This window comes from Scomber japonicus, chromosome 4 (assembly GCF_027409825.1).
Source record: "Scomber japonicus isolate fScoJap1 chromosome 4, fScoJap1.pri, whole genome shotgun sequence".
Lineage (NCBI taxonomy): Eukaryota > Metazoa > Chordata > Actinopteri > Scombriformes > Scombridae > Scomber > Scomber japonicus.
The window spans coordinates 30,874,672-30,946,760 of NC_070581.1; the positions used below are offsets into that span (position 1 = coordinate 30,874,672).

At 42.8% G+C, this 72,089-nt stretch overlaps 1 protein-coding gene and 1 long non-coding RNA gene across 2 annotated transcripts in view; both read right to left on the reverse strand.

Moving 5' to 3' along the window:
- The window catches only part of LOC128357476 (uncharacterized), a 9,090-nt gene extending 3,402 nt beyond the window's left edge, over positions 1 to 5,688 (reverse strand). Inside the window, exons 1-2 of the long non-coding RNA XR_008321221.1 lie at positions 5,518 to 5,688; positions 1,632 to 1,728 (exon numbers count right to left, since the gene is read on the reverse strand). This is a non-coding gene — a long non-coding RNA (uncharacterized LOC128357476). The remainder of the gene's footprint in view (positions 1 to 1,631; positions 1,729 to 5,517) is intronic.
- A 7,266-nt stretch (positions 5,689 to 12,954) lies between these two features.
- plxnb3 (plexin B3) lies at positions 12,955 to 39,105 on the reverse strand. Its single transcript, XM_053317821.1, is given in 40 exon segments — positions 12,955 to 13,866; positions 14,019 to 14,093; positions 14,199 to 14,274; positions 14,935 to 14,999; positions 15,118 to 15,265; positions 15,358 to 15,518; positions 15,660 to 15,826; positions 16,292 to 16,379; positions 16,484 to 16,587; positions 16,860 to 16,938; positions 17,040 to 17,120; positions 17,299 to 17,445; positions 17,545 to 17,611; positions 18,234 to 18,412; positions 18,521 to 18,738; positions 18,869 to 18,969; positions 19,260 to 19,411; positions 19,571 to 19,732; positions 19,901 to 20,005; positions 20,109 to 20,240; positions 20,378 to 20,543; positions 20,626 to 20,802; positions 20,999 to 21,135; positions 22,412 to 22,517; positions 22,627 to 22,751; positions 22,753 to 22,779; positions 22,870 to 23,039; positions 23,203 to 23,293; positions 23,884 to 23,928; positions 23,930 to 23,998; positions 25,208 to 25,324; positions 25,553 to 25,661; positions 25,753 to 25,861; positions 25,958 to 26,117; positions 27,610 to 27,742; positions 29,047 to 29,147; positions 29,264 to 29,392; positions 32,596 to 32,775; positions 37,736 to 38,489; positions 38,702 to 39,105. Coding segments are annotated over 40 exon segments (5,721 nt in total). The 3' UTR covers positions 12,955 to 13,761.
- Between the last annotated feature and the right edge of the window lie 32,984 nt (positions 39,106 to 72,089).

Below are 72,089 nucleotides of genomic sequence, written 5' to 3' on the forward strand. Positions count from 1 at the left end.
TCAAACTAAACCACGTGGACACAAAAAACATCATTGACCCAAATATCTATTTTTTTCACCTACTTGCTTGAACATTATAGTCATATGTTTATTTTTACACATCTGTTCAGCTTTGATGTCTCTGTATGTCTCTGTATGTGTCTGTATGTGTCTGTATGTGTCTCTCTATGTGTCTGTATGTGTCTCTGGTGTTAAATTCTTTGTCTAAATTAACATACGTGACCAATCGAGCTGATTCTGAGCTGAACCTCTGAATTTGATCCGGTCAAGGATGGAGACAAGGATGACTTTGTTACTTGATAATTAACACGATTGATGATTTTCATGCTATTTAGTCAATTCTAAGCTTTTGAACTGTTATAAAAACCCCCACTTCATCCATTCATCCATTCAGACTCTCATTAAAATCCCTTTTAATATGACAATCTTTTAATTAATCTGTAAACTATCCTCTCAAATCCCAGAGTCCTTCAGTGGATGGGTTAGGGTTAGTTAATGGACTGAGGTCGACCCCACTGTGAGATGATGTGTGTGTGTGTGTGTGTGTGACTCACTGCTGGTCAACAATCAGCTTAAAAATCAACTGCTGCTAAAAAAACAAAAATGTCTCCCTTCTACGTTTCTATTAAAAGCTCAGATTGATCTCAGGATGCAGGACACAAACCTACAACACAGATTACTTGTTAAATATTCACACTGATGAATTTGACTGCTCACATCTGACCCCCAATGAACTGTATTATAATGTGAATCTGTCATCTGTTCTGATCCTGATCCACTTAATAATGTCAGTATGAGTCCTAATATCAATTACATCATCGCATCAGCTCTATAAATAAATTAAGAACACAGTTTTTTAACCATCAAGCCAAGAAAAATCAAAAAAGTCGGATTGAAACTCATCCCACAAGCTCTCTCTGTCTCTCTGTCTCTCTCTCTCTCTCTCTGTCTCTCTACCTCTGTCTGTCTCTCTCTCTCTCTCTCTCTGTCTGTCTGTCTCTCTGTGTGTCTCTCTCTCTCTCTCTGTGTCTCTCTCTCTCTTTCTCCCTGTCTGTCTGTCTGTCTCTCTCTCTCTCTGTCTCTCCCTCTGTCTCCCTCTGTCTCTCTCCCTGTCTGTCTCTCTCTCTCTCTCTCTCTCTCTCCCCGTCTCTCTCTCTCTCCCTCTCTGTCTCTCTCTCTGTCTCTCTCTCTTTCTCCCTGTCTGTCTCTCTCTCTCTCTCTCTCTCTCTCTGTGTCTCTCTCTCTGTCTGTGTCTCTCTCTCTCCCTTTCTCCCTGTCTGTCTTTCTCTCTCTCTCTCTCTCTCTCTCTCTCTCTCTCTCTCTCTCTCTCTCTCTCTCTCTCTCTCTCTCTCTCTCTCTCTCTCTCTCTCTCTCTCTCTCTCTCTCTCTCTCTCTCTCTCTCTCTCTCTCTCTCTCTCTCTCTCTCTCTCTCTCTCTCTCTCTGTCTCTCTCTCTCTGTCTCTCTCTCTCTGTCTCTCCCTCCCTGTCTCTCCCTCCCTGTCTGTCTCTCTCTCTCTCTCTCACACACACACATACACAGAGCTAAACTTAGCCTCAGTGTGTGTCCATGTGTGTATGTATGGAGGTCATCGGTGTGGTCTGGTCTAACGGTCTCTGCCCCGGTTTCTTACCTTCCCTCCTCTTTTCGGACCCTCCGGTTCTTTTTGCCTCTCCGCCGGTTCTTCTTGCCGGTGGAGGCGGGGTTTCCAGTTCCAGCACCGACCGCTGCTGAGAGAAGACAAGAGATTCACATTCAGCGTACACACACACAGCTACACACAGCTAAACACAGCTACACACAGATACACACATTTACTGTAACCTGACACGCCTCCTGTTAGGCAACACAAGCTTTTTATTGGTTCAGGCCGAACCCCGGTTTAAAAATGTGGAAATTAAGAGATTTTTTTGAAATATATAGAAATAATTTTATTCATAGAGTTCATTATGAATCTTCTGCTTTATTCAATTAGGTAAAAACCAGAGTGAGATTAAAGTCTATTTTTCAAGTGTGATCTGTTCAGGAGAGCAACATAAACATTGTTATAAAAATAAATCAAACATAAACAGACGAATACGACTGTCACACACACGCACACACACACACACACACACACACACACACACACACACAGACACACACACACACAACTAACGAATGAACACAGTGTCCAGTTATGATGCATAAACAGGTACGATGTTATTTTATTTTCTCAATCCTTTCAAATTAACTTTAATTCTACAACATTAATTAATCAGCTGTGACAGTTTCAGGTGCTTCTGTACGTTGTTCCAGAAAGAAGAGGCAGCACATTTAAAAGTTAAAAAAAAAAAATCTCTTTAGTCTCTACTTACTTTAACATTCAAACCAAACAGCATTAAAAAAAGAAAGTCGAGAAATAGTAACTTTTTTTCTTCAAAATAAAAGCATGACTTGAGATCTTAACTAAAATATTCTTCTTTATGTTTTAAAACCAAACTTATTCCTCCCATTAATCCCATAATAATAAATAAGTACAAAAGCAATAATAAAAATAGAAGTAAAATATAGTAACATTAAATCTCTTTAGTCTCTTCTTACTCTAACATTCAAACCAAACAGCATTAAAAAAAATTGAGAAATGTAACTTTTTTTCTTCAAAATAAAAGCATGACTAAAATATTCTTCTTTGTGTTTTAACATCAAACTTAGTTTTAAGATAAAATAGAAGATATTCCTTTAATAATCCCACAATAGGGAAGTTATAACACCACAGCAGCATAGTGGGCAGTAAAAATAAGCTTCAATAAAAAGAATAAAGAACAATAAATAATAAATAAGTACAAAAGCAATAATAAAATAGTAGTAAAATATAGTAACATTATGCACAAAGGTAAATCAGTAATACATGCATTAATACTAGGGCTGGGTATTATTAACAACATTATGATACCAATCCAAGTACCTTTAATGTGATACTGATACCAACTGAGTACTTATTAACATTTAACATTAAATTAAACATTAAATCAAAGTACACTGTCAGCAGGTTCATACAAATATTCATATTTTCTAGCTCTGAGTGCAAAAAGGATCGATTGCTGCAGGAATCATTTGAGCGGAGAGGTTTCGATAAGACTTGATATTGATTTATTTTGATCAATACCTTAAAAAGTATCAAGTACCGATACCCAGCCCTAATAAACACTGACACAGGACTCAAGATCTAAACAAAAATCTCCTCCTTTGTGCTTTAATTTGGCAAAAAATGTTGTTTCATATCATCAACCCCCCTCTCTAAAGTCAGCCATCATTCACAGTGTGATGTAAATAACACAGATATACATTACACACATACACACACACACACACACACACATACACACATTCAAGCTCACGTGAAAACAAGCCCGTCAGCACACACAGATATAAATACACACATCCTGACCTGCATGCAGCAAACCAGCATGAACCAATTATGAAAGCTCAGATTTAAGGTGAGTCAGAGTCCAGAGCTGCCTGGAGGATCACACCTGGGCCGAACTCACCAGTAAACACAGGAAGTCACATGTTACTGAGTCATTTTCTGAATGGAGTCTGATAGAGAGAGTTACACTACACTCAATTAGAAGAGAAGAAGAAGAAGAAAAGTACTGCAATGCTATTTGACCCTAAACTAAGGCTGCTCAATTCATCCAAATTTGATCGTGATTATGATTTTGGGAACGATTTTTTGTCATTTTCCCGCAAAAAGCAAAATAAAAGGTTTCTCCTGTATTTTTAGACCCATCTCCCTCCACTCTCCCGTTTTGTCTTTTCTGATGGGAATCCCGTAATTTGACAAGCCCCAACTTTGTTTGTTAATAATAATAATAATAATATTAATGATGAGAAGTGCACAATAACACAGGTTTTATTTTGAAAAGCTTAGACAGGAAGCAGCACGTTTCTTAAGTCAATTTTGACCCAAATAATCGTGATTATGATTTTTTTACCCTAAACACAGAATACTCTAAAACTAAGGAAATCCTCGACTACGTACAGACTCAGGTCAGCTCCTCCTCGCCGTGGTAACCAGCCTCCCACCCAACGCAGCAGGAGGTGCAAACTGAGCTGCACTTTTTAAACCACCTGCCAAGCACCCGATGCATCAGACACATAATCTCCCAAAATAATAGCACACAAGAAAACAACAACCTTTCATATCTGCTGCAATGAAATAGATAATAAAGCATTGCAGTAAGATTTAGGACCAGAAAAGGACATTTAACAACCCAAAAGTCTCTGAATCACCTGCATCTTCCTGCACTGAGCTTATCTCTATGCACAGACTCACTTCCTGTACATACATGCAGAGCAGATACCTCTAAATATACAGTATGTCCTTACAAAATAAAACGTTGCAGTGTTTATACAGTCCTCACTTATCTAAACATTTACTTATCTGTATATTATTTTTTACAGCATTGAATTTTGAGGTTCATGTTTTCAGTGTTTTATACTGTCATTTATTATTTTCTGATATATTATATTATATTATATTATCTTCTTTTTTCTAATATTGTTTATTTTCTTCTGAGGTTTCAGAGAGGATCTGTGTTATGTAAGCATGTAACTTCTTGACCTCTCCTCTCCTGTTCCTGTCACATCTTTTATTTTTATTATCTGGGTTAAATCCAAAATACAATCCTCATATATGTGTGTGTGTGTGTGTGGGCTAATAAAATGAAATATAATAACATGATATTCATCTATTAATAATTACATGATGATGCACAATTATGTTATTCGGATTATTCTACTAGATATTAACTTTTTTAGTGTATTTTTTTTTTGTTTTATGCATGTATTTTTCCTAATAAAGTATCTTGGAATTTGTATCTGAGTGATAAGGAGAAGAAAAATGGATGACTGAAAGACTACAGTGCTTTTATTTTGTTATTATTAATTTTTCATTATTATTTCTTTATGGTTATGCGTGTTATGTTAGTACACATGTGTGTGTATAGCTATATGTCAGTAGCCTATATTTATATGCATGACTAGAAATACATATACTTAATTTTTGTATTTGTTTTTGTCTTTATTTTATTATATTGTGTTGTTATAATTTATATTTTTATGCATTATGGTCGGAGGTCGGACCCCATGAAAAACAGCTAATGTGGATCCTAAAAAAACTAAACACTGAGCTGAGAGGCAGCAGCAGCAGCAGCTATTCACATATTAATATTTATATGATGTTGCACAATTATGTTATTCTGTTTATTCTATTACATCTTAACTTATTTATTTAGTGTATATTTATTAGTTTCATGCATGCATTCTTCCTAATAAAGCCTCTTTGAAGTGAGCCGAGAGACAGCAGCAGTAGTCGCAGGCTGGTACCATTAGCCTACTTAGCTTAGCATGTTAGCCGCCGTGCCAACCGGGAGATCACCCGTGTTGATTTACCGGGCACCGACACCGACGTCAGCCTGCACAGACAGCACTGACAGCTGCACCGGGGCACAGATACGGTTGTTGGGATACGTTACCTATCAACATCCTGGCTCCCAGTGGCCGAACCGAACCGGGTCAGCGCGGTGCAGCGTGGTGTCCCGGTGGCCTGTCAGCTGGTCCCGTTATTAGCCCCGGTTTGGTAACAGCTGACGCTCCGCAGTCCCGGTTAGATAGCGTCCGTTAGCTCCGTTAGCTCTGTTATCTCCGTTATCTCCGTTACTTCCAGCAGCGGCTCCGACAGATCAGGTCCTCTCCCTGCAGCCCGGTCCGGTCACAGTACCGGGTCAGCGCTGGGTCTCGGGTTATTCTGGGTGTGATGAACGTGCTGTCTCGGTCCTACCGTTCATGGTCTCAACAGCTGCTGACAGGCTGACACCGGACACCGGGGCATGCGCATGCGCAGTGACTGGCCACGCCGGGACACGCTGTGCGCCTGCGCAGAGTCTGACCACGCTGGGACTGACTGGACCCAAACTGGGACCAGTGGAAGCCCTAAACCTTAGATCAGAATATTGGAAATATAATATTAACAAAAAATAAATAAATATCAAGATTAATTTAGATGTAAATACATTATAAATCCATTATAATTTTATTATCATGTTTTCTCTGATGTGTTCCTGTAATTTGTCTTTCTTGGTGTATTCTGTACACAATATCTGTTTCAGTGGTGTTTATTAAAATAAACATACCCTTCTTACACTCCTTAACCCTTACACACTGTTCATATTCTGACTCATAATTAGTCTCTACTTCATTTCACATTCATGAATTCATCATCAGTCATTAATAAATGGTTGATTAATCCTTATTGCAGCTCACTGAACAGTATCTAAGAGTTAAGTATTTTATAACCGCATTTTATGTCAGAGGGACACTGAAGACACTAATAATGGACAGATTTATATTCTTTATTTAAATCAGACTGGTAAAACTATATTGTAAGAAATACTCTATAACAGTGTTTTATTTTTATCATCAACAGAATCTGACCACAGAGTTTATGAGCTCCTACAGGACTATTGCGGTGTCCATTGAAGAGCCAACACAGTCTGATTATTGGAGGATTCTGATTGATTAGTAAAATGTAAGTAAATGGGCTGTTTATTGATACATACCTACATTACTGGACATATGACATACAGCATGGATGGCTCCCTAGAGACTCCAGAAAGATGATTTCTTTTAATCTTAAAACCAGAGTATATTATCAAGAGACAAGATATGGATCTGATACTATTATTATTATTCAATATTTTGATCTGATATTGGCAAGATATGGATATTTATATTATAATAATACAATATATGGATCTTAATATTATAATAATACAATATATGAATCTTTATAGTATAATAATACAATATATGGATCTTTATATTATAATAATACAATATATGAATCTTTATAGTATAATACAATATATGGATCTTTATATAATAATAATACAAGATATGAATTCTGACATTATCAGGATATGACTCTTTACATTATAAAATAAAATGTATGTATCCTGATATTATCAAGATACAGGATATTAATTGTAATACTATACGAGATATCGATATCATCACAATACAATATATTGATCCAAGACATGGATGCTGATATTATAACAATATAAGAAATAAATCTAACACACAAACATAATTATTATTTTCATAGCCAGGTATCAAACAAATATAATTTAGCTTTTATTACTTAATTATTATTACTTAATTACTTTTATTAAACTTGGTCATTGTATAATAACAGCACACTGCACAGACAGAGAAATGTTAAAATTATAACTTTATTTTTACATGATACAAATTATGTTTGGCCTCCTGCCTCTTCACAATAAAAACACATTTCCATGACACACTGACTTGTCTTCATCATCATCATCATCATCATCATCGTCGTCGTCATTCTTAGACAGGTATTTACAGGCACATTTACACATTGTTAGGAAACTGTACACAGTCAGTAGAAAAGCAGTCTGTGCTTCATTACACTGATCGGGGATTTATTTTATACAAACCCTTTAAAGTTTTTATTCCCTTGTAGAAAAACATTTCAGTAACAAACAGAGCTCGTCCAATCAGAGCTGAGAATCTGTTTCATCGTGTCCCAGAAGATTAGAAAACTATACAGAGATCAGGAGGGTCAAAGGTCAGCTTGACCTCGTTCCTCACTTTACATACATCATCAGTGACACGGCGGAGGTTAAGCCCCGTCTCTCGTCTTTATTACAAAAAATTTATCTTGAAGAGAAGCACCATAAATCTTCATCATCATCATCGTCATCATCACACGCATGCAGAAGTCTATTCTGAGCAGAGAAACTACAACTACGGGTCAAACACAGGCTCAAAAAACACGCAAGGCAAAAACACAGAGGAGAAACGTTCCGATTAAACAGAGATAATCATCAGAAATATCAGAAGAAGAAGAAGAAAGGTACAGAGGCTGCGTTCAGTCAGCAGGAAGCTCATTCAATAAAAGTCTCACTTTATTACAAAATCTACCAGTTTCCTGTTTCGGTTTCTACAGCAGAGACGACTGCTGGCAGTCAGAGTCTGTTATTGCCTGGTGGGTTCAGTCTCAGTCCATTTACACAGAAAAACATACAGCACAAGTCCAGGAAGTATCCTGTCAGGAGTCCCAGGTCAAGTTGAAACCATGAAGAAGAAGTAAAACTCTGACTCTGTCTTCACTTTGTGAAAACTCGACACAGAGAGAGCGGGAAGAGACACTAACAGCTTCAGCAATAGATTGTTTCCATGGAGACAAAGCTCATAATCTCCTGGTTTCTGTGTTTATAGGGCTGAATCCAAACCTTCGCTCTCTGGACTTACAGACTGACAATCATCACCACGTCTGTGAGGCCGTCTGAAGATGAAATACACTCAGAGACTTCAGACTGGATTGTTAGCCGGTTTCTTGACCCTCTAATGATCTCAGAGTTTATGTCTGAACAGTTTCTTTGTTTCTCTTAACACAGAAGGGTTGAATCGACTTGGTCACAGATGCTTGAAGATGTTCTGCCTCTCATGGGGCTTCTTCACTTCTAACTGAATGTGAATGGTTGTTAAATCTCCTGCTAAGGGAGATTTCCTTCCCAGCAGATTTAACAACCATTTGTGGTTCGAGACAACTCCAACTGTCATTTACACTCGGCCTCAGATGACTCCAATAACTCTAACAGCCAGGAGCACCAATGAACCAAGTGGTATCAATGACCGTGATAACGACCCCACAGAGGTTAAATATCTGGGACCCACTAGTCAGTTAGAGCTGAAAAACACCCTTAAATGAGAGGTGAGACGTCTTCAAATACTTACAACCAAGTCCAGTTGGCCTTAACTCAGGCCTCCTTGGATAAGTGTGACCTGAATGACATTAAACTCTCAGCTGAGGATCTTCACATCGTACATGAGCCCAATGTTTATCCCAGTTGGACTAAAACCGGTGAAGTCCTTTCTAATTATTATTATTATTATTGCTTTTGACGGCACATTCATATCGAGTGAAGTCTCCAAAGTCTGCAAATGCAGAGAGGTTGGACATTTGGATTCAGCCTATTGATACAGCTGATTGTGACAAATATAATATGAATCTATGCAAATGTTAAATGAACTAAGTAGCTAAACATAACTAGCATAACAATGGATATGGAAGCTGTAGCCATAGTTTTGTAGCTATCGTAGCGTCAGATTACGGAGCCCCAGAGCAGTCATAGCCACATTTTACTACACCAAAATGCAGATTATGTGATTACAACATACAGTTTATCCCCATACTGTATCAACAATTCACTATCATTGCAACTCAACTGATAAATACTGCTTAGTTTAGTAGATTAATCACCATTTGTTCGCTACAGTATAGAGCCTTATTAACAGCTAATTGGCTTGATGTGGTTGTGCATTCTTTAAAACCACAGGCCTAATTATGCAAGGCATGTTTTGCACACCCACAAGTGTACACTGATGATTAAAGGCTAAACTATAAGATCAACCTTAACTTAGCATCAATTTCTTCACTATAATGAAGCCGATGTTGAATGCAGAACAATTACAGTACAGCTAAATCAAAGTATATCCACCACACATCTGTTCTCACACTGTTCGCTATCTCCTAAATAAAAAAAGGATATATGCCAGTTGTATATTGGACCCATGAATTTATCAAAATGTGGGAATGAATTATGTCTTGTTCACACACAATAGCATTCGATATAGTAAAACGTGGCCTCAATATATATTTTCTTCTCTTTATAACTACTTTGGGGCTCCGTATTCAGCATCATTACGAAGGGGAACACACATCGCAAGCGTCTTGTCAAAATATCTGAACCTATAGTTTTTTAATCGGTGGATTAATACGCTATCTGCTTACAAACGGACTACACTCACACTTAGCTCAGCACTTACCATCACAGACAAAGCGCTTTTACAATTGTTGCTTCTCATTCACCCATTCACACAGACTCTCACACTGATGGCGGCAGAGCGGCCATGTAAAGCCGCTGGCCTGACCCATCTGGGGGCAACTCAGGGTTCAGTGTCTCGCTCAGTGACACTTTGACACATTGACAGGAAGAGCTGGGGATCAAACCGCCAACCCTGCGATTAGTGGGCGCCCCGCTCTAACCTCCTGAGCCACAGCCACTGCATGCAGCTGTGCATTTAGTAATATTATATATACTTTTAGCCACCTGACAACAACAATTGCAGCTGTTGTAGCTAGCATAATACTGTTTATGCTGTTTATACAAAGAGCTAGTTTTCTTGTAATTAGGGCTGTCAACGATTAATTTTTTTAATCACAAAATTTCCATAGTTAATCATAATTAATGGCGTTTTGAATTGCATGTTTAAAATCCTGTTATTTTACATTTCGAGGAAGTTTTAAGCCCATAATGTAAAGCATTTCTTACCAGAGTGTCTTAACTGGGAATCAATCACGGCTCTGCTGCGACTCCCACACTCCAAAATGGTCCTTTGGTGGAGCTGAGGCTGGCTTGGCTGCACCTGGGTGTTTAGCGTGGAGGTGCTAACTCAAACTGGACGCACTCCGTTTGACACAGGTTGCATTTTACTTTTGATTTGTCAACTGAACCGTCTTGAAGTTTTTTAAAGTTAAACAAGCTGTTCAAAAGTCCAGTAGCTCTCTTACTTTCCATCAGCGCGGTAGGTTTACTGCAGGAGGCCACTTCAAAGCATAGCGCTACAGCTAGAGGAGCCGTCTACGGGGGAGTAGAAGGGACAAAAAGGCTTGCAAAATTAAAATGCGATTAAAAAAATTAACGCGTTATGGATTGCATTAATCTAATCGCGTTAACGCTGACAGCCCTACTTGTAATACTAGCTGTTTGTACGTAGTTGCAGAAATATGTATTAAACGTGACATTATGCTGTTTTGTCAAATTTCAGACGTTGTTTGTTATATACCAGCTTCAAACACGAACACCTAGCATGATGTTATGCCAGTTATGCTAGCTGTTTAGCATGTCCAGTGTTCCTCGGACTGTTCGGGTGTGATGTTGGACTTGGACACGATAAGTTTGAATGAATTCATCTTCCCATGTTAAACTGGGAAACGTGATTAATAAAGCTGCTGTCAATCGATGACAGACAGCGCCACCTAGCTGCAAGAGTGAAGGCACAGCTGAGATAAATAGGTATAAATAGGACTTACAATATGTACACACAATAAGTTAGTGACTAACACACACACATACACACACACACACAAACACACACACACAGTTTAAACTCCTCCCCCCAGATTTTCGATTGTTTTTATCGTCTATCAGCTCTTTGTTCATTCAGCAGGTTGGACTTTAATTTTCAACTTTCAGTGTGATTCCAGTTCCTGTTTTTTTTTTTAGACCTTTGTCACAAAACCTGTCTAGTTCTGAGACATTATTGACATTATTGTAGAAGAGAAGAGTCCATAAAAATGTACCCAATTAGAAAAATCATCCTGTGTGAGATTAACTTGATCTGGGACTTGATCTACAACAGCCCTGTGCAAAATCCACCCAAACCCAAAGAGATGAATTTAATTTTCAAAGCTCATCTGATCTGAAAGTATTGGAACCGAGTTGATCTGTGAGCTCAGTACCTTTTTAAATTAAGTTTCAAAAACATTTTATCGTAATATCAGCGGACAAAATTAACCTCAGCAGCCTTTTCATCTACAGCAGCACTAGAAGGTTTATTAAGTGTTACTGGTTAATGTGTCGCCGTGCTTCAAGCCACTCATTTGTTGCACGCTGATAAAACAATTCAGCGCTGGTTATACAAACATGAGAACCCTGGGGAGTCAATATGGATCCGACTAGGAACTGAGAAAGACTAATATTTGGAACAAATGGAGGTCAAGAGGTTGGCCAAGGTTGAGATTACCTGAAAAGCTCCAGGTAAAAAAAAATTGGTTACAAGAGCTTCAGCTTCTTTTTTTTTAATAAGAAAAATGAACAGAAACTCAAATCACACTGAAAACATGATTTTAAAACCTTCCCTGATTTTTATTATTGCGTCTAGTACAACTCCCAAATCCCTAAATTCTGGGATCTTTTAAGTTACTGACGTGCGGAGACGTTGCTGGTTTCAGTTGTAAAAGGCAAAAAAATATTGTTAGCAATACTGTTGATAAAAAAACATCCAGCATGTCTCAGATCAGCAGATCAATCATCGATACACGTGATCAGTACAAACGATTAAAATTGTGCTTTCTGACTCTTCACACTGAGGACAGACAGCAGAACAGCAAGGAACTCTGGGAAATATAGTGCAAGGCAGCAGGTGACAGTGATTTCTCTCTCCCTGATCTGATTGGTTAGATTGTCGTTTTTTTTTCCACCACAGACTGCTGTCAGGTTGGTGTTAATTTGGTGTCGGTTGAGGTTTGGTTCACGTTGAGAGTTCAGGTTAGTTTTAGGCTGAGGTTTAATCTGTTACAAAGAAAACGTTATAATTCACTTTATCTTTAACTTCTGGTTCAAATTGTTGTTAAAAATCCCCTCCAGACATGTTTTAAGAATATTCATCTGTCTAGTGTGTTTTTTTTTCTCCCCACAAAAAAAGTTCACTTATTATTATTATAATTAAAATCCTTATAATAATAACATCACTCCTTCTTCCTCTTTCCTCAAATTCCAGAAAGGTCTCCTGATAACCCCCCCCCCCCCCCCTCCCCCGGCAGCAAACAGCTCTCTACTGTCAAACGCTGCATGTACATCACTCTGCACAGTGAAGCTCAAACATCCAGCAAAACATATTTTTGACCCGAGGTTTAGTAACAATAAACCGGAGGGGGACTTTGAAGATTTCGGCCAGAGATTCAGATGATCGGTAGACATTTAGTGGTCCTTAGACTCAGCTGATAAAAGAGTTGACCGATTAAAAAACCTCTTAAAGGTGCTTTCACACAGTGAGTGGCTGCTGCTGTTGCCTCCACTGTTTTTAATGTCAAACCTGATGCCAGCAGCAAGGAGGGGTTTATGATGGTTCATCTTTTTTAACTTTAGCTGCAGGAAATATATAAATAATACTGGTGCTGATTTTACTGTGTGAGAGTTTCCTGAATAATGAATTTTACACTATCAGAAAACTGACAGATCAATGAGGAGAAACGGTAAACTTGATCCAGTTCGGGACAATAAACAACATTTATGATAAGCAAGTTGTTATTAATCCTGTTATATTTGCTCAGTGTTCAAAGCTACAAGTCGCTCTATTAAAGTTCGCTGTCTGAAGGCACCTTTAGGAGTCGCTCTTGACTTCAAATGCTGACAATTAACTACAACATCCTTAGTTTGAATCCAGCCAGGGACTTCTGTTACATCTCTTGTTTCCTGTCATCTCTCTACTATCGCTGTCTGATTAAGACATTAAAAAAAAATCTTAAATAAAAATAAATGACTTTAAATAATTTAACTTATAAGCTGCTGAGAAGCAACATGAAGTAAACGTTCGACTGCTGCTGCTACAGTGTGAAGAATCTAAAAAAAACTGGGATCTCCTGAGTCTGACTATAAAAACCTCGTAACCCCAACACACACACACACACACACACACTCACACTCTCTCTCTCTCTCACACCCACATGAACACACACACACACACACACACAGCAGGAAGACACAGTGTTAACAGGAGTTCAATGATTTTCAGTGTTTCAGTGTCTCAGACCCATATTCATCCTCAGTGGGTGCTTGAGTTTCTTCAGGGTCACAGGGGTCAGGGGTCAGTGCTTCCTGGAGTTTGAATGGGTTTAGAGGTTATCAGAGGTCAGTGACCTTGTTCTCCACCAGGGCGGCGACCTGCTGCAGTCGGTACGCCAACTGCATCTTCTGACCTGAACTGTCCTCCTCCAGAGACATGATGATCTGAGAGACACACACAGTCAAGGGTAAACATATATTTTTTGTTTTTTCTTTAGTTTTCAGTAATCAGACTTTGACTTGTGTGTGTGTGTGTGTGTGTGTGTGCGTGTGTGTGTGTGTGTGTGTGTGTGTGTGTGTGTGTGTGTGTGTCTTACCTGGTCATAATATTTGTTGATGTACTTGTAGAGTTCATGCAGAGCAACAAGGCTGTTCATCTCGGAGGCAAAACTCTGCAGAGAGACACATACACGGTTAAATGACTGTTTTTTTTTGGGGGGGGGGGGGGGGGGGTTCTGCTCAGACATTAATCTGAAGTTTAGTTTCTGTTTACTGACCCCAGACAGTTCAGTCAGAGTGGAGTTCATCTCCTGGTAACAGCCTGACGCAGCGCTGTGGATGTCACTGTAATACCTGCACACACACACACACACACAAACACACAAAATGGTGTCACATTAGCACTCTAACGCTAACTCTGTAGGGCAGCGAGTCTGTGTTTCTATGGTGACTGTATGGCACTAAGCTAAGCATGTTGTTTCTATGGTTACTCTACGGTCATGAGTGTATGTTTCTATGGCAACTGTACAGCAGTGAGCATGCAGTTGTATGGTAACTGTAGGGCAGTGAGAGTCTGTTTCTATGGTAACTGTACAGCTGTGAACATGTGTTTCTATGGTAACTTTACAGCAGTGAACAGATGCACATGTTTTATGGTAAAACTACAGTAGTGAGTGTGTGTTTCTATGGCAACTGTACGGCAGCGAGAGTGTGCTTCTATGGTAACCGTACACCAGTGAACATCTGTTTCTATGGCAACTGTACGGCAGCGAGAGTGTGCTTCTATGGTAACTGTACAGCATTGAACATCTGTTTCTATGGTAACTATATGGCTGTGAGTGTGTTTTTATGGTAGCTATACGGTAGTAACCTTGTGTTTCTATGGTAACTATACAGGTGTGAATGTTTGTTTCTATGGTAACCGTACAGTTGTGAATGTGTGTTCCTATTGTAACTGTACAGCGGTGAGTGTGTGTTTAGCACGGTGATAACTCTGACAAGAAGCTGTCTCACCTCTCCACCAGCTGTTTGTATCGAGGGATCTCTCTGGCATACAACAGCTTGTTGACAGGAGAGTCCTGATTGGATAGAAAATCATCATGAGGTCACATGATTAAACACAGAATATAATTCACTAGTCATATGACGTATCTGTCTGAATATAAACAGACAGACAGAGAGACAGGCAGGCCATACCCGTCCCACTTTATGTTCGGAGGTGGTGCAGGAGTCGATGAAGGTCTGAGCGATGACAGACAGGACGGCGTCGATGCTGTCGGAGACCTGAACATCCAACACGAACTGAGGGTTCTTCAGGATGTTCACCCAGAACCTGAGAGGGAGACTGGTGACAGACAGACAGACAGGTTAGAGAAACAGACAGTGAGTGAGTGAGTCAGTGAGTCAGTCAGGTGGGATCAGCCAGGTGTGTCTCACCTGTTGGTCTTCCAGATGTGGACGGTCTCGGGGTCGTCGATGCCGTGCTTCTCGGCCATGTCATCCAGGAAGTCGAAGAAAAATCTGACGGCGATCGGAGGAGGACGCTTCGTGCTGAGTATTGCTACGAAGACATCGTCCACAAACTTCTGCAGTGTCCCCTACAGAGGGAGAAACAGGAAGACAGGTGAGAGGTGAGACAGGTAGAGAGAAAGCATGAGACAGGTAGAGATAGGTGAGACAGGTGAGAGGTGAGACAGGTACAGAGAAAGCATGAGACAGGTAGAGAGAGGGAGTGTTACCTTCATGGACAGCAGCCTGGTCAGGTAAATCTCAGGTATGGCCTTGGCTCTCTCTCTTTCCCTCATGCTGCTCTTTCTGTGTTTTGGGATTTCAGGATCTTCGCTGCTCTTCACCAGGTGCCAAAGACGCAGACCCTCCTCCTCCTCACCCTCCAGCATCGGCGTTTCTACGGTAACCACACAGAGAGGTCAGATTATTCTCTATATATCGGTTCTGGGTTCTAGATGTTATCGATGGCTCTGGATTTAAGATATTCAAAATGTTGCAGATCTCCAGGTTTCAGCTCTAGATGTTGAGTTTATTCTGCACGATGTTCTAGATGGTTCTCCATGTTTTGGTTCTGGGTTCTAGATTTTCTAAATGTTCTGGATGGTTCTCTATTAATTAAATCCGGGAGATATATTTGGTCTAGTTTGTTTTGGTTCAGATGTTCTGGGCTCTAGATATCCAAAATGTTCCTGTGGGTCAAGATGTTGTGTTCTTGGTGTTCTATGTGGTCTCCTTTGTGTTCATTTTGGGTTCTAGATGTTCTATTTGGGTCCTTGTGGTGTTTATTCTGGGCTCTAGATGTCAAACATGCCTCTGGGTTTAAATGTTCTTTCCGTTCTAGGTTGTTTAGATGTGTTCTTACTTTCACCGGTCTGGAAAACCTGGTTGATGCCAACTCCGCCAGAACCTTGAGAACGAGGAATCAGAGCGACCGTAGCTCCGTCTGGAACCTGAAGGACGAGAACAGGAAGAACAAGAACAGGACATGAAGAAGAGTACAGGTGTAGAAGAGCAGATGGAGTACTGTGATTGGTCTTTTTTTTTTATTTGGTACCTTGTAGTGCTGCAGCGTGTTGATTCGTTTCCAGCGACCGTGAACCACCGCTGTGACATCATCATCGGACAGGGTCAGGTGACCTGCCTGACCTGAGCGCCACTCTGTCAATCAAACACAGAGCTGTGGTCAGAATGAGCTGTCGACCAAAATCCTGAATGACAGTCTGACATGTATGACAGAGGTGTGATGGGTGTGACTGATCGTGGCTGAATGTTGGGTCTCAGTAAATTATGGTCTAGACCTGCTGCATGTGAAAAGTGCTGTGAGATCATTGCTGTTGGGATTTGGTGCTATATAAATAACATTAACTTGACTTGGCTGATGTGATAGAAGTGTGGCAGGTGTGACAGATGTGTGACAGATGTGAATGTACCCAGGTCCAAACTGTTGGCTGCTGGTCTCTGAGAGAACGGAGCTCCTCTGTAGACCTGATCCAGGATCTTATCCTTTACCTGCAGACAGACAAGACAGGTTAGGAATAGACAGACAGGCAGGTGAAGAGCAGGCAGACAGATAGACAGACAGGCAGACGGACAGAGAGACAGACAGGTACCTGTGTAATAGTGTCGGTGTCGAGCACTTTAACTGGACAAGGCTGAACCTCAACTCCATTTTTCACCAAGACTGTCAGAGTCTGTAAGAGAGAGAGACAGATATGGTTTAGCAATCAAAGAATGCACGTAAGCATGTTTTTGTTCATGCTAATAAAGCTACTTGAACTGAATTGAATTGAGAGAGAGAGAGAGAGAGAGAGAGAGAGAGAGAGAGAGAGAGAGAGAGAGAGAGAGAGAGAGAGAGAGAGAGATGGTTACCACAGCGCAGTAGTCGATGTCCTCTCGCAGCAGGTGGCTGTCGTTGAGCGTCCGTTTGGCTTTTCCCGTCACAGAGTCCACTGGACCTTTATCCACCTGATACTTTATGGCTCTGTAGAGCATGTAGAGAGGCTCGCCCGCCACCTCCTGACAGACAGACAGACAGACAGACAGGTGAGGGTGAGACAAGCAGCCAGGCAACGACATCCTATGACAGGTTACTGAGAGAGACAGACAGGCTCTTACCTTGAGGAAGGAGTAGAGGCAGATGGACATCCAGTTGGTCAACATCTTCTCAACAACTGTTTCTGTCCTGAAACACAGACAGCAGAGAGACAGACAGGTCAGATACTGTACATGCTTGAAGAGGTAAGGATGAACAAACAAACCTCAGGTCAGATTAAACACCCAGTCCAGTGTTTGGTGACAACATAAACCTAAAACTGGCCCGCCCCTAACTATCAGATCAGGAATTCAGGTACTCCAGGATGCAGATTACAGCACCTGAGTCCTGCAGTCAGGATTCAGGTGTCAAGGAGTTTGAGGAGATGATGGACAAGGACTGGTTGACATCAAAAATGATTCTGCAAACTGTCAGGTGACTCAGATGAGATGACTGGATATACAGAGTGGTGGTGGAAGAACTCCTGAACCAGGCCAACACACTAAGGTAGTTACAGAGAGGTGGATGAGATTCACTCTGAGAGGCTGGACAGTCTTGATCAATATTTTAATGGAGTCATTTTAAAGGATCTCCGGGGATACTCAGGATGCACTATGCAGTAATCTCAAGTCTCTTTAAACTGATTTTCTTAGTGAAGTAAAATGAACTAAGAACATTGGAATTTTGGAGGGAAGGAAATCTAAAAACTGATGATATTTGTTGGTTTAAAACTTGAAACACTCCCATGTGAAGGTGTGGTTATTTTACTTACCGGCGCAGCATGAGTTTGGGGTTCTTAGCGACGTACTGCTGGACCAGGTCCTGCAGCAGAGTCTTCATGACCTCGGTGAAGTACTCCAGTTTATCGTGCAGAGCCATGGTGAGCAGACTGGCGACGTAACCACGGTCTCGCTGAGAGAATCCCTGCTGGGCCTCCAGGGTGTGGATGAACTGAGAGACAGAATATTAACATTAACTGCATGTCGAGGTTAGCTGAGACTACATCTGCATCACATGATCCTCCTCCTGCCCCCCCCCCCCCTTCTGCCCCTCACTCACCCTGGTGAGGAAGAGTCTGTTGTTGAGCAGGTTGTTGAGCTGCTGAAGGCCCTGCTCCACAGTCTGCCTCCTGGACTCTGGCAGGTCCAGCTGGCGGCTCAACGGCGGCGTCTGCTGGCCGGGGAAGAAGACTCTCTCTGCATACGTCCTGTAGTCCAGCAGGGGGAGCCCCGGTCCTCCAACGTCACTGCTCAGGTCCATCATCTCTGTCATCAGGTCTGCACAGAAGAACATGAAATTATAGCTGCAAACATGCAAACATCCATGGCAGGTTTTTAATGAGACTTACTTCACTCTGCATCATTTTTGGACATTTTAGTGCACTTTAATCTGAGTGTGTTTGTGTACCCGTGAACTCTTTGCGACACTGGTCTCCCACATTGATCTCCAGAGTCTCCAACTGCAACAAAACCTTCTTGTAATCTCTGAGGGCTTGTTTACTCTTCCTCCTGCACACACACACACACACACACAAACACACACAAACACAAAACACAAGCAGATCAGAAAGTTGTGATGAATAATGAATTACTGAATATTAAAACATGATCCTCCTCTCAAATAATCTATTAAACCCAGAACAAGCAGCAGCTCATTTGATGCTGTATAGAAATAAAAGGGAGAAACTGAATTTTAAGGTGTTAAATTTGAAGAAGTTCAGGAAAAAAAGCAAGATAACGTTATGTATTGAGACTAAAACATAACAGACACACACAGTTACAGACAGACAGATGCATACCTGTACATCAGGATGACAACCAGCACTGACAGGATGATCAGAGCAGCTCCCGCCGCCAAACTGATCTGAGCAGCCAATGGGACGGGAGACAGCAGAGAGTCACTGTCATACTGAACCAGTCCCAGGTCCACCTGCAGGTTCCCCATCACCACCTGGGAAACAGACGGGCAGAACTTTTAGTTTAGTTTGTTTTTTTAATCTAAGAGTTAGTTTTTGGATATTCCTAATAAAGTACTTCTTGTGTGTATAAATAAATATAAATACGTGTGTGTGTGTGTGTGTGTGTGTGTGTGTGTGTGTGTGTGTCTCACCTTGAGGCTGGGCAGCTCGCTATTCTCGTCCACACTCTTTGGTTGGCTCTCTGGAGGTTCACAGTACAGGTGAGTGCTGTCCAGAGTTTTCACCTCACACTCCTGATCTCCGATCTGAGCCTTCACTTCCCGTCTGGACATTGCTCTGGTCAGGTCGTGACCCTGAGGGACGCCAAGCATCACCATGGCAACCGGGAGAGAGACATGTTCAAGCTCAAACACTGACAGAGCAGACTGAGGCTTCATTGAGGCAGTATGTTCACAAAGAGTTGGGAGGTTTACAAAAAGACATGAAACAGACGAGCTTCGGTGGATCTGTCAGTACTTTACCTCCACAACGATCACTCCTCCTGGTTTGAAGTGGTGCGGAGTGTCTGGAGCGTCTTGATTCAGAGGGAACAGCTGCGGGTTTGGGTAATAAGTGAAGCTTTTACCCTGAGAGACAGACAGGGAGAGACAGACACACAGACGGGTTACTCCATCAAACTCACAGTCAGATGTCCTCACGATATCATGTCTTTGAGAGACAGACAGGTACCTTGATGCTCTCGTAGTGGACTCTGACGTTGTCCAGCTGAAACCAGACGCCCTTCACTTTGACCTCTGGGGTCACTGGGGGGGTGGGACAGGTCATCTGAGAGGACGATAGGACAGAGCAGCGCTCCGACACCTGATGGACAGACAGACAGGTAAAGAGACAGATAGAAGGACAGGGGGAGAGTTAGACAGACAGGCAGACAGAGTGAGACAGGTTGCATAAAACTCTGTACTGCCCAGACTCTTCTGCGATTGGCCGGTTCGTCTCACCGTTGTCATGGTGCTGTTGAAGACCAGCTGCTGCTTGGCGGTGAGGAGAGCCAATCGTTTTCTTCGTTTTACCCTCTGGACCTCGACCGGCTCAACCCACACCGATATGATTGGCTGCTGCACCACGTCAAGGTTCCTGCCTGTCACCATGACGACACGCCCGCCTCTGAGGACAGGAATCACCATCAGGTCAGAGATTTGGGTCATGTGACGACTGATTATTGACTGATCAGGGATCAGGTTCTTACGCGTAAAAGCTCTCGGCAGGTGTGGCGTCAGTGATGACGGGGTCGTCAAGGTAACGGAAGGTAACGTTGGGAACGGACCGCTCGGCTTTACCGAATAAAACACGAACTGGAACTCCACCAGTCTGATTACTGGAACCAGTCTGACACACCAGCTGAGTGTCATTCACCTCCTCCACACTGAGGAGAGGAGGAGAGGAGGAGAGGAGACAAGGAGACAAGGAGACAAGGAGACAAGGAGACAAGGAGACAAGGAGAGGAGGATGTTAACATACCAGTCAGATTCTTTTTGTTCCCACCAGGTGGAGTCGGACATTCATAAAGAAAAGATCAAAGTTTGCTTGCCAGAAGGCTGCAGTAGTACTGTAACACTCACATGTAGCAGGGCTGCAGGCCCAGGTAGGCGTTCAGGTCAGATGTCTGTCCGGTCAGCAGCTGTCGTCCTCTGATGGTCAGTCTGGTTCCTCCAGAGACCGGACCTTTATTGGGAACCAGATCCAGGAGCTGGGGGTCCTGCACACAAGACAACACACACAGGTTAGATTTGAAAGCATTGCTGTGTTTGTCCTTCAGGTTTTGGATAGTCTCTAGTCCATCTGTGGGGTCGAGCTCAGTTGGAAGAAGCAACATGGAACCACCAGCATGTGGGCCCAGCTCCAACTGAGTGGCAGGCAAAGCTGTGAGTTAGGGAGGTGAAATGATACCAACTAGTCTCCCCAGTGCACAGAGGGGGCTTTCTTCTCTGTAGTTGCCCAGGTTTAGAGGTGTTTGTCTGGTATAGAGATACTAACAAGCTCACAGCTAGTTGTGATGAGAGCAAAGGGTCGCTTCAATGCAACCACAAGTCTCAGAGGAGAAGGGTGTGACTGTTGTCTGTTCTGTATACTGACTTCTGGGTGGGGTCCTGCAGGGGTCTCTCTCTACACAGTTCTGCTGGGTGATTTTAACAGGTGGGCAATATCCAAGAAACCTGGAGGAGGTGACAGGGATGAGCAGCCTTCCTCAGACAGAGTGGACCTGCACTGTGGAGGCGGCTGTTAGGAGATGTGATTAGAAGGTCTTTGGTGCCTGTGAGTGGTGGTCTCAAACTGAGTACTCTGATGGATGGTTGGCTCAGGGGAGCAGCAGACAGATATCAGGAGCTGCAGGGTGAGCTTAGAGCCATGGCTGTTTTTAGTACTGCAGACAGAGGTGGTGGTTCTGACTGGAGGGGTTGAGACAATTATCAGACTATCACACTGCTCAGCCTCTCTGGAAAAGCTTATACGTGATGCTGGAAAGGAGGATTCATGGGTGTTGAGAGAAGGTTTACAACAGTGTCTTCCAGGGACATTGCAGGAGTATGAGGTACACCAAGGCTTTTATTATGAACCATTTAGTCCTTGTATAACCAGAGTGAGTCAGTTTGTGCTTTTAATTCGGGTATAAGGGTCAGAAGCTCCAGGTCTGAGGTTGTGATACTATTACATCATTCAGGTGCAGGTGAGTCACTGCCCTACATGAAGGAGTTTAACACTCTCATGGTCTTAAGATGGATTGATATGATGAAGCATAAGATTTGGACTGTGGTGGTTCTGAGGAAACTTAGCCTGAAGATGAATCTCTCAGTTTTCCAACACATCTACGTTCTTCTAACCATCATCCAACACCATGAAAAGCTGTAAATAGTGTCTGACACAATAAAACAATGGAGCCACTGAGAGGTGCCAGGACTCTTTAGAAACAGTGTGTTCTGTGGGGATCGGACAGTCTGGACACTGAAACTCTACTGGACAGTCATCGCTCTCACCTGATAGGTGAAGGTCTGTGTTGACTCTCCAGGTGGGGTCGTTCCCACGGTGATGAGGACAGGCCCCACGGTCTGCTTCCCACTGGGCTGCAGCTCACAAACAACCCTACAAACACACACACACACACGCACACACAGACATGTACAGTCCATTTAATGATGGTTCTGCATAACTTAACACACTGTTGACCTGTATATCAGTGTGTATGTGTTACCTGGTGGAGATCTGGTATCCTTCAGCTTGGGGCGGACAATCAACACCTGCCACTGTGACTCCACCCTCCACATCCTGATACCTCATCCCCAGGTTTGTGCCTGTGATGGTCACCAAGATCCCCCCCCTCCAGAGGACCGGACACAGGTTGCACCTACAGACAGACAGATGGACAGTTTGAATGTTTCCACGACAACTGGAACGAGCCCTCTACAGACGGACAGATTCAGAGTGGCCAGTTCACCTGTGTGATTTGAGGAGGTGGGCAGGTGTCCGCAGGAATGCTGGAGCAGGATTGGTTGTAAACACAGCTAGGGGAGGGGCTTCCTGGACACCAGACACAGCCATACTCCTCAGGTACCGCTCTGCACTGTGAGCAATCTGATTGGCCGGCTGAGCAGTCATATAACTCGACTGGATAACAAAAGGAAACAGATACAAATATCAGCCAATTATATCACACACACACACACACACACACACACAACACACACACACACACACACACACACACACACACACACACACACACACACACACACACACACACACACACAAACAAAAGTGCGGTTCTTACGTCGGAGGCCTGGTGAGGCGTCGATGCGTCTCTGTCCTCTTCTCAGATAGACAGTCGCCAAATACTGAAGGTGACTGACCGCATACTGAAACTACACAGACACAGAGAGCATCATTAACATCAATCTTCATAAACAACCTTCAGTTACAGACTAACTAGGCTAAATCAAACTGTTGATGCATGTGATGACTAAATCTGCACAATAACACTTAGGATTAATAGGATTAGTAAATAAGCCTATTTAAATCAGCATAAATCAGCATCAGGAGGAGACTTTTCAATTTAACAGGGTATTGAGTAAGAGAACTACATTAAATTTGCATACAGTACGTGCAAAATTAGACTTCAAATAATTGCTTGAATGTGTCCTGCACTGATTTATTATTTACCCTCCTGCAAAAATCATCTGGACTCAAAAAAAAAGATTTAAAAATCGATGTAGCAGAACCATAGATATCGTCTTTTTTTATTCCACCACATTCTTCTTCCTTGTCAAAACCTGGCACGTACATTACCCACAACTGGATCATTGACAGCTTGGTGGGGAGATAGTGGTGTGTAATGCTAATAGTAGTAATGTAACACCCGGGGCTGCATGCAGAGATGAGGAACGTGCAGCAGAGGTCTGATAACCTCAACTTCTTTCAAACTCGTCTTTCTAACAAGTTGCGTGGGTGTTACCTGGTGAGGGCTGCAGGTGAAGGTGTGTGTGTCATCCTCTGTTTTCCTCTACAGTAGCTGTCAGGTTGAATTGAACTCCCTCAATTTCCACAACGCATACATACTGAGCCTCGTCCTGCAGGGAGAGAGAGAGAGAGAGAGAGAGAGAGAGAGAGAAGAGAGAGGAGAGAGAGAGAGAGAGAGAGAGAGAGAGAGAGAGAGAGAGAGAGGAGAGAGAGAGAGAGAGAGAGATTATAACATTTACATAAATCTGCATATGCATTGATGATCGTAATATCATGATATGGGACAAGTGTTGTCTTTTTCTGCTTTTAAAAGGCTTCATTACAGTAAAAATGTAACTGTATGAGCTTAACAGACTCTTGTATTATCTGCCATTATCCACTTTGTCATTACATCCACATTACTGATGATTATTTATCAAAAATCGTAAATATTTGTGAAAGCACCGATAGTCATCCCTAGAAATTAGATTCCAGCCCTACTGTCCAGTTTAAACAGCCCAGTACAACAGACTATAAGAACTGATTTCAGCTCAGTAGTTGCTGTGTGCTGCTGTCTGCTGGCACCGTCACTTGGAGAGTAATGGAAAACATGAGACGCTGTTATGTAATTAGGATAAAAAACGCCAGTATTCTCTTACAGTTACAGAAAAAGGTGTGATCAGATTACTGTAACATTAAGTATAAAACAGGATTATTAGCAGGATTACAATTTGCAGAAGAGCTGTTGTGCTTGCTTGCTTACAGCTGCAGCGTTTGATTAACACGCCCACTATACCTGCAGGGAGAGGAAGCCGAGCGCTGCACACAGTGCTGCACAGACGATAACTAGACTCTATAGTAACAGCCTGAGAAGACACACTCCATTGTAGTCAGCAGTCAGCTCAGTTTATCATTTGCAAAAGAATCGTTTAAAATAAATACATCTGTAAGTCTGTTTTCATCTGCTGGTTGAACACTGAAACACACACATACTCTGGACCTTTCTGTTGCTTCAGAATTAATTACGGATATTTCTCGCTTGTCTTTATTTGCATAGTTGGTTTTGAAGTAATCCAAAAATAATGAAACGTTAGTCAGGTTATGTTACTATAATACTGTAAAACATAAGTAAGTGAGTTGTGCTGTTTAATTGGATAATTACATTTTTATTATTTTTTTTTAATCTATTGTTCTTAGTTGTTTTAAGTCCTTTGGTCAACTGTGGTTGTTTTAAACGTGCTGTGTAAATAAATTTGACATTGTGTAATAATCTGTCCTTGATTCAGTCACACAGTGAGCAAACATTTAAGGAAGTGATAAAATAGAAAAGGTGTTCTCACCATGTAGATGTCCAGGTTTCGTCCCTTCAGCACCACAGTGGTGCTCAGGCCCATAGGCACTAAGGCAGAGCTCTGCAGGGCGTAGACCAGAGGACAGGAGGTCGGACCAGAAGACTCCTGTGGACAGGAGACAGTGTTAGAGACAGAGGGAGAGAGAGAGAGAGGAGAGAGAGAGAGAGAGAGAGAGAGAGAGAGGGAGAGAGAGACAGAGCGAGAGAGAGAGAGAGAGAGAGAGAGAGAGAGAGAGAGAGATAGAGAGAGAGAGAGAGAGAGAGAGAGAGAGAGAGAGAGAGAGAGAGAGAGAGAGAGAGAGAGAGAGAGAGAGAGAGAGACAGACAGACTCACTTTCTGGTTGAGGATGATGCGTTGGTTTGGACAGCTGGGGTTGTGAGTACAGAGCTGATCCAGAGGACACCAGTTACACATCCACACACTGCTGACACACGCCAGACACCTGAAACGCAGCATCATCATCATCATCATCATCATCATCATCATCATCATTACTCATAATTGTACTGTGTGTGTTAGTGTGTAAGTCTTACTGGGAGCTCTGGTTCAGTCGGCTGACAGCTCCACAGTCGTAGAAAGTCATGTCTCCTGTGGTGATGGTCACCTCACCAAACTTCAGTGACACAGGCATGATCATGTGATCTGGAAGCAGAGGAGTTCAGGCATAGGAAGTCAGAAACCCTCGACAGTAGATCTTGACACGGGTATGAATGTTAAACTTCCGCTGTTTGTACTCACCACTTCCTATCGGCATCAGTGGGAGGAGCTCCGGCGCAGGTGATTGACAAGTGATACTGGTTCCTGTGACGACGGCGGGCTGAGGTGGGAGGAGCCCAAAGACGCAGGACAGAGATTCTGCCTCTGTGAGAGCGGGAAGCTGGATGACTGACAGCGTAACCTTGGAGACGGACACATAAGGACAAAGAGGCTGCGGTCAGAAACTGGTCTGGACTATTTCCACTTATTCAAGAGATAAAAACTGGATGCTTCCGCTGTTTATTATTCTACAGTATCATACTTTTTTTTGACAAATAATTGATCAAACTCTAAAAGATGAAACAACTCTCTTCTGAATTCATTCATCAGATGATAATATAACTTCTTCCACCATCTCTTTCTGTCTGTCACTACCCAGAGTCCATGCGAGCTCCAATCACAACAGGAGATCATTTAACATTCAACTGACCTAAAGAAACACTAGACTTACGACACATGCATGAAAATATGACACGACTGCAGGACTTTAAGATTTATCGGTGACACATGTGAAACAGAGGACTGGCTCCATTTATAATGTCACATATCACTTTGTAAAAAGGTTCCAAGGACAAATAGCTGAGAGCTGAACAGAGATCGACTGGTGAAATCTGAGCTTCATCTTCAGACTCAGCTCCCTCTGAACTATAAGAGCTGGATGTAGCTCTCTATCTACAGCAGGGGTGTCAAACTCATTTTCATTCAATGGCCACATACAGCCCAATTTGATCTCATGTGGGCCGGATCATTAAAAAGATGGAAGGAAAGAAGGAAGGAAGGAAATAAGGAAATAAGAAGGGAAGGTAGGAAAGAGAGATAGTGAAGGACGGACAGACAGAAGGAAGGAAGGGAGAATGGAAGAAAGGAAGGAAGGGCAGATGGAAGGAAGGACAGAAGGAAGAAAGGAAGGAAGGATAGATGGAAGGAAGGACAGAAGGAAGAATGGAAGGAAGGACAGAAGGAAGAAAGGAAGGAAGGATAGATGAAAAGAAGGACAGAAGGAAGAAAGGAAAGAAGGATAGATGAAAAGAAGGACAGAAGGAAGAAAGGAAGGAAGGACAGATGGAAGGAAGGACAGAAGGAAGAAAGGAAGGAAGGACAAATGGAAGGAAGGACAGAAGGAAGAAAGGAACTAAGGAAGGAAAAGAGCACTCGATGGCAAGTGGGCCAGATCGCACCCCTCGGCGGGCCGTATCTGGCCCGTGGGCCGCATGTTTGACACCCCTGATCTACACAGAAGACATTCACATAGTTATTTCTTTATATACGTGCACAGATTTTGGTTTGAATGATTATGTGTTATGTGTTGATTATGAGGTGAGCATGATATGTAGTTGATATTTGGAGTATGTGCAAGTTGACTCCCTTCTGTGACTGCGAGCCTCGGCTACCTACAGTTACCCATAATATATTTATCTGCATGGGTCTACAGTAATGTTTCCATGTTGCCTGAAGAAGAATCACAAACATCTTTCTGCTGAGAGGCTTCAGATAAATGAAACCAGCAGCTGGTGGATGGATGATGTGGGAAATAATCAGGCTGATCAAAGTCAGTCAAAACATTTCATTAACCTGACACAGTCCTGTTGAATGTCTGTAACCAGTGATGTGATACTAAGCTCTGTACAGCCTACCTGTGTCTGCTCATCTTTGCTCTGGTTCGCCGGCTGCAGGCTCTCCACTGTCACGCACTGATTGACTGGTTCAAAGCTCCAGAGCCAGTGGTTGGGCTGATCGTGACGTTGACACTGATGTTTACGGGAACATCTGGATAAAAAAAGAGAGAGAATCAAACATCATCAATAAAGACAAAATAATCAGGAAAAAACACCAATGAAAGTAACATGTAAAGCTGCAGTTCCTCTGATGGCCACTAGATGCTGCTGTGACTTTACCAAAGTGAATTAGAAAGAACACAACTTCTCACTACAAGCACAAAGTCAGCACAAGTTCAACTCTCAGCAGGTTCACTGAGCTTCCTCTGCTGTCACTCTGAGGGAAGACTTTCATCATAAGTGTTAATTAAAGTTGAAGTGAAATGAAAAATGCTTCTTTAATACTTTTAGATCTCGTCATACTGTGTAAATATTGAACAGCTTATGCAAAAAAAAAGTAAAAATAAATCCATTTATTTGTATTCTTATATCAAAATCCAATCACATGATACATACACACTGTTCAAATTCCTCCCAGTGTCCTGTTTCACTCAGAAATACATCAGGATACGGAGGGTAGATACTTTAAAATGCTGTTTCATCTGGACTTTAATGATATATTCTTAAATAATAATTTCCCTGCTGGTCCAAGAAACCTGCATGAAAAGATGGAGCTAAAAGAATTTCCCTGTTGTGGGAAAAATAAAAGATGATCTTATCTTTAAAAAAAAAGTCAAACCCGTGGTGCAAAACTTTGGTGTATTTTTTGGCTGCCGACTCAGTTCCCATTTTTATCATCTAAGAACTATTGAAGAGATTAGATCAGTTTTGAGTTTTATCTGTGCAGAAGTTGACATACATGCTGTTGATATCTTGCAGCTGGATGACTGCAGAGGTCTTTCAATACCCAAAAAAGAGAAATTACTCAACATGATCCAACTAGTACAGAATGCAGCTGCTGGACTTTTAAAACCAGAACCAGGAAGAGAGATCATGTGATCATCACTGCTCTGGTGAACTGTTTGTTTTAGGATTATATTTAACTGTGATTACTTCTGAAGATCTTCATGGATCCAGATTAGATTCTCCTGCTGGCTTCTCCCAAAACTAAGATCTAAGACTCAACCAGGTTTCTGTGATCAGGACTCCTAGAATCTGGAGCCACCTAATGCCTGATTACCTCATTTTATACATTTTTAACCTCTGTTTGATCTCTTGGATTATTTCTGCATCTTTGTATTATAGTTTTGGTTTGTGTAAAACACCTGGTGTAAGCGCTGTAGACACAAACGTATTACTGTCATTAAAGGCTTTTCAGGGTTTGTTTGGCTTCACGGACAGGTGTCTCAGCCTGTGATTACAGAGTGACTTCATTGCAAATTACTGTTCATCACACAGAGAGACAAATAGACCTACTTTCCCTCCAGGACACACCAGCCACAGTACGGGTCTCTGACAGCGAGGCAGGACCGACAGTCTGTCTGCCTCTCACATGATGACACAGGAACCTTCGACAGCTGAGAGGCAAAAAGAAAAATGTATGTGATATAATAATGATGATCAGACAGCAGAAAACTGAAAGAACTGAAGATGGAAAGATAAAATAAAGATTAAAAACTGAATGATGTCTCACCCTGCTGCTGGTTAAAACAAAAACGTGCTGCTGGCTGTCTTCCAATAGGAGATCGGCGCTGATGGCACTGCCTTTGTCCACCAGTACGCTGCCGTACAGATCACCTGATCGATTAGCATGCACCAACACCTGCAACACACACACACACATCGAAAGTCAGTTATTGTGTTTGACCAGTAAGTGACCATCAGCCCTGCAAACCCCACCGCTAAAGTACTTGAAACTTTAGAAAAAAAATAAAAGCTCCCCGGGGGCAGAAACTTTTTCACCTTGTTTGTTTGTGAATATGTGGAGAAGTGCTTTATATGCAGGTTGTTTAATAAAAGACGAGAACGGATCAGCTGTGAATGAACAGCTGCTTTACTGCTGATAACATGTTGGTACACTTGGTAGTCTGTGTGTGTGTATTCGTGTGTGTGTGTGTGTGTGTGTGTGTGTGTGTGTGTGTGTGTGTGTGTGTGTGTGTGTGTGTGTGTGTGTGTGTGATTAAATATTAACAGGAAGAATCAAAGCTCGGCTGTTTGCCTCACTAAGGCTCTAAGGCAGGATTAGACCTCACTAGCACGTACACGCACACACACATGCAAGAACGCACACACCGTTAATGTTTCATACAAAAGGGCGTCCTGCTGGATCCTTACCCAGAGTGCACCTGGGGGACCAATAGCCAATCAACATCAAGAGTGTGAGCGCGCTCCCCTGTGACAACCAGCCCCCCAAGCTAAACGCCTGTTAGTCACCACACACTCAGTGTATCATTGCGTCTGTGTGTTGTTTTGTTGATAAAGAGCTGCGGGCTAAAAGCTGCTCTCTGTTCACTGTGTGTGTGTGTGTGTGTGTGTTTGTGTTTGTGTGTGTTTGTGTGTGTATGCATGTAAATGAGGTGTGCTGTGTGTGACTGTGTGTTGGGTTTCCCAGCGCTTTTCAGACTTTCCAGTTAAAAACACATAAACAGGAAACAGCTGATTCCTTCCTGCGGCTGATACCCCATCTGATACCATGGAAAGCAGACGATGAGGGTCATATGATGAATGGAGGCAGATTAATTTGTCATCAGCTTGTACAGTAAGATCTCAGTGGAGACGAGGACAACACGACTGGCACTAAAAATCAGAAATGTGTCAAACTGTCTGCAGCAGACGGAGACCCAGGCCCATTCTGGGTTGTTTGTAGCACATACAATTTTTGGTGCTTGTACTTTTCTTCAGTATTTCCATGTGATGCTACTGAAATATTGCACTTTTCTACTCCACTACATTTATTTGACAGCTTTAGTTACTTTTCAGATGAAGATTTAACACAATGGATAATATGACAAGCTTCAACACATTGTTAAAGATGAAACCAGTGGTTTACAACCTTGTTGTCTTTTGACGTCTTACAAAAAGCAGTGTGTAGTTGGCTCACATTTCAGATGTCTATGAGTTGTTAATAGTGAATAATGATTTTTCCCATTAAACTTCTCACATGGTTTCATTTCAATAAATGTTCAAATGATCCAATATTTCAGAATCCCAAAATAATCTGCTGACCCTTTGGAGGGGCCCCACCCCTACGTTGGGAACCACTGGTCTAAACTAGCTAACTGTATATAAAGTAGTATAAACTAGCTAACTGTATATAAAGTAGAGTAAACTAGCTAACTGTATATAAAGTAGTGTAAACTAGCTAACTGTATATAAAGTAGTGTAAACTAGCTAACTGTATATAAAGTAGTGTAAACTAGCTAACTGTATATAAAGTAGTGTAAACTAGCTAAGTGTATATAAAGTAGTATAAACTAGCTAACTGTATATAAAGTAGAGTAAACTAGCTAACTGTATATAAAGTAGTGTAAACTAGCTAACTGTATATAAAGTAGTTTAAACTAGCTAACTATATATAAAGTAGTATAAACTAGCTAACTGTATATAAAGTAGTGTAAACTAGCTAACTGTATATAAAGTAGTATAAACTAGCTCCACCTCCAGCAGCTACAACAGTAACATGCTGCTCTAACACTGATGCTTCACTATTAATAATCTAATGATGTCATATATAATAATATATCACTACTTTTACTGTAATACTGCATACTACATCACTCATAATACTGCAGTACTTTTACTGTAATACTGCATACTACATCACTCATAATACTGCAGTACTTTTACTGTAATACTGCATACTACATCACTATAATACTGCAGTACTTTTACTGTAATACTGCATACTACATCACTCATAATACTGCAGTACTTTTACTGTAATACTGCATACTACATCACTCATAATACTGCAGTACTTTTACTGTAATACTGCGTACTACATCACTCATAATACTGCAGTACTTTTATTTAAATGGTATTTTTCATGTGAAACTGTAGTCGAGTATTTTTATACTGCTGAATTGGTACTTGATGAAAGGATCTGAATATTTCTTCCACCACTGGTAGCATTGATGTTTCTCAGCTAGCACATTTCTTCCAGTCTGTTAGAGTCAGTCAACCCTACAAGTGTTTTGTTAGCTCGGTTTAACCTGCAGGAGTTTCTGAGCGCTCATGCAAGTGTTTTTCTGTCACGGAGGAAATAAATTCATGACGAGTGAAAATGACGTCTTTACTGCAGGAACACAGCGGGGACTTAATCATCTGTCAGCCTAGAATTATTGCTGTCACAGATGATGAAGCGCTCAACCACACAAACAGGAAGATGATCAGTGACAGGAGAGAGTGTGAGTGTGTGGCTGAGAGATAAGATCCACTAATGTGGGATTTACCTTCTGCTTTAATGGAAGGATGAGGACTCTCTCTTCTGCTTGGACTAATAGTATCTCAGGGAAACTCTCCCAACGAGAAGAGAGTGATTGTGTGTTTATCTCCAAAAACTCTTTTTACTAAATTGGAAAAGGGGGGTTGTCTATATTCAGGACAATGTGGTATTATGGTTAATTAATTAGATGATAAACTGCTGTAGGAGGGAGTAGTGAGGCAGAGTATGAACCTTGCATGAAGAGTGATAAGAATGAGACATCATGCTCCCAGTTTTATATCTCTCTTGGTCAAATAAGACATCATGAATAAAGACATCACTTTCAACGATGGGACAATGTGATAGACATGATTTTCAGACATTTTAATAATGTGAAAACAATCAGCAAATTGATTGATAATGAAAATAATTGTTAGTTGCACTTTTGATCTCCTGGAGAAAGATCATCATTTCATAAAGATGGGACCATTTTAACACTATTTATGAAAGAGCATGAAGGATATACTGTGTGTGTTATATAGAGATCATATACACTATGAATGCATACGGATACTGTATATATTGTATGTAAGTATTGTCACCTTGTGCAGTTGCCCCTCTCTGTCTCCCAGGAAGGCGATAGTGTGCCCCGCCTCTGTTGCCGTGGTGACAGCAGTCAGCTGGGTGGTGGTTGTGTGGGTGGGATGGGCCCGGAGATCCACAGCGCTGGCGATGGGGTTCGGGGTGTGTTCTCCCCCACAGGGGTACTCTGAGAGAGAGTCCTTAGGCGTGAATGGAGAGAGAGAGAGGAGAGGGAGAGAGAGAGAGAGAGAGAGAGAGAGAGAGAGAGAGAGAGAGAGAGAGAGAGAGAGAGAGAGAGAGAGAGAGAGAGAGAGAGAGAGAGAGAGAAAGAGAAAGAGAGAGAGAGAGAGAGAGAGAGAGAGAGAGAGAGAGAGAGAGGGAGACACAAAGACAGATTTCCTGTTACCAAACTTTCTGACAAGCTCTTTACCACCATCTTAAACTTTTAACCATCTTTAATATAAATAAACAACAGACTTGTATTTATATTTATAAACTGTTATTCCAGTGCTCACTAGTACCTCAGATTTTTTATGATGTTTTCCAAGCAAATTCAATTATTCAGTCTTTCAAAAGCAGTCTGTGAGTCTGTTTTAAAAGTACTTCATAAATAAAATGTAGTAACATGATTTTCATCATTATGTTTTACTAAATCTAGTCTGATCTCTACCATGTTCCCGTAATGTGATTAAATTTTCCTTTTGATACAGATACTGTTTTGTTTAATTAAAACTTACATATCATCCATCACTCATTAGTTTTGTTTATTTTTTAAAAACATTTCAAACAAACATTGATAACTCCTACAACTACTGGACAACTGGAATTTGAAATAGAAATAATATATACATGAACATCAATATGCTTTTCCACCCTTTACTGAAAAACTCACACTGATCCATTTAACTCCTATTTTTACTCGTTCATTTCAGTTTAATCTCTCTCTCTCTCTATGTATGTGTGTTTGTGTGTGTGTGTTTGTATGTGTGTGTGTGTTATGTGTGTGTTTTATTATATGTGGGTCATATCAGTCCTGCCAGCTGTGTGTACCTGCCAGTGTGTTTGAGTGACAGCTGTCTGATGATGACTCCAGCTGCTGAGGCTAACAGCTCTAATCCACAGACTAACACACACACACACACACACACACACACACACACACACACACACACACACACACACAGAGTATTAAGGTCAGCAGTGAGACGGATGAGGAATGACCAAAAACAGGTTCGTCTCTCCAAACCAGCTGCTAATCTGTGATGTCATTGGGTGTAAAATGTGATGTCATCAGACGTCCCACTTGGCTTCAGATAACTGATAAACTGATCACTGATAGATAACCCAACTAATGTTCTGGAAACTTATCTGATGAAAGATTTGACCTCTTTTTTTTTTTTAAATGATGTTTTACGTGAGTGTAAAAAAAAAAGTGGTAATTTTTAGGTTTTTATTATTTTATAAATCTGATGGTGCAGCTCCCACTTCCCTCCTTTAAACATGATTTTTTCCGCCTGCACAGTCTTTCCATGTCTTTTCCTCTAATATAACTAATATCTTATGCAATTCTTATACATTAAACATATCAGACTTTATTATTGTCTATATGTTTTATTCATATTTTTAATATATATTTCGTTAAATTACAAGTTACCTTAAATTAACTACATGAAGTCATTGTCTTTCCTTAATGATTTTTTAAATATAAATAAAGATTTAGGAAAAGCAGTTGAAGGTAGTTAAAGCTTCCCCTCACATTATTACTACCCTACTATATTAATGTTTATTAAGAGAAAAAGGATGATAACTCTGGTAGATTAGTGAAATCAGTGACGATGATGATGATGCTTTTTCACTGAAGAGTTTTTCTGACGTAACAGTTTATTGCAATAATCAATATTTTGATTGTGTATCTTGCCATGACTGGTATGTACAGCATAAACATATAATACATTACGCATTTCAATTCAACTTTGATTTTGTCTCTGAAGATGAAAAACTGTTCCACTGCACCATGTTTTATTCATCAAATGTTTTTTGGGTTTCTTGCTTTCATCCAGGTGACAGAGGCTGTTTTCTTATCAAAGTAATTGATCAGTCATGGAACTGATAAACCCTCCTGGTGTTATGGAGAATGGTTGTATAAGGTGTTTTCCTTTTGATGGACTGTAACCTCGCTCTGTGTGTGGGGTTCTCAAAGTAAGATCATTTTGTGTAATCAGTTTTACTTTGCTTATCTGCAGCTCATGGTCTGGATGTTTACAGTGTTTACGTTCCACCGCAGGCCCACATGCATGAATCACAGTGTCTGCTTGCCGACCAGATACTGCGTGTGGAGGGACAAACCCTGACTCCTTTGTTACTGTCCTCAGTGACTTTAAAAAAGATAATCTCAGCCATGAACTCCCTAAATACTGTCAGCTGATTAAATGCCCAACCAGAGAGGAGGATGCTTTTGAACATTGGGCTGCACTGGATCACTCTGACCCAGTCCACCTGATTCCTGCATACAGACAGAAACTAAAACTCTCTAACCCTTTTGTGATGACATCTAAGAGGCGGATTAATAAAGCTATCAGTACCATAAATGCTTTCATTGTACTGATTGGGATGAAAACTTGAGGAATGGGGACACAGAGAAGTTTAACCTTCCTGTCGTCCTCCCGGGTCAAATTGACCCCGTCTGTTTTGACTGTTCCTTCTTTTCTCCCTCCCTCCCTCCCTTCCTTCCTTCCTTCCTTCCTTCCTTCCTTCCTTCCTTCCTTCCTTCCTTCCTTCCTTCCTTCCTTCCTTCCTTCCTTCTTTCCTTCTGTCTGTCCTTCCTCCCTCCCTCTTTTCCTTCCTCCCTCAGGTTTAGTAAGGCATCGATAGCTGTTAAATGTCTGTACTCTGAGAAACTTCTACAGCAGTTCTCACAGCTACAGCAGAAAACAACTCTGCCTCTGTTTGGAAAGGGCCTCAGACCAACTACAACCACCCACTCCACTAATGACTTGCGCCTGGCCTGACCTGAATGAGTTCTACTGCCAATTTGAAAGACAATGGGACAGTCCTGACACCACCCCCATCCCAGTGACTCCATCCACCAGCTCCAGCTCACCAGTTTCTCCTCCCCCCACCTCAGCAGGGGCCCGGGCCTCTCCAGAACTGCCTACCTCGGAGGCCCCCTTCCCCCCTTCGATGCCTCTCTCTACTCCATACTGGATTGAGACATTAACGGGATGATCAAGACACAGAACCCCCGCAAAGCTGTCGGACTCTGTCAATCTGTCCACTCTGAAGCACTGTGCCAACCAGCTATCGGTGGTGTTCACAGACATTTTTAACACCTCACTGGAGACATGCCATGTGCCAGCCTACTTCAAGACCTCCACTATTATCCCTCTCCCCAAAAAGCCAAGGACCACAGGAGTCAGTCACCACAGACTCATCACCATGACCTTTGTGGTAATGAAGTCTTTTGAGCGCCTTGTACTGTCCCATCTTAAAAACCATCATGGACCCACTCCTAGTCCCCCTGCAGTTCACCTACAGAAATGTGGACGATGCAGTAAACATGGACATCATCCTCCAACACTTGATTCTGCAGGAACTTATGCTAGGAGCCTGTCATTTCAGCTCCGCCTTTAACACAATCATTCCAGCTCTGCTAGAGGACAAGCTCTTCCACCTGCATGTGCATGACTCCATTTTCAGATCGATCACTGACTTCATGTCTGTGAAGCTGGGGAAACGCATCTCTCGACTCTCGGGACCATCAGCACCAGTTCCCCTCAAGGCTGCGTTGTTTCTCAACTTCTCCCTGTACACCAAAAGCTGCAACTCCAGTTATAAGTCTGTCAAGCTCTTGAACTTCGTGGATGATACCAACCTCACTGGGTTTGAGACTGCCTACACCTGAGAGGCTGAACATCTGCAGAAAATTTTGGAGCCAGTGGACATGGTTGTGGTTTTAAGAAACAACTCATCCCCATCTGCTCCCATCACTCTGCAGTCGACACATTGGAGACCATCTATTTCCTGTGAACCATCATCAGCCAGGACCTCAAGTGGGAACTGAACAGTGGCCTCACCGAGAAGGCTCAGCAGATGATGTACAGTGCAGCAGCTGAAGAAATTCAACCTGCCAAAGTCAATGATAGTGCACTTCTACAACGCATCATTGAGTCCATCCTTATCACTTTCATCACCATCTGGTACGCTGCTGCGACCGACAAGGACAAGGGCAGACTGCAGTGCATCAGACACTGTGCCCATCAATGGCTGACCCCTCCTACCTTGGACATAAACATCTTGAAATGCTCCCTGCTCAGCAAGAGGCTGAAGTCTGTCGAGACCAAAACAGTTTCTTCCCATCTGCAGTCGGCCTCATCAACAAGGCCCGAGACCCCCACTGACATGACAAATGACAACACCCCTCAATCTCAATCTCGCCATTTTACATTTTTCTTTTATTGTAAATTCTTTCCTATTTATATTATGTAGGATTAATACATTTTGAGTATTTTTTGACTCCTATGCACAACAACACCAAGGCCAATTCCTTGGCAATAAACCCGATTGTGTTTATTTCAGCCAGCACATTTTGGGAAAAGAAATGTTTCATCTCAATGAGGTTGTCCTTGTTAACTTTAGATGAATTCAATAAATAAATAAATAAATGTTGATATTGGAAAAAATGTTCCTACTATTTCTGTGATATCTATTTCAGTCACAAACTAACTGATTTACAACCTCCTTTCTCTCATTATAGAGGGAAAACCTATTGAAAGAAAGAAAGGAAATTAAAGCGAAGAAAAAGAAAAGGATCTTTGTATTCTGATTGGAGAATGTATAGCTGACCTCTGGGACCCCGCCCTCCCCCAGTGCCTGCTGGGAACAGCCTCACTGTGGAAAATGACCTGAGTTTGACCTTCTCTGTGAGCATCAGTCACATATTCAGCAGCAGACCGGTTTGACGAGTTTAGAATATTTACTGATCCCACTGAGCTGCAGTTGTAAGCTCTGTAAGCCTTTTCACCTGTTTCTTGAACCCTGCCTGCCTTTCTTGTTCTGATTTACTGCCTCTCCAACAGCAGACTCTGATTTTTAGGAACCCATCTTGTCTTGCTGGCTACAAAAGAAACAGAAAATACGATCTGCTCATGCATCTGGGCTTACCTTTGGTAGTTTCAGACATTTTGATGACACTGCGTACTCGATGTAGGCCTCTTCGCGTACTTTCTCACGTCCTTCCTCAAGTACTACCACATTTCCTTCACTTGTATAACACACTTCTTGCGCTCTCTGCAGCATGTTGTCCAGCTCCGCCATCCCATAAACGCAGAGCGCTGAGCGACTTGTTGCCACAGGCGTGGATGCCTGGCCTGCTGCCATGACGATGAACAAGGTGGGTTCACCTGAGTGTTGTCCTAACCACGCCCCCTGGGCCAGGTTGTACCCACCTTCGCAGGACAGCGGCACCTCCACATACGAGTAGAAGCTGCGGTCGGAGATGCAGAGCCGGGAGGCGTAGGTCCGGTACTCTTTCTTGTGATACATGTCTCGGCGTGAGAATAGGAAGTAGACATGGTTGCCATGGACAACAGCCTTCACAAAGTGGTTATTGTACTCGGAGTAACTTCCTACAACGAGTTTTCCCAGCTCTTCCTCCTGCGCGAACGCCCGGCGAGGTGAGACCACCGGGAACAAGCGCCGTGTTGTGATTGGTGGGATATCCCCAGGACCTTTACTGGTGTATCCCCGACCAACCAGCATCAAACGCAGCATGCTGCCAACCCCGTCCTTTTCCTGCTTGGACTTGGTGGTTATTACAACGGCAACTGTGGAGACACGTGGATCATTGGCAGCGACGTACTGCGTGTCGACTGGGTTGGTGGTCTGGTAGATGAGCTGAGAGATGTTGGAGACACTCCTGCCGAAGAAAAGAGAGAAGATCAGACTCAAGAGCTCTGTCATCATGTATGGATTAACTGATCCAGTCTAACATGTACTTGTACTAAAAAATTATTCATGTTCTCCTACAGGTTTGGTCTTCAGGATTTGTTGCTATGAGAACACCTCCAGACCAACATTGAGAAGATTTAAGAATAAATGTTAAATCATCAACATAGTAAATGGAGTTACCTCTTGTCACAGATGCCCTGGTAGAGCGAGCCACAGACAATCAAACTTCCCGGCTCCGATTCGAGCCCCGGCTCCAGCAGCAGCAGTTTGTTGTGGTTGTGAGTGGGCATGGCCGAGGGACAGTCCCGGGGGACGATCGGGGGCAAGCAGTCGGGGGAGTCCAGGTGAGGGCCAGTCGTTACATGCGACATCACCTCCAGGTCAGAGGTCAGCTGGTAGAGGTGGTCAACCCCGCCCACATACAGACGCCTCGCCTTCGCGTCCAGCAGCAGGTGAGAGAGAGGGGCGCCATGTAGCTCCACCCACCGCACTGAGGGGTCAGAAGTCCTGATGACATCAGCAGGGAGGGAGGGAGGGGGGAGGAGAAGGAGGAAGAAGAGGAGTGACAGGGAGGAGGCCAACATGGCAGCTCCTCTTTACCTAAGAGAGAGAAAGAGAGAAAGAGATAGAAAGAGAGAGACATTAGAGAACTTCAAAGTCAAAAGCAAACATGAAAACACAAAGTGCCAGTGTGCTGAATGACAATGTGAGGACTGAATACCAGCTGAATGTCGGCTACATCACACAGGTTGTAGAATATAGTAACCTATGTTTGGCCAAGTCACGGCAATAAGTCTAATTTTAGACTATATATGAACTAATCTGACACAGTGACCATCTTATAAAAATATTGTGTAGTCTGATCCTGGCATTAAATATCAGAGTGTGAAGTCAAATATTGGATGAGCGTCGGTTAATTGTCGGCTTAGAGGAGAATGAAACATGAATTTGCTCCGTGACCAGGTTTGGTTTTTGGGATGTGGTCTTGCTCTGATTCTCACAAAGGACAAAGTCTGAAAAATGAGGCCAACGTTGAGGTTAATCAAACATGCATTCTCTCTAATGGCCAGCAGGGGGCGCCTTTAATGGTTGCAAAAAGAAGTCCAGTTGTATAGAAGTCAATGGGACAATGATGCTACTTCTCCCTTGATTTGTAAACTTTCCCAATACATTTATGGTTTCTTCTTCAATACATCATGATGTTCATTTTGTACATTATGGTCCCATTTAGAGTAGAATAGATGCTTTGGGGTTCAGCGATAACCCCATATTACAATAAGAATACAGGCATCCAAATATGATCACCTCTGGCTCCAAAAAGTCAACATGGTTAAGGTCAAAATGCAAACTTGAAGCTTCAAAATGAGTGATCACAAACCAACGGGTGATGTCACAGTGGTTACGTCCATTATTTTTAGACAGTTTTTGGCTAAAAGTCAGCTGCAGTTAGCAAGTCATGACCGGATTGAGTCAGAAAAAGGACTGAGAGCAGAGAACTCAGAGTCCCATGAACTGAATTTAGCAACAAAGAAAAAGCAGAAATGTGGAATTATCAGCGGAGCCACACAGGACATGTGTGTTGGTGGGAATGCAGAGAGAGATTAAAGCTGCTACAGTCCAAGGACACACTGCACTGAGAGTGTTTATCAGGCAGATTAATGTATCTATTCTCACACAAACGCCAGTCCTGTTTCATGGTTTACAGGTCAAAGGTCACCCACATCAACCTGAGATGTGTAGAAGTTTCTAGGTGGGTGCTCAGTATTGTTATAATGACTCTTCTGCATTTATCAGATTCAATAAAGACTCGGCCACATGTTGAGATATGGAAAGAAGAGTTACAGATCACAGTCTACAACAGGGGTGTCAAACATGCGGTCCGTGGGCCAGAACCGGCCCGCCGAGGGGTCCAATCTGGCCCACTTTTTGTTCTTTTCCTTCCTTCCTCCCTTTCTTCCTTCTGTCCTTCCTCCTTTTCTTCCTTCCATTCTTCCTTCCTCCCTTTCTTCCTTCTGTCCTTCCTCCCTTTCTTCCTTCCATTCTTCCTTCCTCCCTTTCTTCCATCTGTCCTTCCTCCCTTTCTTCCTTCTGTCCTTCCTCCCTTTCTTCCTTCCTCTCTTTCTTCCTTCTGTCCTTCCTCCCTTTCTTCCTTCCTCTCTTTCTTCCTTCTGTCCTTCCTTCCATTCTTCCTTCCTCCCTTTCTTCCATCTGTCTTTCCTCCCTTTCTTCCTTCTGTCCTTCCTCCCTTTCTTCCTTCCATTCTTCCTTCTTCCCTTTCTTTCTTCCTTCCATCTGTCCATCCTCCCTTTCTTCCTTCCATCTGTCCTTCCTCCCTTTCTTCCTTCCATCTGTCCTTCCTCCCTTTCTTCCTTCTGTCCTTCCTCCCTTTCTTTCCTTCTGTCTGTCCTTCCTACCTTTCTTCCCTCCTTCCTTTTGTCTGTCTTTCCTTCCTTCCTTCCTTCCTTCCTTCACTCCATCTTTTTAATGGTTCGGCCCACATGAGATCAAATTGGTTTGTATGTGGCCCTTGAATGAAAATGAGTTTGACACCCCTGGTCTACAATCTTTCAATCATTTCAGTTAATAGATCATGTTGCCGGTAATAAATCTTCAAATGTCTTGTTTCGAGAAAATCTGAGAGAGAAACTAGAACAAGCACATTTGACAAATGACTGAAACAGTGAATTGATTATCAGCGATCGATTACAGGCTGCTGCTCTCCTTTCCTGTAATCTGAGCTGCATGGTGAACACTTTCATTTTAAATCCATTCAACTCTAAAACATAAAAGCAGCAGAGTTAACAGTCTGAATGCAGAACGCTGATCATCTCCGTCTCTCAGTGTCTTCGTCTCAATTTGTCTCCGTTTGTCTCTTTCTTTTTTGTGTGTGTGTGTGTTTGTCTCGGGGGTGTTTCTGTTTCCCTCTGAAGTTATTAATAAAATATTTTTGCTGCTTCACACTTTTCATCTGACGGTCAAACTGTAGTTGCCTGTAGTAACGTCACCATGGCAACAAACCGGTATCCACGACAACGCAAAGAAAAGAAAGAAAGAAAGAGAAAGAAAGAGTCAAATCTTCAGTGGGTTGGTTAGTTTGTAACAGAGTCAGAACTAGTTTCGCTGTGAAGGCAGTTTTCTCTCCTCGTGTGTTCATGTTCATTATCATCTGTGATCTTCAAAAGAGGAACATTTACATTTTAATGACCTTTCCTTCCTCTAGCGCCACCCTCCTTCATGACTTTCCAAAAGAAATCAACTTGGTGCAACAATTTTTACAAGAATGAAAGTTTTTATCTTTTAACGATAAAGAATAAAGCAGCTTGATAAAAATACCTGGAAAGTGTGATTCATGTCAGACACAAGGACAAACTGAAGAATTAAACTTTAAACTATGATTTTTGTTTCTACCAACGATGAGCTGATCTACTAAGACAGGGGTGTCAAACATGCGGCCCGCGGGTCAGATACGGCCCGCCGAGGGGTACGATCTGGCCCACTTGCCATCCAGTGCTCTTTTCCTTTCTTCCACCTGTCCATCCTACCTTCCTTAATTCCTTTCTTCGTTCCTTCCTTCCTTTCTTCCTTCTGTCCTTCCTTCCATCTGTTCTTCCTTCCTTTCTTCCTACTGTCCTTCCATCTGTTCTTCCTTCCTTTGTTCCTTCTGTCCTTCCTTCCATCTGTCCCTCCCTCCATTCTTCCTTCTGTCCTTCCTTCCATCTGTCCTTCTTTCCATTCTTCCTTCTGTCCTTCCTTCCTTTCTTCCTTCTGTCCTTCCTTCCTTCTGTCCTTCCTTCCTTTCTTCCTTCTGTCCTTTCTTCCATCTGTCCTTCCTTTCTTCCTTCTGTCCTTCCTTCCATCTGTCCTTCCTTCCTTTCTTCATTCTGTCCTTCCTTCCTTTCTCCCTTCCTTCCTTCTGTCTGTCCGTCCTTCACTGCCTCTCTTTCCTACCTTTCTTCCCTCTTTCCTTCTGTCTGTCTTTCCTTCCTTCCCTTCTTATTTCCTTCCTTTCTTCCTTTCTTCCTTCCCTCCCTCCATCTTTTTAATGATCTGGCCCACATGAGATCAAATTTGTGTGTATGTGGCCTTTGAATGAAAATGAGTTTGAAACCTCTGTACTAAGAAGTGCTGTGGTTTATCTTTTTACATGTTCATTGTGCTGCAAAAACTACTAAAACACACCAGTCAGCCACACACACACACACACACACACACACACACGCACACACACACACACACACACACACACACACACACACACACTGTAAGTTTATTTAGACTCAATCCCACACACACTGTCCTGCTGCCAGAAATACTCGCTGGAGCATCAAATGTGGATTCATCCACCGCTGAAAATAGTCCCTCATGTTGGCTCGTTAAAAACTACACAGATAAACTCAAATTACTGAGACTTCTTCAACATGAAACTTTTAAATTTGTGAGGTGCTTTTAAAAATGTATGTGTTCAGTATAGGAATCAATAAACTCGGAGCTTTAATCTTCTCCCATAACTAAACTTTATATATATAGTCATTAATTTAAACCAGCAGGAATAGAGCAGCTCATTTATATATTATAGAAAATATAACTTTCTCCAGCTGGATTGGTGAGTCTTTGATTCTGAGTAACTGGTGCTTGGACCTGTTTTGCAGGTTTAGTTGAGACATGAAACTCTACTGTACATTCATAAGAAGTAAAAGGCTTGGAGCTGAGAGCAACAGACAGGAAGTGAGATTAAAAGGACAATAAGAAACAGAGAATAAGAATAATAACAGACTGATCCTTAAATTAACTGATATTAGAGATGGTTAAACTTGATTTTTTACAGTGTATTCAGGCTGATGTTTTTTCATATCATGGTCATAACGAACTTGCACCATCCGAGGAGCGCCGGCTGTCAGACTAGTTTAATCTCGTTCAGAAAAACAAGATCTTATGATGCTGTGAATTCAATAAGAGGCTCAGGCTGATTTTCTTTTTTTTTGTTTTTTTTTTTTTTTTACAGTGCATGTTCCTCTCTGATACAAAACCCTATTCATCTCTCTCTCTCTCTCCCTCTCTCTCTCCCTCTCTCTCTCCCTCTCTCTGTGGAAGTCATGCTCGCTCCACCCTCCTCCCTCCCGCTGCGTGTTGGTTCTGATCGAAACTCTGAACGAACACTCGCTGTTTAACTTCCCCCAGTGCATGCTGGGAAACACAGAGGCCTCGGGACACACACACTCTCACACTGTAACACACATGCTTCAACATTTCCATGGTAATACTGAATATCCTCACACACACACACACACACACAAACACATGCACGCATGAACGCACACGCACGCACACGCACACACACACACACACACACACACACACACATATACACACAGTATGGTAATAACTTCCTCCTTCAGCCTGATGGAGAGAGAGAGATTCATCTATAATTCATTGAGCTGAACAGAGAGAGATAGATAGAGAGAGAGAGGGACAGGGAGAAGAGAGAGAGAGAGAGAGAGAGAGAGAGAGAGAGAGAGAGAGAGAGAGAGAGAGAGTGAGATAGTTGTAGGTTGTCAAAAAGTAAACGAGAGACAGAATAAAGTTGGAGGGAGAGAGAGAGAGAGAAAGAGAGAGAGGTTATGAGAAGGACAGACGAGGGATATGAGAGAGGGAGAGAGAGAGAGAGAGAGAGAGGGGTAGAGCGAGAGAGAGAGAGAGAGGGGTAGAGCGAGGCTGGAGGCAATGAAGCGTTAAAGTCAAAAATGAGGAAAAAGACTCAGAGAGAGAAAATGAATTCATGTTTGATCTGCTGAATTTACACCAGCTGTCTGTCAGTCTGTCTCTCTGTCTCTCCGACGGTCCGTCTGTGTCCCTGTCTTCCTGTCTCTCTGTCTCTGTCTCTGTGTCTCCGTCTGTGTACAGTAGGAAGGTGTGTTTACCTTTCCCAGTCAGAGTGTTTCCAGGGTTAAGCCACGCCCATTCAGGTTGTTTTTTTTTATCACTCATTGTGTAAAGATTGTGACTGTGTTCCTGTAAATCAGGGGTGTCAAACATAAGGCCCGCAGGCCAGAACCGGCCCGCCGAGGGATCCAATCCGGCCCACTTCTTGTTCTTTTCCTTCCTTCCTTCCTTCCATCTGTCCTTCCTCCCTTTCTTCCATCTGTCATTCCTCCTTTTCTTCCTTCTGTCCTTCCTCTTTTTCTTCCTTCCATTCTTCCTTCCCCCCTTTCTTTCTTCCTTCCATCTGTCCTTCCTCCCTTTCCTCCTTCCTTTCTTCCTTCCATCTGTCCTTCCTCCCTTTCTTCCTTCCTTCCATCTGTCCTTCCTCCCTTTCTTCCTTCCATTCTTCCTTCCTCCCTTTCTTCCTTCTGTCCTTCCTCCCTTTCTTCCGTCCACCCCTCCTTCTTTCTTTCCTTCTGTCTGTCCTTCCTATCTTTCTTCCCTCTTTCCTTTTGTCTGTCTTTCCTTCCTTCCTTTCTTATTTCCTTCCTTCCATCCATCTCCATCGGAGACGGAGACGGAGACGGAGCCTCCACCTCTGTAAAACCAGCATCTGACAGTATGATGTCACCGTTTAGTCCGTCCAGCACATCCTCTACAAGCGTTTCCATGTCGACCATATAAACTGAAGGTTATAATCTACAAACTAAATGTGCTCCAGTCCTGTTCTGTTATCAGCTGCTACAATAAATAAAGTGACACCACAAGCTTCTGCTCTATGAAATCCGTCGGACTTTCATAAATCTCCATGAAATCGTCATGTTTCATTCTGAGCAGCGTGGAGACAAACGAGCAGCCGGGGGAACGCTGGAGAGGGAGAGCGAGCTGCCTACACAAAGGCTGACGGCTTGGTGCGAGTGTTTTGGCGTTTTCATTTTACAGTATCATGTGTTTCATATTTGTATGAAAATGATGCATTGCTCCTGATTACAATGACAGAAATCACAAGACTGATGATTAGATGTAATTCTCGCTGGGTTTTAACGGGCGACTTCACAAAAACAGTTTCTCATCCAGACTGCGGAGGCCGGAGAGAAGATGAGAGAGAGCAGAAATCACTGGTTTAGTTTCTGGGGAAAGTTAAAACTCTTATATATAAATCTATTCTTCTTCTTCCTGGTGAGGTTTGAGATTAACCTTCCTGTCGTCCTCCCGGGTCAAATTGACCCCATCTCTTTTGACTGTTCCTTCTTTCCTTCCTTCCTCTTTCTTTGATTTTTCCATCCTTCTTCCCCTCCTCCCCTCTTTCTTTGCTCTCTCCTCCTTCCATACTTCCATCCTTCCTCCTTTCCTCCCTCCCTCCCTCCTTACTCCTTTCCTTCCTTCCTGCCTCCCTCCGTTCCTTCCTCCCTAACTCCCTCCTTACTCCTTTCCTTCCTTCCTTCCTTCCTCCTTTCCTCCCTCCATCCCTCCCTCCCTCCCTCCTTACTCCTTTCCTTCCTTCCTCCCTCCGTTCCTTCCTCCCTCCCTTCCTCCCTTCCTTCTGTCCTCCCTCCCTCCCTTCCTCCCTTCCTTCTGTCCTCCCTCCCTCCTTACTCCTTTCCTTCCTTCCTCCCTCCGTTCCTTCCTCCCTCCCTTCCTCCCTCCCTCCCTTCCTTCTGTCCTCCCTCCCTCCTTACTCCTTTCCTTCCTTCCTTCCTTCCTTCCTTCCTTCCTTCCTTCCTTCCTTCCTCCCTCACTTCCTCCCTCCCTCCCTCCTTACTTCTTTCCTTCCTTCCTTGCTAGTTAGTGAACAGAGTGAAGAGCAGTTGGAAACAATGAAGTAAATATGACTCTTCTAACCAGGTCTTTCTGTCCTGTGTGACATTTCTTTAGACTTCATAAAATCAACTTCTCCAACATTCTTCTTTGCAGTGAAACATTGTCAGAAACCCACTGGATGCGTGTTGTGAGGGTGAGCTTATTGAAGTTGAACTTTCACTAGAAAATCAGCGTAATGCAGCGTTACAGCTGACACAGCTGCCTTCTACAAATAATGTCCTCGCTCTGCACAGGGATCAACTTTTGGCGTGACAGTGTCCCAGTTCAGTCCTCTCATGTTTCTCTTGTTACATTTCAGTCTCACAGTTGGTATCGGTTCTTTTGGATGATAAAAAAAACAGTAATGGTTCATGTCACGTCACACTGTGAGACACTAAAAGGGCCAGCAGGCTCCATCAGAACTGTGTCAGGTGGTTGAATAGCTCCAGAGACGCTTCCCCACCTCTGCAAACACCTTTTCTACATCTCATTAGTGGAGCTGTGTGAAATCATTTCTGGTATTTAAAATGAAAGAGTGAGCTGCTGCAGTTCATTTAGACTGACATCATGATTTAACCCCGTAAAGCCTGAACCATCAAATAATTACCAGAAAATTCTAACTCTTTGAAACTGGAGTGTTTATTAGACCTTCCGACAAGTAATTAATTATTTTTAATAGAGCTGGAAGTTTCTATTTAAAGCCCTTATAGGTCCTACTAAACCTTTTAACCCTCCTGTTGTCCTCGAGTCAAGAAAGAAGGAAGGAAGAAGGAAGGAAGAAGGAAGGAAAGGAGGAAGGAAGGAAGGATGGAAGGGTGGAAGGGAGGAAGGATGGAAGGGAGGACGACAGGAAAGAAGGAAGGGAGGAAGGAAGGAAGGAAAGGAGGGAAGGAGGAAGGAAGGAAGGAAGGAAGGAAGGAAGGGAGGAAGAAGGAAAGAAAGGAGGACGGAGGAATGAAGGAAGAAGGAATGAAACGAGGGAGGAAGGAAGGAAGAAAGCAGGAAAGGAGGGAGGAAGGAAGGAGGGAAGGAAAGGAAAGAAAGAAGGGAGGAAGGAAGGAAGGAAGGAAGGAAGGAAGGAAGGAAGGAAGGAAGGATGGAGGAAAGAAGGAAGGAAGGAAGGAAGGAGGAAGGACAGACGGAAGAAAGGGAGGAACAGTTAAAACAGACAGGGTCAATTTGACCCGGGAGGACGACAGGAAGGTTAAGTATGATGATACATAATGCATTATGACCTTCTATAGCTGCTCATCTCATTTGATACACACACGTTCAACAGGAATTAATCCAATAAAATAAACTACAACATATTTAGTAATTCAACACTGCATTGGTTTATCCGTGCTCTACATGAATCTGATCTTCCACTTTAGGTTTCTCAGGAAGAACAACGATCAGACTGATGATGTAGAGCTCAACTCATCTATCAAATATGATTCACTCTGAATTATTCTTTTTGTAAAATCCACAGAGCAGTGTTTCTGCACCTGAACCAGACTGCAAAGTACGCTAAAATTAAACTCGTAAAGTTCACCTGAGGAGTCCAAACATCTGCAGGAATGAACGGAGAACGAGCTCAGGGTTGCTTCACTGTGCCTCACTTCCTGTTTCACGCCTGCAGCTCACCTGTCAGAGCTCTCACTCAGCAGCTGTGACATCAGCTCACAGCTTCACACCTCACCGTCACCGACTCACACCTAAACACGTCGAGCTGTTCAGAGTTTCCTCAACAACACACGATGATTAGGATGATGTCTCCTTCTCATCATCATCATCATCTTAATCACCTTCATCTGCAGCCATGGCAACAGAGCATCCCGCTCCTCTGATTGGCTGGCGTCTGGTGTGTGTTGCAATCCCGGTTCGGGGTCAACAGTTCAACCACGGCTCTACATTTTTAAAACTGCAGGTAACCATGACAACGGATGATTGAGGCTCTGTGAACAGTCAGCTCATTCAAGGACCCTGGAAACCACGTCAAGGACCACTGTAACTTCTTTCAAAGGGTCATTGGAACCTCTTGGGAACGTTTTCTTGACCCCTGGAATCCCTTTTAAAGGCAATGTGACCCCTTCCAGGACCATTAAGTTGTTTAAGTGACCCCTAGAAAATCCCCAAGGACCTTTCTCAAGGACCCCCTGGATCTCCATAACTTAGATAGAACATCTTTATGGACACCTGGATGAGTCAAGAACAATAGGAACCACCTCATTAGACTCTTGACGCTCTCCGAGGCAGCATGGCACCACCTCAATGACCTGGAACATTTTCAAGGACCCCTCGAAATCATCTGCAGCTGTCAAGAGTCTGTTATCATCCCGGCTCAGGTCACCGTTCGAAATCGGAGCTCAAGGTGTTCAAAAACCGCAGGTAACCATGGCAACAGGAGGGATGCTCCAGGTGACAACTCCCTCTCTCTCTGTCTGCAGTGAAAAATTCAGCACTTTACTTTGTTAATCGCAGCAGTTTCTTCTTCACTCGTCTTTTGTTCCCATCACCTCCCCTCTTCCTCTCCACACAGCACCCCCCCCTCCCCTCTCCTTCACCTCCCTCCTCCTCCTCCTCTCTCTTTTTTAATTTTCTCATGGGTCCTCTCCTCCTCTCTCTCTCTCTCTGTATGTAAATGAAGGACACGCTGCTTTCAACACGTCGAGGTGATGATTACAGGCTGCCTTACCTCCGGCGCACACACACACACACACACACACACACATATTATCTGTGAGGTTTGACTCTCTTCAAAGAGACGACACAATCCGACACACACACACCCAGCTGCCAGTTTGTGTGTGTGTGTGTGTAGTTAAATTTCTTCTCTTTGTTCATTTCTTCTCTTTCGCTTACTGGGACTATCCCTCTCAGTGTGTGTATGTGTGTTCATCTATCTTACACACACACACACACACACACACACACACACACACACACACACACACACACACACACACACAGTACTCGCCCTACTTTCTGTCTGCTGAGGAGCCATAAAGCCAGGCAGCCACAAACTGACCTGAACACATCAGCTCCAACATTTCAACTACATTTCCATCAAAGCTCCAACAGTTTGACTGAAAGCTGATACAAATCAAACCCTACAAACGGAAACATGAAACTCGAGGAATGTAAGGAACCATATCCTTAGACGTCAGCATAAAGACAACACAAACACAAAGAGAGCTCAGCCTCAGCCGGCAGACTTTTCTACAAAAGAAGTAAAAACATGTTCTCCGCAGATCTTCCAGCAATGTGCAGCTGAATCAGCAAACTTCAGAGAAGAAAGACTGCAGCCTTCAACAGTGTAAACAGACTGACGTCTCTGCACCGCAGTGTCTTCACAGTCGACACGGACAAAGGCAAAAAGGCAAAAAGGCAAACACACATATAGCTGATCTACTACAAGTGTACATTTGTCATCGAGTACAAAGCGGAACAGGATTTTAAACCTTTTGAATAACGAACACCAGAGTGGGAATGTCCAGCAGCCACGCCCATACACTATGAACACAGAGAGACAAGAATACACTTATATGTTTAAGTTATCTGATGATTGTATCAAAGGTCGGTCTGTGGTGTCCAAATACCACACAACAGAACATATAAAGTAAAGAGTCATGTCAAAGGTCATGTCAAACACAGTCAAGTGACCAACACCAGAACAGCTTTGTGTTTTCTAGTTGCAGAGATAAAGGGACTAGATTCATTGCAGAGGTAGAGGGACTAGTCTAGTTGCAGGTAGAGGGACCGGTGATTGTATCAAAGGTTGGTCTGTTCGCTATGTTAAAGGCTGATGTCTGCTTTATCTGAAGTGTTTAGTACAATTTGTGCTCAATTAAGCTCCTCAGCTCTTCCAACGCCTTTAACTTCAAACGGTCCTTTCTGAATAAATGAACAGAAGTCTTTTGCTGAATTAAAAAAAAGGAACAAACATCTCTGGTTTCCAAATACCACACAACAGAAAATATAAAGTAAAGGGTCAAAGGTCATGTCAAAGTTCAGTCAAGTGACCAACACCAGAACAGCTTTGTGTTTTCTAGTTGCAGAGGTAGAAGGACTAGATTAGTTGCAGTTAGAGGGATTACTTGCAGAGGTAGAGGGACTAGATTAGTTGCAGAGGTAGAGGGACTAGATTAGTTGCAGAGGTAGAGGGACTAGATTAGTTGCAGAGGTAGAAGGACTAGATTAGTTGCAGAGGTAGAGGGACTAGATTAGTTGCAGAGGTAGAGGGACTAGTCTAGTTGCAGAGGTAGAAGGACTAGATTAGTTGCAGAGGTAGAGGGACTAGATTAGTTGCAGAGGTAGAGGGACTAGATTAGTTGCAGAGGTAGAGGGACTAGATTAGTTGAGAAGTAGAGGGACTAGATTAGTTGCAGAGGTAGAGGGACTAGTCTAGTTGCAGAGGTAGAGGGACTAGTCTAGTTGCAGAGGTAGAGGGACTAGTCTAGTTGCAGAGGTAGAGGGACTAGATTAGTTGAGAAGTAGAGGGACTAGATTAGTTGCAGAGGTAGAGGGACTAGATTAGTTGCAGAGGTAGAGGGACTAGATTAGTTGCAGTTTGAGGGACTAGACTAGTTGCAGAGGTAGAGGGACTAGACTAGTTGCAGAGGTAGAAGGACTAGATTAGTTGCAGAGGTAGAGGGACTAGTCTAGTTGCAGAGGTAGAGGGACTAGATTAGTTGCAGAGGTAGAAGGACTAGACTAGTTGCAGAGGTAGAGGGACCAGTCTAGTTGCAGGTAGAGGGACTAGTCTAGTTACAGAGGTAGAAGGACTAGTTTAGTTGCAGATAGAGGGATTACTTGCTGAGGTAGAGGGACCAGTCTAGTTGCAGAGGTAGAAGGACTAGACTAGTTGCAGAGGTAGAAGGACTAGACTAGTTGCAGAGGTAGAGGGACCAGACTAGTTGCAGAGGTAGAAGGACTAGACTAGTTGCAGAGGTAGAGGGACTAGACTAGTTGCAGAGGTAGAGGGACTAGACTAGTTGCAGAGGTAGAGGGACTAGATTAGTTGCAGAGGTAGAGGGACTAGACTAGTTGCAGAGGTAGAGGGACTAGACTAGTTGCAGAGGTAGAGGGACCAGACTAGTCTAGCTGCAGAGGTAGAAGGACCAGACTAGTTGCTGAGATAAAGAAACTAGTTGCAGAGGTAGAGGGACTAGACTAGTTGCAGAGGGATCACACTAGTTGCAGGTAGAGGGACCAGACTAGTTGCAGTTAGAGGGATTACTTGCAGAGACAGAGGGACCAGACTAGTTGCTGAGGTAGAAGGACCAGACTAGTTGCAGTTAGAGGGATTACTTGCAGAGGTGGAGGGACTAGTCTAGTTGCAGAGATAAAGGGACTAGTTGCAGAGGTAGAAGGACCAGTCTAGTTGCAGGGGTGGAGGGACTAGACTAGTTGCTGAGGTAGAGGGACTAGTCTAGTTGCAGAGGTAGAAGGACCAGACTAGTTGCAGAGATAAAGAAACTAGTTGCAGAGGTAGAGGGACTAGACTAGTTGCTGAGGTAGAGGGACCAGTCTAGTCTAGTTGCAGAGGGACTAGACTAGTTGCTGGTAGAGGGATTACTTGCAGAGGTGGAGTGTATCATTACACTAACACGTACTACGAAGGCCTTCATGACGTACAGGAGAGCAGCAGCGCTACTATCTGCTAGAAATACTTTGAGTACTACACAAAGACGGCTACTTCCACCTGTCTGTGTTTGTTTCTCCGCCCTGATTCGTCTCTCTTTGTTTAGTTTTTCTGACTGTTCTTTTTTTTTTTTTGTCGTTTTTTTTTTCCCTGCTTCAGGATTATTTTGTTGTCTGTTCTGTTGCGTTATTATTATTCACTTACACACACAAACACATGCACACATATACACACACACACTCCCCCGGTGAGCTCATGAATATTTCCCGACAGTCGCAGAGACATACGGTTTGATATCATCAAGGGTGTGTGACAAGCAAGAAACACACACACACACACACACACACACAGATACACACACACACTTTAAATCCCACTGGGATTTAAAGTGTGTGTGTGTATCTCTGTGTGTGTATACGTGTGTGTGTGTGTGTGTTATGGATGTTGTCAGCGGTTGTCACTAAATAAAAAAGTAATTTCCCGAAAAAGGGCCTTTTTCTTTGTGTGTGTGTGTGTGTGTGTGTGTGTGTGTGTGTGTGTGTGTGTGTGTGTGTGTGTGTGTGTGTGTGTGTGTCAGGGCTGACTGTACATAAACCTTCATCATCATCATCATCATCGCCATCTCCCCACAGGAAGTCAATTTGTCGCCGTGGTGACGCAGCTCATTGCCGCAGGGCCAGAATGAGCTGTTTTAATACAAACACCCCGCGCCCCGTTATTACACCAGTAACCATGGAGACGTAGAGGTGTGGCAGCGGAACTGGGATACGATAAGTTTCTGTTTGATGAATTTTGTATTAAATAACCTATTTTTAAATACAAAATGACTTTTTAATAACTTTTTCTTATTATCTTAAATGAGAGGAAGTATTTAAAGCTGTAGAGCAGCAGGAGGCAGATGTCAGAGGCACAGCTGTGGATTCTGTCCTCCATCTCTTTCAGTCATATTAAGAGATCACTGGAGGAACAATGACACAGACATGGACATGTGAGTGCTGGGTGAACTGACAGACTTGAAAGAATGTGACTCGTCCTTCAAAGTTTAGGATATGAAAAAACATTTCGGACAGTTGAGCTCCAGCAGTGGAAAATGTCACTTTGACAGCGTGTTAGATGATAATATATTTGCGCTTTTACTTTTCTGTGTCCTCTCTCTCTCACTCTGAACTATTTTCTGCAGCAGCAGGACTAGCTGTTGTGTTCTGATCCGATCCGAGCTGAATGGAGTTAATTCCTCTTTTCTCCTCAGTCAGACGAAGCATCCGCCGGGTTTTAAACAGCGACTCTTTGCTGTCACACAATCATCATTTAATGCCAGTTTGTGTTATTGATGAAGCAGCGGCAGAGCTGCTATTCCTGCCGCGCTGTCTTTAATCTGGATTAAATCCTGTTTGTATTGACAGCAGATGTAAACACAGAGCTGTGTGTTTGACAGGAGGATCAGATCAGAATAAGAAGAATTAGAGATTCTCCTCAGTTTAATCCAGGACACAAGATCAGAATAATAAGTGAATAACAGCAGAATACACAGCAGATTAACAGCAGAGGCTCAATTCTCCCTGCAGGAGTCTAAAAATATCCGAAACTCTGAGGAATTAACGGTCATTACATTTAGTCTGAGGACGCTGCTGCTACAGTTTATACCAGTGTATACCAGCCAAAAGTTTGGACACAATTTCCTTTTCATGTGAATGTGAGAGTGTTCTGCATGTTTAGATTCTTATCCACAATGCAATCACAGCAGGGAGGCGAGCGATTAGTCCCAAATTCATTCTGCAGCAGGACAACGAGCCCAAACATCCAGCCGCTCATAAACAACTGTCCTCAGCATAAAGTAGAGCAAGAAGAATGACACAATGAGTTGCATAATGAGTCGCCCTAAAACAACATAAAGTTATGTTTGAGCATATACTCTGCCACAGGAAACTGCTGTTCATTTCCTGTTTCCAACCACAAGAAGAAGCACACATGTACCAATCGTCCGCTCTAACCTTAACCTTGTGGTTTAACTCTAACTTTAAGGACACAGTAGCTTTTATCCACCCTGCATGTTTCTCTAACCTTTACAAAGTGATGATTTTAACTCAAACCATCATCTTTGCCTGAATCTAACCAAGCCGGTTTTTGTGGCTAACCCTACCCAGATATTAACCACAGCGTTGTCACATCATGAAACATCATCATTGTTTAACAGTGATGATGTTTCTTGGAAAAGCACAAACACATTAAGTCCTGCTGATTACTTTTCATAGAGGTACAAGATTAGAAAAAAACGCTCCTTTGTGTCATTTTGGAGTCTCGTCATCAAACCACGTATTTGCTCATTTAATTCGGAGGACTTGTTGGAAGAGACAGACGCAGCAGCTGAGATGTCGAAATCCACACAAGAAGAAGAAGAAGAAGAAGAACTGCGCCAACTTCTCCAAAATGCAAACACGGCCGAGCTGCCAAGTACTGTACCTGAGGAGCTTTGTGCAGGTGTACCGAGAGGAACTGCTGCGCTGTTTTAAATGCAAAGCTGCTCACAATGAATCCTGATTTCATTTCATTCATTTAGGTTTCCTCTGTTTACTCAACTTTCTATGAATTTATATGGGAAATATAAACTATTCATGTTTCATCAGTTTTTAAAGCGTCCTCACTTTACTTCTAGTGCCTATAACTTTTTGCACAGTGCTGTATTGTATTTAGATTTATATCCAATATCAGTCCAACATTTAGTCACTTCCTATTGAGTCAGATGAAAGCCCTAAAGAGGAAGTTTTGGTGTTTAACCCTTGTGTCGTCCTCCCGGGTCAAATTGACCTCGTCTGTTTTGACTTGTTCCTTCTTTCATCCCTTCCTTCTACCCTTGTTTCCTTTCTCCCTCCCTCATTTCCTTCCTTGCCTCCTTCTCTCTTTCTTTCCTCCTTCCTTCTTTCCTCCTTTCCTTCCTTCTTCCTTCCCTCCTTCCTTCTTTCCTCCCTCCTTTCCTTACTTCTTCCTTCCCTCTTTCCTTCTTTCCTTCCTTCTTCCTTCCCTCCTTCCTTCTTTCCTCCCTCCTTTCCTGCCTCCCTTCTTCCTTCCTCCCTCCTTTCCTTCCCTCCTTTCCTTCCTTCTTCCTTCCTTCTTTCCTCCCTCCTTTCCTGCCTCCCTTCTTCCTTCCTCCCTCCTTTCCTTTCCTTCCTTCCTTCCTCCCTCCTTTCCTTCCTTCCTCCCTCCCTTCCTTCCTTGACTCAAGGACAACAGGAAGGTTAAATCCTGTCTCCAGTATATAACATCTCATGTATTGATCCCTGCTGGTTGATAGAGGATAATTACCATCGGAGTGATAAAATCAATGCAAATGTTTGTTTGGCTCTATTAACCTTTCTGTCGTCCTCCCGGGTCAAATTGACCCCATCTCTCTTTTGACTGTTCCTTCTTTCTTTCCTTCCTCTCTCTTTCTTTAATTTTTCCTTCCTTCTTCCCCTCCTCCCCTCTGTCTTTGCTCACTCCTCCTTCCATCTTTGCTTCCTTCCTTCCTCCTTTCCTCCCTCCTTACTCCCTTCTTTCCTTCCTTCCTCTTTTCGTCCTTACTCCTTTCCTTCCTTCCTTCCTTCCTTCTCTCCTTCCTCCCTTCTCTCCTAAATTCCTTCCTCTTTTGTCCTTACTTCTTTCCTTCCTTCCTTCCTTCCTCCTTACTCCTTTCCTTCCCTCCTCCCTCCCTCCCTCCCTCCCTCCCTCCCTCCTTACTCCTTTCCTTCCTTCCTCCCTCCCTCCTTCCCTCCTTACTCCTTTCCTTCCTTACTTCCACCTTTCCTCCATCCCTCCTTACTCCCTCCTTCCTTCCTTCCTTCCTTCTCTCCTTACTTCATTCCTCTTTTCCTCCTTACTCCTTTCCTTCCTTCCTCCTGTCCTTCCTTGACCTGAGCACAACAGGAGGGTTAATACAGGTTTATTCCAATCAACAGGGTTCTTATATCCACTATATACATTCAGATCCATTCAAATTCAAACCTTCTGCACATAAAGACAAAAAAAAATAACATTTACATTTTAAGTTTGTAAGTTTCTTCCAATAAAAAGTCTCAGTAAAGTTTAACTTAACCTTGAAAGTAATAGAATATATGCTAGACTGGTGGTAGATTCACTCCTGACTCCACCATCAGAATATAAATGAAGCAAATTAATAACAAAAACTGAAGTGGTTCAATTCACCCAGATTTGAAGACGAATCTCAGTCGGAGCTGCTTCAGATGCTGAACCCGGAGTCACGTTTTAATAAATGATGGTTGTTAGTAAACTGCAGCTTTCTCACGCACAGAGGAGGAGGAGGAGGAGGAGGAGGAGGTGGAGAGGGGGGGGGGTGAAACTTGTCAACATGAGCGAGAGGAAATGATCTCATGTCACAAGTTTGTTTAGTCGAAAGTGTCAGGAAGAGAAAACTGTGTCGAGTTGTTACCGTCGCCCGAGAAGAAGCAGAAGTGACAGATGTGTCTGAGGTGAAGGAAGAAGAAGAGGAAGAGGAAGACGGAAGAGGAAGAAGAGGAAGAGGAAAGACAACTTGGTGCAACTATGTGACCTAGCAGATATACTGTCACTGAGAGAATGACGTGATTTTGTTCCTCTGAACTCTACTGAAGCTGAGAGTAGAATAAAGAATAAAGACACTGTACAGAACATTTACTGACTCAAGCAGCACCATGTTTATTACTGCAACTGTCTCTACTGTGTTCTCCTGTGGTTCTACTGTAAGTGTCTCTAATGTGTTCTCCTGTGGTTCTACTGTAAGTGTCTCTAATGTGTTCTCCTGTGGTTCTACTGTAAGTGTCTCTAATGTGTTCTCCTGTGGTTCTACTGTAAGTGTCTACTGTGTTCTCTTCTGGTTCCACTGTATGTGTCTCTACTGTGTTCTACTGTAAGTGTCTCTACTGTGTTCTACTGTAAGTGTATCTACTGTGTTCTCCTGTGGTTCTACTGTAAGTGTCTCTACTGTGTTCTCTTCTGGTTCTACTGTAAGTGTCTCTACTGTGTTCTCCTGTGGTTCTACTGTAAGTGTCTCTACTGTGTTCTCTTGTGGTTCTACTCTACGTGTCTCTACTGTGTTCTCCTGTGGTTCTACTGTAAGTGTCTCTACTGTGTTCTCTTGTGGTTCTACTGTAAGTGTCTCTACTGTGTTCTCCTGTAAGTGTCTCTACTGTGTTCTCTTGTGGTTCTACTGTATGTGTATCTACTGTGTTCTACTATACATTTTCCTAATGTGTTCTACAAGAAACATTTATTCTACTGTAAGCATTTCTACTGTGTTCTCCTGTACTTGTCTCTACTATGTTCTACTGTCTCTAATGTGTTCTACTGTGTCTCTACTATGTTCTACTGTAATTGTCTCTACTATGTTCTACTGTAATTGTCTCTACTGTGTTCTCCTACAATTGTCCCTGCCGTGTTCTACTGTAATTGTCTCTAATGTGTTCTCCTGTAATTGTCCCTGCCGTGTTCTACTGTAATTGTCTCCATCATGTTCTACTGTAATTGTCTGTAATGTGTTCTCCTGTAATTGTCTGTAATGTGTTCTCCTGTAATTGTCTCTAATGTGTTCTCCTGTAATTGTCCCTACCATGTTCTACTGTGTCTCTAATGTGTACTCCTGTAATTGTTAATACAGTGTTCTACTGTAAGTGTCTCTACTATGTTCTACTGTATGTGTCTCTACCGTGTTCTACTGTAAGTGTCTCTATCATGTTCTCCTGTAATTGTTCCTACCGTGTTCTACTGTAAGTGTCTCTAATGTACGTGTCCCTGCCGTGTTCTACTGTATGTGTCTCTACTATGTTCTACTGTATGTGTCTCTATAATGTTCTACTGTATGTGTCTCTACTATGTTCTACTGTAATTGTTCCTACCGTGTTCTACTGTAAGTGTCTCTATCATGTTCTCCTGTAATTGTCCCTGCCGTGTTCTACTGTAATTGTCCCTACTGCGTTCTACTGTAAGTGTCTCTATCGTGTTCTACTGTACTTGTCTTCACTGTTTTCTCCTGTATGTGTCTCTACTATGTTCTCCTGTATGTGTCTCTACTATGTTCTACTGTATGTGTCTCTACTATGTTCTCCTGTAATTGTTCCTACCGTGTTCTACTGTAAGTGTCTCTAATGTGTTCTCCTGTAATTGTTCCTACCGTGTTCTCCTGTAATTGTTCCTACCGTGTTCTACTGTAATTGTTCCTACCGTGTTCTACTGTAAGTGTCTCTAATGTACGTGTCCCTGCCGTGTTCTACTGCAGGAGTCCTCTGCAGCAGCTGCAGGCTGATTGGAGCCACAAACTGAATACTGATCACTACGACCATTAAATATTAATAACTACAAGACTTTGATACTGAAAAACTAACACACACACACACACACACACACACACACACACACACATACACACACACATACACACACACACACACACAGAGAGAGAGACAGATGTGTGTACAAGCAGAGAGGTGATGGGCGTTAATGATATTAATGCTAATTCCATCACTCTCACTCGCTCTGTATATATGTGTGTGTGTGTGAGTGAGTGTGTGTGTGTGTGTGTGTGTGTGTGTGTGTGTGTGTGTGTGTGTGTGTGTGTGAATATATTATGGGTCCTCCTCTCCAATTAGCGGAGTGTGTAAGTGGTTTTGATCAGCAGGAGATCACATGACGGTTTCACTCGCAGGTTCTTTACATCGACACTCAAACCAGTTAACTCGCCTCGATGCATTTAAGCAGAACAGCAGCGTGAGTCTGTGACGGCGCCCCCTGCAGGCCGCAGAGCTCATTACAGCCACAACATGAACTAACTGCATCATGATCATTTATCTAATCTCACAGGCTTTACAGAAGCTGGTCATGAAACCTGCAGATAAATGTGAGTCTCACACAGTCCTGACTGAGCGAGAGAGGAAACGGTGGTGAAGCGACTCCAGGTGTTAGTCTGACCCCTCACCTGAAACCAGTTTACTATCACAGAGTCAGCAGGGGCTCACTGATCTCACATCAGTCTATCAGATCTCACCACCACCACTGCACTCAGACCTCCTGTAAAAATCACACGTTTGCTTCTGACTCCGTTGTCATGACAACCAACACAAAGACGAAGTCAAAGACAACAGCTGGACCGAGAGAGACACCGAAAATCACGTCAGCATTATTCACATGATTAAAGATGGAGAAGCACAGAGGGGAAGACAGAAGGTTTTATAATCAGGGTGGAGACGCAGTGAATGTGTTCAGGAGAACCAGGAGGAGGTGCAGCGATATTAAAACCAAACCAGTCTGTATTTTAGCTGCACGTCTCTGCGCTGCCCCTCCCTGTCTCTCCCTGCTTCTTTCTGAAGTTAACAGGCGTGAATGTGCTCCATAATGTGTTTATGAGAGCAGAATTCTTACAAGATTAAAACAAGGCTTTGAAGAGGAAGGGGGCGGAGGGGGGGGCAATAAATGACTGAATACTGTAATAACAGCGAGGGAGGAGGAGGAGGAGGAGGAAGAGGAGGAGGAGGAGGAGAAGGAGGGGGGAGGAGGGGGGGGTCTGAACTTTAATCAACACAGACTCAACTAGAGGAGAAACTGAGGGAGGAGAACCTTTAACTGTTTTATTCACCGCAGATAAAAACTAAACAAACACAAGAAGAGAACATTTATCTTCCACCAGCAGAAGAAAACTAAACCTTCATCATCATCTTCATCATCTTCATCACACTGTGGAGAGAATGGAGCCCAGAAATAAGGTGCATCACTTCTTATATTTTTAAACACCAAACACACAACAGGGTGTAATATTTAACTGGAGGCATCGATGTCAAACTGCTGTGACGACTGTCGGCAGCTCGTCACCGTTTCTCTTTCACGACGTCACGTTTCAGGTTTTTATTAAATGATGAATTTTACAGCGTGTGAAATTGTGGATTACAGGTTTGTCATTTTTAATCCGGTCTGAGTCTGGGTGCCGAAACACATCTGCACCAGAACCGGCAAACATCTGCACCAGAACCAGCTCACATCTGCATTAAAGAACCAGCTCACATCTGCACCAGAACCAGCTCACATCTGCATCAGAACCAGCTCACATTTGCATCAGAACCAGCTCACATCTGCACCAGAACCAGCTCACATCTGCAGCAGAACCAGCTCACATCTGCACCAGAACCAGCTCACATATGCACCAGAACCAGCTCACATCTGCATCAGAACCAGCTCACATCTGCACCAGAACCAGCTCACCTCTGCACAAGAACCAGCTCACATCTGCACCAGAACCAGCTCACATCGGCACTAGAACCAGCTCACATCTGTATCAGAACCAGCTCACATCTGCATCAGAACCAGCTCACATCTGCACCAAGAACCAGCTCACATCTGCACCAAGAACCAGCTCACATCTGCATCAAGAACCAGCTCATATCTGCATCAGAACCACCTCACATCTGCATCAAGAACCAGCTCACATCTGCATCAGAACCAGCTCACATCTGTACCAGAACCGGCAAACATCTGCACCAGAACCAGCTCACATCTGCAGCAGAACCAGCTCACATCTGCATTAAAGAACAAGCTCACATATGCACCAGAACCAGCTCATATCTGCATCAAGAACCAGCTCACATCTGCATCAGAACCAGCTCACATCTGCATCAAGAACCAGCTCACATCTGCATCAAGAACCAGCTCACATCTGCATCAGAACCAGCTCACATCTGCACCAGAACCAGCTCACAGCTGCACAAGAACCAGCTCACATCTGCATCAAGAACCAGCTCACATCTGTATCAGAACCAGCTCACATCTGCACCAAGAACCAGCTCACATCTGCAGCAGAACCAGCTCAGAACCAGCTCACATCTGCATCAGAACCAGCTCACATCTGCACCAAGAACCAGCTCACATCTGCACCAAGAACCAGTTCACATCTGCACCAGAACCAGCTCACAGCTGCACCAAGAACCAGCTCACATCTGCACTAGAACCAGCTAACATCTGCACAAGAACCAGCTCACATCTGTATCAGAACCAGCTCACATCTGCACCAGAACCAGCTCACAGCTGCACCAAGAACCAGCTCACATCTGCACTAGAACCAGCTCACATCTGCATCAAGAACCAGCTCACATCTGCACTAGAACCAGCTCAGGACCAGCTCACATCTGCACTAGAACCAGCTCACATCTGCACCAGAACCAGCTCACATCTGCATCAGAACCAGCTCACATCTGCACCAAGAACCAGCTCACATCTGCACCAGAACCAGCTCACATCTGCACCAAGAACCAGCTCACATCTGCACCAGAACCAGCTCACATATGCACCAGAACCAGCTCATATCTGCATCAGAACCAGCTCACATCTGCACCAGAACCAGCTCACATCTGCACCAGAACCAGCTCACATATGCACCAGAACCAGCTCATTTCACAGCTGAACGCGCTGACATTAGCACTTCTAGGAAGAAACAGAATTATGGACTAAATCCAATCTACAATCCACTGAGAATTAGACAAGAAGCGGCTACAAAAAAGTACCTGTAACCATGGTAACTGGACACAACAAAGATCAGCTGAAGACTACGAAGACCAAAACAAATTTAAAATGAGACGCTGATGAAAACTAAATGGAAATGTTGTTAGCTTTAACTTAATGAAATGTATCAAATCTATCTCCGAATATCTTCTTCTCTGAGTCATGTGACAGGAACACTGACAGCAGAAAGTTGCTTGTCGCTCTTCGGTAACACGGTTAAAGGTTCAGGAAGTCAGACCCACCCACTACATGACACGCTCACTTCACCACACAACACCACCCAAACCTACTAACCCCTTAACATCTTACTATTTATGTCTAAATCTAACCAAGTGGGTGTGTCATGTAGTAAAGTGAGCCCACAGATAGACCTACTTATCTTCTGTGGCCTGATGACATCATCGTTATATCATCAGTCTACATTTTAACAGGCTGTTGTTTGAGTTATTTTTTTAACTAACTCCAATTCCCCACCCACCCACCCACCACCACCCTCAAAAGGAGAAAAGAAAGACAGATATAACAGGGAGAAAAATGACATAACATTGACGTTCCAAGATGCCAACCTCAGAAATGGGGAAATATATGCATTAAAAATAAGTAAATGAAAAAATTAAATGGGGCCCAGAGAGGTAAAAAGTATTTAATGGGTTGCCATCTTTTGTAAAAAAATTGACGAAAGAGCCTCTGAGGGAGTGATGTGTTTACCTGCTCTAATGAAAAGTCTCATCATGAGGAATACAGTGAGGAGATCTGCACCTCTCTGCTGCTCACATTTAAATTGCTCTGCTTCTTGTTTCTCTCATCAGAGACTCAGTGAATCGCTGGAGGACTGACCCTGCGTGTTACTCTAAGTGTTTTTCCACCCACCTGTTCTTATTCATATTTTTTTATATTTACACATTAAAAAACCAAGACGGGATTTTTTATTTTTTAAAGTGTAAATGAGGTGTAAAAGTTGTGTGGATAAAAAAAAAAACAACAGAACATAAACAGACTCACTGAATAAATGATGATGTACATGAAGACATTTTTCTAGGAATTCTATTAAATTTGGATGAATCTCGCTTGTTGTGTGTGCGTTCGAGGTTGAAAACAGCCCGTCGGTGAAGATGCGGAGAACAAAGAGGAAGTGCCTCCTCACAGTGATATCATCATCATCAACACAACAATGACATCATGATCTCACATCAGGGTGAGACGCTCAGTTCAACGCTTTTAGACTTCCTGCGCTTGCATATGCTTGCACCCCTCGAGTTTTTGCAGCTTTGCACTTTCTCAGCGTTCAGTTTGCTGAAAGCAGCAACTTGACGGGCTGAGACTGACAGACAGGTTGAGATTGTGATTGGTTTGATTTGTGACAGTATGAAGAGTCTGAAGACATGTGAACTCATCTGAACTCTAGACTCTGGATCAGCTCGTGTGTGTGTGTGTGTGTGTGAGATGCTGACACATCACAACGAACTCAATAGCTTCCCCACTGAAGGTTAACAACCTGAGCAGCACTTTCTGTTTCGCATTGTCACAAAAATTACACACGGCAGCTTTTAAAAGGCTGAACTATAACAGAGTGAAGCCAACAGAATGACACACAGCAGCTCTATGATAAGGGGTTTGTATGGGAAGAATGAAAAAAAGCAGAGACTGAAGCTGTCAACTCTCCAAAGACAAAAAGGTGAAGGGAGGAGGGGGGGGGGGGGGGGGGGGTTGGTGTTTCTAACTTCTAGTGATATCACTGTACTACCTCCTCTCTCCTCTCTCCAAATGATTAAATCCTGCTTCTCTTAAATCATGAAGGCCAAATGTTAGAGAGCATGATGCAGCCTCACAAGTTTCAACATCTACTGCAACATCTCACTCAAACCATCCAGAAAGAAGAAATCTCCATTATCAATGAAGTCTTCCACACCTGGTGCTGAAAACCACTGCAGCATTTTGTCTAATTATTGTCTTCACTCTCTCCATTCTTCATAACAATAACCACCAATTGGCAAGCCAGCCAATTTCATTCCTTTCAAAGCAGCAGTATAAAGGGTTGCACACTCCCCCGTGACATTTATGGTCCTGTGGGCCTCCGAGCATTTCAAGGCATACAAGAAACATTTCAATCCAACTGGCACACATCTTTCTTTTTCCTTTTTCAAAAAATATATCCAGGTCTGTTTAAGCGATGCAATGCTTTGGAAGACACTTCTCATCATCATCACACATATGTTTTAATAGAGCTCTGACCAGCAGCCCAGCGGACAGGTCTGGACAATATATTTCATCTTCTATAAATCCTCCTGTAAACCTTTCTCTATTGACAGACTGTGGAAGGCGGACCTCTCCTCAAAAAGCTGCAACACAGAGAGTAGAAACTAACCTGAGAGAACATGCAACCATCTTCACAGGAACCTCAAACATCTGAGATTATTTATTTGAATTTCATACACTGATCATACTTCACTCCCTGCAGGTTGCATTAGAATGAAATACAATTAAAAAGCATTATATGTGGTTCATTGTTTCATATAGTGTGGGAGTGTTCAGAGGTTTTCAGAGATGCCATGAAACATATCATCCAAAAAAATAAAATAAATCATTACTCGCCTTATTTCTTAACGACAGCTCCAACTTGCAACTATACAAGTCACCTCTCTCTCTCTCTCCAGCTAACCTTAAATCTGCCAATCGCTTATCCAATAGCTTAAAGATTGAAAGCTCTTCCTTCTGTTAATGTATAAAGACGGCTTCTTGACTCCAAAGAGCAAAAAACAAAAAAACACACACAGGATATATTTCACACTGCAACAACAAACGATTACCACAATAAAATCCTTCATATAAGTGTCCTACGCGTCCATAAGGTCCTGGGTGGGTGGAGTGGGAGGGAACCACAGGGAGGGATAGGGATGAGATGATGGGGGGGGGGGGTTTGAGGTTGGGGGTTGCAAAAAAACAAATGCTTTTATTTCTTCTTCTATTGTAGCTTTTTTGTTTTATGCTTGCTTGTCAGATTAATGCATGTGATTACTTTATATTCATCTACTTTATTATTTATGGGAGCTACTAATTCGTCGATCTACTACCACGTTTCTATAATTATGTTTAAATGCCAATAAATAAAAATAATCCACTAAACATTTACAGGAAATGGGATGAATAAAAAATGAGATGCAGAGCTTGTTAAATAGTTGCAAGGCAGGGACTCTATTGATTAATATGTTGATGATTCATTAATTCAATGTTTGCTCTGACAACAGTTAAGATAATGTTTCCTAGATTAAAAAAAACAACTTCCTGCTATTTGTTTTCTCATTGTGGCGAAACTCTCTGCTGACGACACGAACTCAAAGAAGTCATAAAGGATTCAGTTTGACCTCCGGGATGACTGAATCTGTCTCTAATGTCAGATCTCAGGTTACAAAGATTTTCAGAATTAAAATTACACAAATTAAAAAAGTGGAAATAGTTTCAATCAAACAGAAATCCAAATATTTGTGAGGATTTCCCCAGATTTACTCCGACAGAGTTTTTACAGAGAGTGGAGACGCAGCTCACTGTCACTGTTTAAACACTGTCAGCGTGTTCCTATCTTTTAATAACGTGAATCTAAAAAAACAAAGACTGAATTCATGCAGTGTGGGAGCATTTAGAGTTTTTAGTCAGACGCAGCAGTAAAAAAGGTGCTGAATGTTCCAGATGCTTTTAGAGAGAGAGAGAGAGGAGATGATACACATGATGCTCAAAAAAGAAAGCATATTACTGCAGATATTAACAGACATCACTGCTGTTTAATAAAGATACTATTAGTCAGAGCTACAACTTCCACTTCCATGATGTTTGAGGATAAAGCCGCGTCTCTCTGATCAGTCTGAGGGAACTTAACTCAGAGAGAGAGAGAGAGAGAGAGCTAGAGAGATAGAGAGAGAGAGAGAGAGCGCTAGAGAGAGAGAGAGGGACAGTCACAGTCCTCTCTACCACTGATCAGATTCCTGCCCCACTAATTGAATCACAGCACAATTAACAAGAGTCAGCTGTCAATCAAAGCTTCATCACGCACAGAGATAGAGAGAGAGAGAGGGACACATACACATAGAGAGAGAGAGAGAGAGAGAGGGAGAGAGATAGAGAGATGGAGGGACACACACACTTACTTCATTCAGGAAACAGTCCGTCTTTCTTTCATTCCTCCAAATAACAGACGACAAGAACTGAGAGAAGCTGCACACACGAGCGAGAGAGAGAGAGAGAGAGAGAGAGAGAGAGAGAGAGAGAGGGAGGGAGAGAGAGAGCGAATGAGCAGACAGACAGATGGAGAGAGAGAGAGAGAGAGAGAGAGAGAGATAGAGAGAGAGAGAGAGACAGAGTGAGGACCGGGGCTGCAGCCGGCTGTAATCTCATTATTGTGAACGACACATTGTTCTGAGATGGGGAGGGCGAGGGACATAGACGCACACTGGGGGAGAGAGAGACCCAGTGGGAATAGAGAAGGGGGCGTGGCTTGGCTGCACACACACACACACACACACACACACACACACACACACATACACATACACACAGGGGCGGGGTCCAGCGGGGGCGGGGTCAGAGTCTTTAATATTTAATCAGCAGTTTGAGGCGTGAAGTTTGAGAGCGAGCGAGCGAGCGAGAGAGAGAGAGAGAGAGAGAGAGAGAGAGAGAGAGAGAGAGAGAGAGAGAGAGAGAGAGAGAGAGAGAGAGAGAGAGAGAGAGAGAGAGAGAGTGAGGCAGTAAATCAGTGCAGCTGTGAGTGTTTTATAGGTTTCATCTGAGCAGCACCACACCCCTTAATCTGTCTCCATACAGCGCTGTGAGACTGCTAAACTGCTTCTTCAGACCACAGTAGAGCTGCAATTAAGAGTTTCTGTTATCTGCTGCTTATTTGTCTCAGTTAATTGTTTCATCTATAAAATGTCAGTGTTATAATATGTGTTAGAATTTCTTAGAGCACATCTTTAAATTACTCATCTTACACCCTTTTGAATATTGAATGGTTATTAATTTGTTGTCTGGCGTTTCTATTTTGTTATAATTCAGCCTATTTGTTTTATTTTCTCTTCTTGAATAGATAAACTAAGCTAAACTAAATCTCATCTACAGTCCAAAAAAATAAATATATTCAGTTAAATATCAAAAAGTTAAAATCCTCACATTCTCTTTTGTTATTTTTCTCCTCACAAAGATCATGTTTGGGTTTTTTTTTTGGGGGGGGGGTCACACATCCAGATACCTTCTTTGTGTTTCTACATCATTATAATCAAACCAGCGATGTACAAAACTCATAAATCAGACCCCAACGCTACGGTTCATCTTCTCCAGTCTCTTCTTAGGAATCTAAATCAAAGCCTTTTTTCCTGTAGGTTTTTTTTTCTGTCTCTTTTTAAATCTGTGACACTAATATTTCAGGGAACACTATGTCTGGGCGGCATTGAAATTATTAATGCGGTTTAAGTGTTCAAAGAATTAAAAGAAGAAAAACATCACCGGATGATAAGTTGTTTCAATAAAGGAAAGGAGGGAGGGAGGAAGGAAAGAAGGGAGGAAGGAAGGAAGGAAGGAAGGACGGAAAGAAGGAAGGACGGAAGGAAAGGAGGGAGGAAGGAAGGACAGAAGGAAGTAAGGAAGGAAGGACGGAAAGGAGGAAAGAAGGAAGGAATGAGGAAGGAAAGGAGTCATTTGATTAACCCTCCTGTTGTCCTTGAGTCAAGGAAGGAAGGGAGGAAGAAGGAAGGAAAGGAGGGAGGGAGGAAGGAAGGAAAGGAGGGAGGGAGGAAGGAAGGGAAGAAGGATGGAAAGGAGGAAGAAGGAAGGAAGGAAATGAGGGAGGGAGGAAGGAAGGAAAGGAGGGAGGAAGGAAGAGAGGAAGGAAGGAAGGATGTAAAGGAGGAAGAAGGAAGGAAAGGAGGGAGGGAGGAAGGAAGGAAGGAAGGAAGGAAGGAAGGAAGGACAGAAAGGAGGGACGAAGGAAGGGAGGAAGAAGGAATGAAGGAAAGGAGGGAAGGAGGAAAGAAGGAAAGGAGTAAGGAGGGAGGGAAGAAAAGAGGAAGGAAGTAAGGAATGAAGGAAGGAAGTAAGGAATGAAGGAAGGAAGGAAGGAAGGAAGGAAGGAAGGAAGGAAAGAGGGGGTTTACATGCTCTAAAGATAAGCAGGATACTGACGTGCATGAAACACTCTTTGGAAATGTTACTGAACTAAAAGCACAGAAATGTTTTTATCAGCTAAATGTTTAAATGTAGCAGTAAAAGTTCTGGTTATGTGGGTGAAAGTTCCTCCTGTGTGTGTGTGTGGTCATATTATTAACCCTTACATTACATACTGTTCACGGTCTCATTTGACCCATTTATACATTAGAGAGAAGAAAAAAGGAAAAAAGGATGCTTTATCCTCACATGACTCAGAAAGTAGAAACATGGAAATAGCCAACTTTCTAAAAAAGTGTTCGTGTGCAGCTGATACACAGTTTTGTTGCATGTTTGACTCGTATCATCATTCATTGAAAGCGTAGTCCATTATATAAATTTCTTCTTGACTAAAAGCGTAAAAACTAAAGAGTACACCTTCTCTACTCTCTGAAAGCTTCATTAATGATTAATCACCAGTTTATTAAAGACTGAAAAGGTTAAACATGAAAGATTTGTGCTTCAGAAATTATGTATAGAGACTAATTATGAGCGGATACTGTGATATAAATATTAACTTTAAATATACTGTATACGACACATAGACTGTATAAAAGAAATGGACGTAACATCCGTGACGTCACCCATTGGTTTGTGGACTGCTGCTCGGAAGCCAATAGTTTCGAATCTAGGCAGCGCCATCTTGAACATTTCAGGTGCATGCTGGGAAAAATAAAAACACGGATTCTACTTATATGGCCATGGGCGGAGCCATGGGTGGAGCGGGGAGGTTGCTATGGTTGCGAGGGCTGGATCTTGAGGACATTGGTCAATCAACCTGTCAATCAGGACGTAGCCACGCCCTAATGCATACCCTGCTTTATCGTCACATATAAAATCCGGGAGGCCAAAATGTCCCAAATGAACATCATACTGCATTGAAGAAGGCTTTAAACTAGCGATTGAGACCATAAACACATTTTGAAAACGTTTACTGATGTTAGAAATCAAGTGAGAAGTTGGTGAATTCTCCATTGACTTGTATAGAGACGGTCGCCCCCTGGTGGCCTTTTGATAGAATGCAGCTCGAAGTTACTTCCACGTTGGCCTCATTTCAGAGGACAGGAACTCCCCGCCTTTGAAATACCCGAATATTAAGAAGGGGTAAGGGTTAATACTAGGGCTGTCAAACGATTATTTTTTTTAATCGAGATTAATCGCAGCATTTCCATAGTTAATCATGATTAATCGCGTTTTGAATTGCATGTTTAAAATCCTGTTATTTTACATTTGAAGGCAGTTTTAAGCCCATAATGTAAAGCATTTCTTACCAGAGTGTCTTAACTGGGAATCAATCACGGCTCTGCTGCGACTCCCACACTCCAAAATTGTACTTTGGTGGAGCTGAGGCTGGCTTGGCTGCACCTGGGTGTTTAGCGTGGAGGTGCTAACTCAAACTCCACGTACTCCGGTGGTAGTTAAACTCCGTTTGACACAGGTTGCATTTTACTTTTGACTTGTCAACTGAAGCGTCTGGAAGTGTTTTAAAGTTAAACAAGCCGTTCAAAAGTCCAGTAGCTCTCTTACTTTCCATCAGCGCGGTAGGTTTACTGCAGGAGGCCACTTCAAAGCATAGCGCTACAGCTAGAGGAGCCGTCTACGGGGGAGTAGAAGGGACAAAATGGGCTTGCAAAATTAAAATGCGATTAAAAAAAATTAACGCGCTATGGATTGCATTAATCTGATCGCGTTAACGCTGACAGCCCTAGTTAATACATTAAGTTACATTAAATATACTGTATGTACACACTTACACACACACACACACTCTCTGAGAACACTTAATTAATTAATACCTGTGCAATCCAATATAACAGCTGTGCCATAAATTCTACTTTTATGAAGCTTATAGAAAAGTGATAATTCATCTTGTATATTAATGTGAAGTATGATTCCACTACAACCTCAATAATACACAACATTACATAAAGTAGGATTATCACTGTTCAGATAATGTCCACAAAACCTGAACATGTAGAAGCTTTGTAGTAGTAGACTCGATGTCTCAGCTGTTGTATTGGATTACATTAGATTGTATGTAAATGTGTGTTGAACCAGCCAGAAGCCGATCCCATCCCTCCTCAACACACATCTTTGTTTTGGGTTTTTTCTTTTGCTTAGTTTTTTAACAACAACAACATCTCAGTCATCCGCGTCTTCAAGTATCTACATCCCAAATCCAGTTACCCTCGATTCAACCCTCCTCGGATAACCGTGACCTGCATGACTGAGAATCTTTACAGACAAAATCTCAGTTAATTGAAGCTCCAGGAAGAAAAAAAAAAGGAAGATTACAGCCTTCACATGCAAGGTATCTGTGAGCTGTGTCGGAGCGCTGGCAGATGTAGCAGAATGAGCCCCGACGCCACTCGCTTTATTCTCCTCACCGGCTCAGCTCAGATAAGATGTCTGACTGGGAGATGTTACCTTGAAACTCAAAAGGTTCATTGTCTCACAGATGAATGGGTTTGTTATTCCTGCCTCCACAGACGCTCTCACACACCACTCGGAGTCATACCTGCACGTTTTTACAACCTGTACGTTTCTACTACTACTCGCTCCGGCAGCAGCAGCAGCACGAGCAGCTGGTTACACAAAGTTATGAAATACACACCCAAAGAATAAACTCATGTAATATAAAGAACTCTTTCTCTTTCTCTCACGGTCTGTATATATATATATATATACACTATATGTACAGTACAAACAGGAAGAAGGAAGAATCCTTCCTTCTTTCCTTTCCTCTTTTCCTTCCTTCTTTCCTTTCCTTCTTTCTTCCTCCCTCCCTCCTTTCCTTTCCTTCCTCCCTTCCTTCCTCCCTCCTTTTCTTCCTTCCTCCCTCCCTCCTTTCCTTTCCTCCCTTCCTTCCTTCCTCCCTCCTTTCCTTCCTTCTTTCCGTCCTTCTTCCTCTCTTCCTCCTTTCCTTCCGTCTTCCTTCCTCCCTCCCTCCTTTCTTTTCCTCCCTTCCTCCTTTCCTTCCGTCTTCCTTCCTCCCTTCCTTCCTTCCTTCCTTCCTCCATCCCTCCTTTCCTTCCTTCCTCCCTTCCTCCTTTCCTTTACTCCCTTCCTTCCTTCCTTTCTCCCTCCCTCCTTTCCTTCTTTCTTTCCTTTTCTCCCTCCTTTCCTTCCTTCCTTCCTCCCTCCCTCCTTTCCTTCCTTCCACCCTCCCTCCCTCCTTTCCTTCCTTTCCTGTCCTCCTTTCCTTCCTTCCTTCCTTGACTCGAGGACAACAGGAGGGCCACCCTTCATCAATAAACCATAAAACTAACTATAATAACAAGATTTCACTACTTTTTCTAATTCTTTACTCAAAATATTAACTTCTCAAATACATTCAGACATGTTCGAGTTACAATTCAATTCAAAATATGACAGTTAACAATGAGAACAACACCTTAGCAACCACCTTAGCAACCTCATGTCTGCACACTCAGTCAATATTTACAGTAAACTAATATTTAATATTCCATTTACAGTTTATATTGTTACTGTTTAGTTTGCTTCATATTATTTTCTGTAACATTTCAAATAATAATCTATGTTGATATGTGATTATTTTGACTTGTCTTTTTACAGACTGTGTTTAATTCTGCTCTGAATGTTTGTAATGATCATTTAATTAGTTTCACATTGTGATGCGTCAGAAATACGTAGAAATGCCTTCAGGGCCGACACGTGTGGAAGAGCTTTAGGCAGGACGAGCATCATCTCCTGTTGTTACGTTGGGTGTTTAGAGGAAAATGGATTAATAAATGTTTTCCTGCTTTTTTATTTACAAGAGAAGTCGAAGTGAGCTGATACACAAACACGTCAACGCTTTTAACCCTCCTGTTGTCCTCGAGTCAAGGAAGGAAGGGAGGAAGAAGGAAGAAAGGAAAGGAGGAAGGAAGGGAGGAAGAAGGAAGGAAGGAGGAAGAAGGAAGGAAAGGAGTAAGGAAAGGAGGGAGGAAAGGAAAGAAAGGAAGGAATGATGATGGAGGAAATAAGGAAGGGAGGAGGGAGGGAGGATGGAAGGAAAGAAGGAAGGAAGGAAAGAAGGAATGGAGGAAGGTAGGGGGGAGGAATGAAAGAGAGAAGGAGGGAGGGAGGAAAGGAAGGAAGGAATGATGGAGGAAATAAGGATGGTAGGAGGGAGAAAGGAAGGAAGGAAGGAAGGAAGGATGGTAGGAGGGACAAAGGAAGGAAAGAAGGAAGGAAAGGAGGAATGAAGGGAGGAAGAAGGAAGGAAAGGAGTAAGGAAAGGAGGGAGGAAAGGAAAGGAAAGAAGGAATGATGGAGGAAATAAGGAAGGTAGGAGGGAGGGAGAAAGGAAAAGAGGAAGGGAGGAAAGAAAGACAAAGGAAAGAATGAAGGGAGGAACGTAGGGGGGAGGAATGAAAGAGAGAAGGAGGGAGGAAGGAAAGGAAGGAAGGAAGGAAGGAAGGAAGGAAGGAACCCCCGCCCCCCAAAACATACCCGGCATTATTCAGAATAAGGTACCATGTGGGGAAACTTCACCACTTAGACCAGCTGTTTTCAAATGGCTTC